This window comes from Leuresthes tenuis, unplaced genomic scaffold (genome assembly GCF_036924035.1).
Source record: "Leuresthes tenuis unplaced genomic scaffold, fLeuTen1.0.hap1 SCAF_89, whole genome shotgun sequence".
In the NCBI taxonomy this organism is placed as follows: Eukaryota; Metazoa; Chordata; class Actinopteri; order Atheriniformes; family Atherinopsidae; genus Leuresthes; species Leuresthes tenuis.
Window position 1 is genome coordinate 98,547 of NW_027325443.1, and position 72,089 is coordinate 170,635.

Consider the following 72,089-nt stretch of genomic DNA (forward strand, 5'->3'; position numbering starts at 1 on the left):
ATAACACACCTGATGATTATGCACACGCTTTGTGGTTTTGTGCGCCTGTCCAGAAGTTCTGGCTTGAAGTCTGTGCGGACCTATCAACATGACTAAAGTGTAGCATTCCTGCATGCCCCACACTGTGCATACTGGGTGACTTAGACAACATCAATGTGGAATTTAGCTTAGCACACATGATCCTCACAGTGTTATGTATAGCAAAGAAAACTATTCTCATGAACTGGAAAGCGAAGAACAATCTGTGTATTAACCAGTTTAGAAATTTTCTTTTAGATTATATTAGCATGGAAACAATGTCTGCTTCCTCAAAACATCAATTGGCTGAATTTAATTCTCTCTGGTCCCTTCTGATTAGCTTGATCACATAGTGGTGGTGGTGGGTTGCTGTCCCGTCGCTCTGGGCGGTTGGGTGTGTGCTGGGGGGGGCTGTGTGGCTTCGGGCGTCTGGTGGTCTCTCGGGTCGTGGGGAAATACAGCAGCCCTGTATTATTGCTTCCTGTGAAATCAAGATACAATGTGCACATGCTGGTTACAAATAAGAAAATACAAACAACAAACAGTTTCTTCCATGGTTCACAGCATGTGTATGATCATCTTCATCGCTGGTCTCAGTAAGGATGTTTCAATCTTCGGTGTCAGAGGTTACTAGCACTTAACACACCGGTGGAGTACAGCTTTTACTGCTGACTCTTATCTTTGTCCTTCCGGGCGTGTTGGTTAGGCTGATGTATGTCAGGGTGGAAGTCATCTACTGGTTCTGGTACCTTCTTACAGTGACTGGCATGAATCCAGGTTGCTCTCTCTGCAACTTTAACAGCTGTGTGAGTGACCAGTAGCACCTGGAACGGGCCTTGCCAACGTTTGGACTTCCAATGTTTCCTGCGAAGTTCCTTCACCACCTGTCATCTGGTTGGAGTGGTGTGTTTTCTGTGGCTGGAAGGGCTGCTTTTACTGCCTGTGAAACTTGAGATAGAACAGTGGAAAGGTTTCGACAGTAAGACAACATAGCATCATCACAAACAGTTGTGGAAGGGAGGGGTCTGGTTACAGGTCCCAATCCCAGGTTAGGAGGTCTGCCAAATAAAATTTCAAATGGGCTGAGATTCACTTGAGCTCTGATTCTCATTCTCATGTAGATAAGCACAATAGGTAATGCTTTTGTCCATGGCAGACCTGTTTCTTCACAACATTTGGCTAACTTGGACTTTAATGTACCATTTTCTCTTTCCACAGCACCTCCACTCTGTGGATGATAAGCACAATGTGTGCGCAAGCTTATTCCCAGGAATTTACCAACCTCAGTCAATGCAGTGTTTACAAAATGTGTGCCATTATCACTGCTGATCTTCTCTGGAATGCCCCATCTAGGAATGATTTCTGTTTAGCAGTGCTTTAGTCACTGCATTACTGTTTGCATGTTTTGCAGGGAAAACTTCAACCCATTTACTAAACACGTCCACTATTACTAGTGCATATTTCTTTCCTTCAGCTGGTGTGAGTTCAACAAAATCCATCATCAAATGTTCAAAAGGTTTCTCTGGTGGAGGGTGTGCAACTTGCGATGTGTGTAATGCCTTTCCTACATTATGTGTGGCACAAACCATACATGACTGACAGTATTTTTGCGCATATGAACTGAACCCTTTTGTGAACCACTGAGCAGTGAGTGCATTCAGCATCCCTCCTTTTGACACATGGTTCAACCCATGTGTCAATTTTGAAAAATGAGGAAAAAAATGTTTAGGTAGACAGGGTTTACCCTCAGGTCCCATCCAAACACCATCCGTATGAGTTGCACCCACAGAGGACCAAATGCGTCCAGAGGACCAAATTTCATCTGCAGAGGCAAAAGTTTGCAAAGCATGGAGATCTGTGAGGGAGTCTTCTGCCTGCAAAGAGAGGGAAGCAAAAACAGGAAAAAAATTAGCTGCTTGCTTAGCTGCAGCATCAGCTCTGGCATTACCACAAGCAACAGGATCGTTTGAGTTAGTGTGAGCCGCACACTTACAGACCGAGATTGCTGTAGGCAAAAGGATCGCATCAAGAAGATCAGAAACCTGCTTGGAGTTCAGAATAGTTTTACCATCTGATTTAAGGAAATGCCTGTGTTTCCACAGCGCACCAAAGTCATGAACAACACCAAAAGCATATCTGGAATCTGTGTAAATAGTGACAGACTTACCAGCTGCCAACTTACAAGCTTCAGTAAGTGCAATAAGTTCAGTAGTTTGAGCGGAGAAATGTTTAGGAAGAGAACCAGACAACAAAGTGTCATGTGAAGAACATACTCTAAACCAAACACAGTTAGTACCTGTGGCTGGATCACGCAAAGCTGATCCATCTACAAAAAGAATCATGTCAGAGTTTGGAAGAGGAGTCTCTAAAAGATCAGGTCGGGGTGTACAAACTTGTTCCAAAACAGCTTCACAGTCATGAGGCTCCCCATCCTCAGGAGTCGGAAGCAAAGTAGCAGGATTCAGAACAGTACAACGTTTAACAGTGACATTTGGCATATCACGGAGCACAGAGGTGTATCTGAGCCAACAAGCAGTTGAAAGATGTGAAGTTTTCTGCTCGAGAAGAATAATGGCAACAGTATGAGGAACCAAAACAGTCAAATTAGCGTAGCCCACAATATCTTGGGAGGCCAGGACAGCTTTCTCTGCAGCTGCAACAGCACGAAGACAACCAGGCAGGCCTGCAGCCACAGAGTCCAGTTTTGCTGAGAAATGAGCCACTGGCCTTTGCCTGCCCCATGTTCCTGCATAAGAACAGATGTCATACAACCATGCTTCTCATCAACTGCCTGTATGAAAGGTTTATGAGGATCTGGAATGCCAAGTGTTGGTGCTGTTTGAAGAGCCAGCTTAAGCTCACTAAAGGCTGATTCTGCCTCAGGAGTCCATGGAACACGATCAGCTGACTGGAGCTGCATGTCAGAACTGCAGCTGCCTTTACCATGGATAAGAGCACCTAAGAGAGCTTCGAGAAAAGAGTAGTTAGGAATAAAGTTCCTGCAGTAAGATGTTATACCTAAGAATGACATAAGCTGTTTTTTAGTAACCGGTTTAGGAATGATCTGAACTGCAGCAACACGTTTAGGAGAAAGTGAGCGCCCATCCTTAGAAATCACATGACCCAAAAAGGTGACTTCGTCCTGTACAAACTGTAATTTAGAAAGGCTGGCTTTATGGCCATAAGAAGGAAGATGTTTCAACAGATTCACTGTCTTTTTCACACTGTTGTTTAGATGGACCACATAAAAGGATGTCATCCACATACTGCAAAAGAGCAGAGCCTGTGGTTGATTGAAGTTAATCCAGACTAGCTTTGAGGGCAGCATTGTAAATAGTGGGACTTTCACAGTACCCCTGGCATAACCAGGTAAAAGTCCAAGATCTCCCTTCAAACTAAAAAGCAAACCAAAATGGGCTATCAGGGTGCACTGGCGACAAGTCAACCACTGAGAAAAACTGTGCATCTGATGTAATTTGAGACAAAATAGTGTGTGGGTTGGGCACAGTAGGAGCATGTGGCTGAACTGCAGCATTCACCGCTTGGAGGTCCTGTACAAAACGCCATTCATCTGGCTGGCCAGCATCTTTAATCTTTTTAACAGGAAACAATGGAGTAAGCACAGGTGAATTTTCAAAAGGAACAATAACGCCTGTTTTCTGAAAAGATTGAAAAACAGGTTTAATCCCTTTAATTGCTTCAGGCTTAAAAGGGTATTGTTTTTTACATGGACAAAAGTCTGATTTAGGGGTGACAATTACTGGTTCACAGCCTTTTATCAACCCCACATCATATTTGCTCTTAGCCCAAAGATCATTGGGCACTTCAGCCAACATGGGTATCGAAGACAAATCTGTTTCAGATAAAAAACATGCTTCAAAATGTGATTCTGTGGTAGGAATTAAGTCCACAGTTCTTTGACAATGCATTGTACTCAAAAATGTTTTTTTGTATGCTGACAATCGTTCAGAAAACATCAAATTTGGATCAGCAGGTGAAACAGTCCACTCCATTTATTTCTGACATGTAGCAACAAACTCTCCCACACCTTGTCACTGCCAGTGTGTACGTTTGGCCAAGGAAATGTGAGGGCGAGTACCACAAACATTAAAAAAATCGAAGTGCTCTGGAGTGAGCGACACAGCCAATAAAGTAGGCGCACATATTTTTTCACTTCTTCTCATAGTCATTGTCAGGCCCCAAAGAAATGTGTGATGTGCAGTGCAAATCAGTAGGTTGCATGAAATCAGAAAGGGGTGAAACTAACACTTTTGCTTCTTCCACTAGTTGTTGTGAAAAAGGAGAGCTGGGAAGTTTCCACTCATAAGCATATGTAAGTGCCGATGAATCAAACTGCACTGCTGTGAAAACTTTGTCAGGCTGTAACATAACGTTAACACCCTCTGGTGTAGAAGTTAAAATAATGCCTAATTTAAATATTCGGATCATAGCTCTGATCCCACACGTCCCCGTCTTCGACTTCGGCCTCGTCCTCTGTTTACACCAACTGCGTAATACATGGTCATGGCTGCCAAATGCAGCTCCTTTTCACACTTGTCCCTTTTGGTTGTCTTACGCGTCTCAACTTGGTTATGAGCATGGCGAGCATATCGGCGAACGTCAGCCAAACGAGGACCCTCACACCATCCCACGTAAATGTTCTTTACTTCAGTGGCGACATCTGGCATGAGGCCTTTAATTATTGCATTGCATGCAATACTCTCCCATGGTCCTGATTCATTACCCAAATCCCTTGGTCTCTGATGACCGCTGTGCTTGCTGACTTCCTCAAGGATGCGGTGTACAAAATCATCAGTCCCTTCACCAGGTTTCTGTTTGCAGGTGTAAATGTGGGACATATTGATTTTGGTTGGAAATTGAGTGGTGATGGCTTGACACAGTCTTTGGTTGGCTGCTTCATATTGAGCGTTATCATTATGTCCTCGTTCACTGTTGGTAGGTCGCAAATCCAGTTGTAGCATACTGGCCTCTATTTCGCAGAGGTCGGACGGTTTGAACTTTTTTGCCAATATGCGACGCAATTCAACCCCAGTCGGGCAGAATTGTGCGCAGAAATCTCGCAACTCGTCAGCAAAATGGGGTCCAGAAATCTCTGGATCTGGTAAGCATTGTTATGCTTCCATGATGTCAGTCTCAGTCCAGGGTCGATAAACCAGTAATGGTCCAGTGGGAACTGCAACTTTAACCATAGGCATGGTTTGAATCTGGTTTTGTTTTTTCTCACGTTTAGATCTCTGAAGTCCAGATTGTGGGTAAAGGATTTTTGTCACTTGCGTTAAAAGTTCTTGGGCAGGTACGCTGGAGAACCAAACGTCTTCCTTTTCCTCATCATCAGACCTATGTAGCTGATGTTGTGAGAATGATGGAATTTCTTCCCGAGGGAGGATGGAAGAAGTCCCTTCTTCCCGAGAGCCAGAGGCTTGTGGCAGGGCTGGCTGTTGTTGTTGCAGGCGTTGTGGAGGGCAGGAGTCCAGGTCTGGATCCGGCACAGCTAATACTAAATTATTATCATCATTCCGTCATGGCATTTGTTTAACATTTTCCTTTCTTTCTCTTAATACACTTTATTTTTTCCAAAATTCTATACCTTTCTTACTTCTTATTTAAACTTAATTTTCTTTTTTTTTGCTTCATCTCTTTCTCATATTTGCAAAACTTTTCTTCTAATTTTCTTATTTCTAACATACTAAAAGAACCTTCTGGTGGAAAACCTCTGGACCATATGTCTTTTTCATTTCATCATGCTTAGGTCCCCCGGTAGGGTCAAAAGTCTGAGACCTACTGTTTCCCATTGTCAGACTTGGAATGGGGAAATATATTCCTTCACTCAAAGGACGTCTCCAATGAGGACCTTAATCTGTACTCACACTTCTTCGGAGTACTTCACACTTCTTCGGACTGCTTCAAAAGTTTCACTTACCCATGAAATCTCTGTCTCACTAATGACACAACCGGGAAACCCTCTTTTATTCAAATAAAAACTAAAAAGCAGTCCTATCGTCTCAGACTATCATGTCTGTTTTATGAATTTAAGGGGCTAAAAAGTTTTGTTCTCGTTTTTCTATGATTAACCGAATGTATGTGAGAGTCCAAACAGACAGAAGGGTTACGGCCGAGCGCTGGACCTTCCTACCCGGCTGGGGTATATGTTCTTGTATGTTGTCTGACTGTTTGATTTGAATGTGTTGTGTAAGTGTCCTGTTGAATGTTACATGTTTGGGCTTTGACACGCTTCACTGTGGTTGTTAACTCTGTGGTGTGTCCTGAAATGTTATATGTTTGGGCTGTGTGACATGCTTAATGCTTTTCAGTAGCAACCCACTTATTCATATATAGCAACTGACAACATAAGAAGTCCGGACATACTTTGATAGTAGTTGTAGAAGTATCCTTATTGATAATAGATAAACTAATTCATAGTGATAGAACAGTAGATGAACAGGTGCCTGCACATGTCTCATGAAAATAAAATGGGTGTATGATTGCTGACGGCAGAGCAATACTGCCAAACTTATGAGTTCTTGTGGCAAACTTGATTCAGTGTCTTGACGTGTATACGCTGTTTCGCTGACTTGTCACAAGAAACAAAGTGTGTTTGATAAGATCCGACCATTTTATTACGGGAGGATCAGTATGTATGGATTCTGATGTGACTGATAAACCCATTCGTATCTTAAGCATAATCTAATACGTGAGACAACGCCCTGGCACACAATCAAAAAAAAAAAGAGAGAGAGCGGTTTTGTGTCCCCACAGTCCATAATGTAGAAAAGAGAGAAAAAAGCCTTTCTGATTTGGTGTGTGTGCTCACAGTGCAGAGTGTAGAGAAAAGAGAGAAAAGAAAGCCGTTTTGGTGTCACGGGTGTTGTGACTTACACACACATTTCTGAATTGAGAAAGGAAATTATTTTAGAGAAAGCACTAGAGTTTAGATCCCACATTTGTTGATAGGCATTCATTTAATTTTTCTTTTAATCAGTTTTAAAGTGAATACTAACTGAGAAATGAAAAAGGTGAAGAGTTTAGAAGCTTGGTTCAAGAGCAAAACTTGGTTTATGATCAGCTGAGTCTCTAAACAGAACAGAAAAGGGCTTCATCGAACATTTAAAAAAGATTCAGATTGTTAGAATATCCAGAATTTATAGGAATGGTGGTGATTACTCTTATTTTCTAGAATGGAAATAACTGCACCATGTCTGTTTAATGAATTTAAGGGGCTAAAAAGTTTTGTTCTCGTTTTTCTATGATTAACCGAATGTATGTGAGAGTCCAAACAGACAGAAGGGTTACGGCCGAGCGCTGGACCTTCCAAAAAAGATGAGACAGGCTGGACCTGTGCCATACTAGTTAAGACCTGCCTGTGGATAACAGGTTCTTTAAACTCTCACACACACAAACTCACACATGTTCGCACACATACACCCATACACACACACATTCTTGAACTTGCTGCAAGATTAAACATTTGCATTAACTGACTCCAGCAACTCTGAGTCTCATTGAGAGACTTTTCTCAACAATTGGGTCCTCAAACCAGATCTCAACGTTTTTTCCGCTTTCCAGGGTCGGAGCTGAAACCGTGCACGGGGGAGTCCAGTACTCCTAATGAAAGACCCCCTGCTGAATTGCGGTAATTAGGGGCCAGTGTCCACTGAAAGGGGGAAAAAGGGACGAGATCGTACTTTTGAATCAATGGCCAGAAGCCATTGGCAGTGCAGGCATCAACAATAATGGTGTTATTTCACCCATTAACACTTAAGGTACCTCATGCAGTGGCTGTGATATGGTTACTTAACAAAATATCTTTAGCAGACATCTCTCCTACATAACAGTTCTTCTTTCACAGCCACACCTTGTTGTCGAGAGATGTGCTACACTTAATCCATCCACACTGCTACCTACCCCACAGATGGAAAGCCTCATGATTGCATGTCAGAAATAACCATCAGTGTTTTACCCAGGCCAGACTTAACTGATATACGTTATGAAAATGCAGAAATAACTATATTTATTCAACAGGTCAAGCAAAAAACCCTGATGGCACAAATGCTACAGGATTTGCAGTAGTAACAGAAACTGAAGTTTTCTTAAAACAACCACTACCAAAAAATTACTCTGTTCAAGCAGTCGAATTGGTAGCTTTAACTGAAGCTTGTAAATTAAATAACAAAAAGGTTGTTAACGTTTACACTGACAGTCAGTATGCCTTCTCAACTGTACATGTGTTAACACAGCATTGGAAAAACAGGTATGTTGACATCCACAGCTAAATGTATAAACTACAAATATTTTAGCATTTTTAGATGTTATTCAATTGCCATCTACAATAGACTCGTATGAATGACCGGAAGGAAAACCATACTGCCAAAGAATTTGTTTAAATATGCTGCAGTATTGAGCCACGGACCATGTCATGTCTCAACAGGAGGGATAGAAGCAATAATGAACAAGGTTTTTACAGCATATGGTTTTACTAATTATTGAATTTTTTTTTTTAGAATAAATAAATGAATAAAGTTTTGTCTAGCAGGTCAAATATGTGCAAAATACATTCCACAGGGCAATCTAAGACCAAAACGAAGATAATTCCCTAAGCCAGTGTATCTTTTTCAACATATTTGTTTGTATTTCATTATTTCATTATTGTGTAGATTTCATTGAACTAAATTAATGTTAAGGGAAACGATTCTGCTCAGTGACAACAGAGGTTTTTACCAAATGGTCTGAAATATTTCCATGTGCACAAGCAGATGCACTCTCAGTAGCAAAATCACGCGTAAAATAACTCATTTCTAGATTTGAAATTCCTGAAAAGATCTTCAGTGATAATTTGACACACTTTGTAAACTATGTCATCTCACTGATGGCAAAGAACTTAAAATAGATCTTAGAAACCACTGTGATATAGAAGGTTTCGCTAACACATTGGAATTGTTTTACTATTTACATATGCATGTGCAGTGAAGAATTGCTTGCTGCTGATAAATGCAAAGAAGAACAGCTTACACATAGATGCTCACATATAGGCTGCTGAATGCAATGAAGACCTGCTTATCCAGTAAAGTTCAATGTCAATGTGTAATATTCAATTAGGATTTGCAAAACAGTGAAGTTAAACAATGAATGGGTCCATAGTCGGTATGAGAAGACTACAGGAATATTTACCTGGGTGTACGTTCAAACAGAGATGAGAAAATTGCGATAAATTATTGTTTGTTTGTTTGTTAGTATGTATATGAATGTTATGTGTATAAACTGTGTTGAGTTGTAGTTACTCAGTAGTGTCTCAGTGAAACAACCGACGGGGGAAGCCTTGCGGTGACAACAAAAGCAGTGTTTTACTGATCAGTCAAGTTGCTCCAGTGTACTCCATACAAACTGGTTGGCTACTGAAGGGATAGAAAATGGGGAATACTTGTTTTAAAGCAAACAAGGAATTAGATGGGAAAAATACATGTTTTAACGGGACCCAGACAATATTAAATACTCAGACAGATGGGAGAAGAAGTGTAGTTTTGTAGGAAATCACAAAATTATTACATAAAATTAGTGAAATCAATTGAAGAATGCCTTTCTGAAGAGCTGTTTACCACAGATGAGCAGCTTTGCGACCAAGCACATTGTAGATCGCTTTACTGCCAAAATGATCTAGTTTAATGGATTGGTTTAGACATGCATAACAGCATTTTAAGAACAAAGAGAGAAACAAAAAGGGACAACACTTCATGGTGGAAGGTGATGTATAAATAACTGTGTATATGATGAAGGAGAGACCATTTGAGCAGCACAGCCATTTCGCAGCACAGGGACAGCAGTCCAAGTTAAAGGATCTCCCACGTGGTATCACCTGTCACACTGTGTCAAGGCATCAAAAGAAGAAAAAATCACCAAACTCAAGGACAAAGAGACGAAGACTCCGGTGAACGAAGAGAGAGGACTTACAAACCAGAAATACAAAAGGATGCTCGATATCAAGATCCAGAAGAAGAGGCTAACAATGCCACGAACACTTACGATGCTGGGAATGATGCCAGCAATGAACAGAGAAGAAGATTCAGTGTCATCAATCTGCAACACGTGCCTCTAATGAGGGGGTGAATATAGAATCCTCAACGATTACAACGTCTCTGGGAACTGTGACAACAACAAGGTTTAAACCATTTTGATATATATTGTAACCTATTGGCTAAGGAATAGTGCTGAAAATTAGGTAAATCTAATCCACCACTGTCCTTGGTCTTCTGTAGGGTTTTTAAACTAATACGTGGTGGTTTGTTTTTCCACAGAAATTTGGAGATGCATGAATCTAGTGACTTAAACCAAGTAGCAAATGGTTTTATGGGGATCATTGAGAACAAATAGTTAACTTTTGGTAGTATCATCATTTTAATGGTTGTAACTCTCCCCATAAGTGATATAGGTAAGGACTTCCAACGAGAGAGATCGTCCTCTACTCTCTTTAATAATTGCACATAATTTAGCTTTGTTAGCTCTGAGAGCCTGGAGGAAATGTTTATGCCTAAATATCTAATATTTCCTGACTGTAAAGTGATCGCAGGTATATTCTGGACCCTACAGTTAATGGGCAGAACTGTGGTCTTAGACCAATTGATAGAGTAGTCAAAAAGTGCTGAGAATTTATTTATGAGTGTGATCGTGTGAGTGAGAGACGTCTGTGAGTTCTGAAGGAAAAGTAATACATCATCAGCATAAAGACTTATTTTATGCTCAATATTTTGGGGTTGGATGTCTTTAATATTTCTATCTTGTCTGATAGCAGCTGCTAAAGGTTTGATGAAAATAGCAAAAAGTGAGGGAGAAAGTGAGCAACCCTGTCTTGTACTTCTCTGCAGACTGAAGCTTGGAGAAGTTTGATCATTTGTCCTGACACTTGCATTTGGGGAGTCAGTTATTTTCTTGTGAGGAGATAAGAGGCTTTAATAATAATATCTTGCAAGAGAGAACAACACAGTACAGAATACAGAGTTGCTCTGACCACTGAAGCAAAAACACACAGTTATATTGCCCGCTCATCACGTCATCTGTTTTTGGGTATAATTGATTGTTCTTCTAACTTTCCTCCCCAACCATCAGTTGAGGTTACCCAGACACACTCGTAAATACCAGCCTAACCCTGTCCCCCCTAAAGTGCACCTATCTCATTATAACAAGCCCACCATTGTAAAGAGGAATTTAAGAAAACAGGGCAGGGTGGTACCTTGCAGCTCGGTCATTTGCAGGTTATACACAGTAACACTCAATACAATGCATATAAGAATTATTTTCCATTACATTCCTCCCTTTTGATTATAATAATACCATTATATTAATCAACCCAAAAGAAACAAGGAAAATAATAACTTTATCTGTAAAACATCAGCCTGCATTTGCACACAACGTGAGTTTAAAATGCAGGCATCATAGTAATAAAGGGTCCAATGATAAACAATCAAAACATGAACAATTAAACATGATTATCTTCATCCCTCTCTAAGTCAGCGTCACTAGAGGAAAAATTTTGAAAGCAAGAAAGTTATTTGAGTCATTTGGTCTTTTTCACACTGTTGTTTAGATGGACTACATAAAAGGATGTCATCCACATACTGCAAAAGAGCAGAGCCTGTGGTTGATTGAAGTTAATCCAGACTAGCTTTGAGGGCAGCATTGTAAATAGTGGGACTTTCACAGTACCCCTGGCATAACCGGGTAAAAGTCCAAGATCTCCCTTCAAACTAAAAAGCAAACCAAAATGGGCTATCAGGGTGCACTGGCGACAAGTCAACCACTGAGAAAAACTGTGCATCTGATGTAATTTGAGACAAAATAGTGTGTGGGTTGGGCACAGTAGGAGCATGTGGCTGAACTGCAGCATTCACCGCTTGGAGGTCCTGTACAAAACGCCATTCATCTGGCTGGCCAGCATCTTTAATCTTTTTAACAGGAAACAATGGAGTAAGCACAGGTGAATTTTCAAAAGGAACAATAACGCTTGTTTTCTGAAAAGATTGAAAAACAGGTTTAATCCCTTTAATTGCTTCAGGCTTAAAAGGGTATTGTTTTTTACATGGACAAAAGTCTGATTTAGGGGTGACAATTACTGGTTCACAGCCTTTTATCAACCCCACATCATATTTGCTCTTAGCCCAAAGATCATTGGGCACTTCAGCCAACATGGGTATCGAAGACAAATCTGTTTCAGATAAAAAACATGCTTCAAAATGTGATTCTGTGGTAGGAATTAAGTCCACAGTTCTTTGACAATGCATTGTACTCAAAAATATTTTTTTGTATGCTGACAATCGTTCAGAAAACATCAAATTTGGATCAGCAGGTGAAACAGTCCACTCCATTTCTTTCTGACATGTAGCAACAAACTCTCCCACACCTTGTCACTGCCAGTGTGTACGTTTGGCCAAGGAAATGTGAGGGCGAGTACCACAAACATTAAAAAAATCGAAGTGCTCTGGAGTGAGCGACACAGCCAATAAAGTAGGCGCACATATTTTTTCACTTCTTCTCATAGTCATTGTCAGGCCCCAAAGAAATGTGTGATGTGCAGTGCAAATCAGCAGGTTGCATGAAATCAGAAAGGGGTGAAACTAACGCTTTTGCTTCTTCCACTAGTTGTTGTGAAAAAGGAGAGCTGGGAAGTTTCCACTCATAAGCATATGTAAGTGCCGATGAATCAAACTGCACTGCTGTGAAAACTTTGTCAGGCTGTAACATAACCTTAACACCCTCTGGTGTAGAAGTTAAAATAATGCCTAATTTACACATGAGATCACAGCCCATCAGGTTAATGGGACACAACTCTGATAACAAAAATGAGTGTTTGAAGGAGAGCTCATCGGGAGTGACAACACGCAATGGGCATTGTCATTTTCTCCTTCACAACCTGGCCTGATGCAGACATACAGTAAACGTGGTTTCCACTTAATTTTGGAGGACAATCAAACTCCCCTGACGTCACTACTGATGAACATAAGTTCCTATATTCTGAGAGAAATATCTTTGCTCTAGGACGGAAATAGCATGCAAAACTTTACTACGTGAATCACAGTCGGCAAGCGTTGCTTCACTACACAGAGCAGGAAAAATGTGTGAGTGTGTTTGTGCTATCACCCATTAGTGGAGGCTGCGCTGCCGTGTGACGTCCAGAACCTGCCTCCCACCCTCAGTCAGCCTTTTGCCCAATTTCATCACTTTTTAGCTGTGGACAGTCCTTCTTCCAGTGTCCAGTCTGGCCACAGTAAAAACAAATATTCGGATCATAGCTCTGGCGTGGCCCATTTTGACCTCCTCTCCCACACGTCCACGTCTTCGACTTCGGCCTCGTCCTCTGTTTACACCAACTGCGTAATACATGGTCATGGTTGCCAAATGCAGCTCCTTTTCACACTTGTCCCTTTTGGTTGTCTTACGCGTCTCAACTTGGTTCTGAGCATGGCGAGCATATCGGCGAACGTCAGCCAAACGAGGACCCTCACACCATCCCACGTAAATGTTCTTTACTTCAGTGGCGACATCTATATAATATTGTCTGGGTCCCGTTAAAACATGTATTTTTCCCATCTAATTCCTTGTTTGCTTTAAAACAAGTATTCCCCATTTTCTATCCCTTCAGTAGCCAACCAGTTTGTATGGAGTACACTGGAGCAACTTGACTGATCAGTAAAACACTGCTTTTGTTGTCACCGCAAGGCTTCCCCCGTCGGTTGTTTCACTGAGACACTACTGAGTAACTATAACTCAACACAGTTTATACACATAACATTCATATACATACTAACAAACAAACAAACAATAATTTATCGCAATTTTCTCATCTCTGTTTGAACGTACACCCAGGTAAATATTCCTGTAGTCTTCTCATACCGACTATGGACCCATTCATTGTTTAACTTCACTGTTTTGCAAATCCTAATTGAATATTACACATTGACATTGAACTTTACTGGATAAGCAGGTCTTCATTGCATTCAGCAGCCTATATGTGAGCATCTATGTGTAAGCTGTTCTTCCTTGCATTTATCAGCAGCAAGCAATTCTTCACTGCACATGCATATGTAAATAGTAAAACAATTCCAATGTGTTAGCGAAACCTTCTATATCACAGTGGTTTCTAAGGTCTATTTTAAGTTCTTTGCCATCAGTGAGATGACATTGTTTACAAAGTGTGTCAAATTATCACTGAAGATCTTTTCAGGAATTTCAAATCTAGAAATGAGTTATTTTACGCGTGATTTTGCTACAGAGAGTGCATCTGCTTGTGCACATGGAAATATTTCAGACCATTTGGTAAAAACCTCTGTTGTCACTGAGCAGAATCGTTTCCCTTAACATTTATTTAGTTCAATGAAATCTACACAATAATGAAATAATGAAATCCAAACAAATATGTTGAAAAAGATACACTGGCTTAGGGAATTATCTTCGTTTTGGTCTTAGATTGCCCTGTGGAATGTATTTTGCACATATTTGACCTGCTAGACAAAACTTTATTCATTTATTTATTCTAAAAAAAAAAATTCAATAATTAGTAAAACCATATGCTGTAAAAACCTTGTTCATTATTGCTTCAATCCCTCCTGTTGAGACATGACATGGTCCGTGGCTCAATACTGCAGCATATTTAAACAAATTCTTTGGCAGTATGGTTTTCCTTCCGGTCATTCATACGAGTCTATTGTAGATGGCAATTGAATAACATCTAATAATGCTAAAATATTTGTAGTTTATACATTTAGCTGTGGATGTCTACATACCTGTTTTTCCAATGCTGTGTTAACACATGTACAGTTGAGAAGGCATACTGACTGTCAGTGTAAACGTTAACAACCTTTTTGTTATTTAATTTACAAGCTTCAGTTAAAGCTACCAATTCGAGTAATTTTTTGGTAGTGGTTGTTTTAAGAAAACTTCAGTTTCTGTTACTACTGCAAATCCTGTAGCATTTGTGCCATCAGGGTTTTTTACTTGACCTGTTGAATAAATATAGTTATTTCTGCATTTTCATAACGTATATCAGTTAAGTCTGGCCTGGGTAAAACACTGATGGTTATTTCTGACATGCAATCATGAGGCTTTCCATCTGTGGGGTAGGTAGCAGTGTGGATGGATTAAGTGTAGCACATCTCTCGACAACAAGGTGTGGCTGTGAAAGAAAAACTGTTATGTAGGAGAGATGTCTGGTAAAGATATTTTGTTAAGTAACCATATCACAGCCACTGCATGAGGTACCTTAAGTGTTAATGGGTGAAATAACACCATTATTGTTGATGCCTGCACTGCCAATGGCTTCTGGCCATTGATTCAAAAGTACGATCTCGTCCCTTTTTCCCCCTTTCAGTGGACACTGCCCCCTAATTACCGCAATTCAGCAGGGGGTCTTTCTTTAGGAGTACTGGACTCCCCCGTGCACGGTTTCAGCTCCGACCCTGGAAAGCGGAAAAAACGTTGAGATCTGGTTTGAGGACCCAATTGTTGAGAAAAGTCTCTCAATGAGACTCAGAGTTGCTGGAGTCAGTTAATGCAAATGTTTAATCTTGCAGCAAGTTCAAGAATGTGTGTGTGAATGGGTGTATGTGTGCGAACGTGTGTGAGTTTGTGTATGTGAGAGTTTAATGAACCTGTTATCCACAGGCAGGTCTTAACTAGTATGGCACAGGTCCAGCCTGTCTCATCTTTTTTGGAAGGTCCAGCGCTCGGCCGTAACCCTTCTGTCTGTTTGGACTCTCACATACATTCGGTTAATCATAGAAAAACGAGAACAAAACTTTTTAGCCCCTTAAATTCATAAAACAGACATGGTGCAGTTATTTCCATTCTAGAAAATAAGAGTAATCACCACCATTCCTATAAATTCTGGATATTCTAACAATCTGAATCTTTTTTAAATGTTCGATGAAGCCCTTTGCTGTTCTGTTTAGAGACTCAGCTGATCATAAACCAAGTTTTGCTCTTGAACCAAGCTTCTAAACTCTTCACCTTTTTCATTTCTCAGTTAGTATTCACTTTAAAACTGATTAAAAGAAAAATTAAATGAATGCCTATCAACAAATGTGGGATCTAAACTCTAGTGCTTTCTCTAAAATAATTTCCTTTCTCAATTCAGAAATGTGTGTGTGTAAGTCACAACACCCGTGACACCAAAACGGCTTTCTTTTCTCTCTTTTCTCTACACTCTGCACTGTGAGCACACACACCAAATCAGAAAGGCTTTTTTCTCTCTTTTCTACATTATGGACTGTGGGGACACAAAACCGCTCTCTCTCTTTTTTTTTTTGATTGTGTGCCAGGGCGTTGTCTCACGTATTAGATTATGCTTAAGATACGAATGGGTTTATCAGTCACATCAGAATCAATACATACTGATCCTCCCGTAATAAAATGGTCGGATCTTATCAAACACACTTTGTTTCTTGTGACAAGTCAGCGAAACAGCGTATACACGTCAAGACACTGAATCAAGTTTGCCACAAGAACTCATAAGTTTGGCAGTATTGCTCTGCCGTCAGCAATCATACACCCATTTTATTTTCATGAGACATGTGCAGGCACCTGTTCATCTACTGTTCTATCACTATGAATTAGTTTATCTATTATCAATAAGGATACTTCTATAACTACTATCAAAGTATGTCCGGACTTCTTATGTTGTCAGTTGCTATATATGAATAAGTGGGTTGCTACTGAAAAGCATTAAGCATGTCACACAGCCCAAACATATAACATTTCAGGACACACAACACAGTTAACAACCACAGTGAAGCATGTCAAAGCCCAAACATGTAACATTCAACAGGACACTTACACAACACATTCAAATCAAACAGTCAGACAACATACAAGAACATATACCCCAGCCGGCATTGCTCCCTGCCTATTTTCCTACAACTCACTATGTGTGCGCACACCTTTATTCACAAACTCTTCAACTTATACTCTTTTACCGAAGCTGCTACAGCTCGATTGGCCAAATACCCTTAGATCCTATTTCGGTGAATTTGACATCTGCCTTGTATGTAACAGATTAGCGGTTTAGCAGTTCTAATTTAGTTTGAGTGAAGGAAATCATTTTATAGCAAAATCCAAAATCGTGAAGAACTCATGAAAGTAAGCTTATTCTCGGATTCTTGAAACTTTAGATTTGCTCTTTCTTTTACTGCAAAGTACAACGTTGAGCAGCACTAATGAGTTGTTTCTATTTTTGGCAGGCTTTACCTTTGCGGGTGAAGCCCTTTCTGTCTGTGCAAAAGAAATCTTGTTACTGTGCAGAGTGACTTCTCTGAGTAGAGTCGCCTTACTTGTTGCGACTGTGCCGATGTTCGAAGCTGGAGTGCAAAGTTGTTGCTTGAATGGTGCTCGCTGGAGCGTGTGGTAGTGTAAAGTTATACCATTTAAAAGGGCTGAAGAGTGCTCAGTGCAGCGGGTGGGCGGAGGTGCAAAGTGACACTATGGCCATAAAAGAACACCGCTACAAGTGCGCATTGTGCCAGGAAGGGCCCTCGGACGTGAACCAGTGGACAGTTATCGCTTCTCGGCCTTTTGGCTAAGATCAAGTGTAGTATCTGTACTTATCAGTTTAATATGTGATATGTCTATGCAAGGACTACATATTAAATGGATTTTTATCAATAGGAGTTGAAAAAGGAGCTTGCTCCGTTCACTCCAAGCATCGACCCGGTACTGCAGTGCCGCTGGGAACGGTGCGCTCTCCTCTGCTCTTGTGAAAAAGCAAACAGCGGTGCAGGATGGAAGTTTCTTTAATCTGCTGAGAAAAGAGAGTGAATGCGAAGCAGACTTTAACACGGCTCTGGGAGCGAGCCGAGTGCGGGCTAACCAGGAGAATTGCTTGAAAGAAACGCGACACCGAATGAGCGGTCAGAACAAAGCCTCAATACGGTGTTCCTGTGGTGTTTTTATAAAATGCGGTGTAAAAAAAGGTGTGAATGCCCCATAGAAAACTAAAAGGTGGAGCGGAAGTGTTCGGCTGCAAGAAGGTGTGAATGTCCGACTATATTTGGTGAAAAGCAGGTGAAGCAAGGTCTGAATGCCCAACCTTACATCATCAAAAGCGAGATCAGAGGTTTTTGGCTGCAAGAAGGCCATAGTTTGCCAAAAGCGGGTAAGGTGCGAATGATCGGCTAAATATCAACAAAAGTGGGGGCGGAGGTCTTCGGATGCAAGTGGGTGTGAATATCCCACCATACAAGTATGGTGGAGAGGAAGCTGTGAATGGCCGACCATAGTTTGCAAAAAGCGGGTGAGAAAAGGTGCGAATGTCCAACCATACATGATCAAAACAGGGAGCGAATGGAAAGCTATAGGCCGATCACGTTGCTCTGTGTGGACTACAAAATTGTGGCTCGAGTCCTAGTTGGTCGTCTTCGGAAGGCTCTACCTCATGTAATCCATGAGGATCAGACGTGTGGGGTGGAGGGAAGGCTAATACAGTGGAATCTGGGATTGGTGAGGGACTGTATTCATTGGGTGGAGGAGCGGGGGATCAATATGAGTTTGGTGGGGTTAGATATGGAGAAAGCGTTTGACAGGGTGAACCACAGGTTTCTTTTTGCAGTTTTGGAGAGGATGGGATTTGGGCCCCGTTTTATAGAGTGGTTGGAGATCATGTACAAGGGGGTGGGGAGCAGAGTTATGGTGAACGGGCACTTGGGTACAGTGGTGGCACAGAGAACTGGGGTGAGGCAGGGATGCCCACTCTCCCCGCTGCTCTTTGTGGCTTACATGGAGCCGCTGGGTTCGGTGGTGCGGGGGGACCCGGGTGTGGTGGGTCTGCACCTTCCTGGAGCAGGTCCGGACAAGTTGACAGTGATGCAGTATGCGGATGACATGACCTTTTTTTTGACAACAGAGAGGTCGGTCACACGGCTGTTGAAAGTGGTGGAGAGTTTTTCAATAGTGTCGGGGGCCAAGGTGAACTTAGGGAAGTCCACCATTAAGTTTTTTGGACCATGGGCTGGTAGGGTGGGAGGCCTAGCTGGTCTGCCCCAGTGCCAGGGCCCAGTGAGAGTCCTGGGGGTAGAGTTTCAGGGAGAAGGGAGTGCAGCATTAAATTGGGGAAGGCGTCTGGCTGCAGCCCGTTCGCGGATGGGGCTGTGGAAATCCCGGCAACTTTCCTTAAGTGGTAGAGTGCTGGTTTTGAAGGCTGATATTTTGCCATTTTTGGTATACCTAGCGTATGTTTTTCCTTTACCTCCTCAATATAGGAGAAGTTTCATGAGAGATGTTTTTTCCTTTGTATGGGGGGGGTATGAATATGTGAGAAGGGAGTGGATGTACCAGGAAGTTCGGATGGGAGGGAGGGGTGTGCCGGACATCCCACTTAAGTTGGATGTGGTTTTCTTTTCCTTTTTGTGCAGGTCTGTGCAACAGACAAGTGGCCATCATTTTCAGGCACTTTTGCTGTTTTGGTTGTCATTCCCCTTCAGGAGATTGGTGTCCTGGGACAATAGAAGGCCAAAGGGGGATGTCTTACCCCCGTATTATAGGCAGGTGGTATGCTGGGGGAAAAAGCACCCAGAGTGTCAGGAGGGGGACCTGTGCTTCAGTCACCGGCGCCTGTACAGGGCTCTGGTGGAAAAAAGGGGGCTGGTGGGGGTGTATGGGGTGGGGCAACAAGGGTGGGTTTTCACACAGCAGAAAGGTCTCACAAACAGGGCGAGGGATATAAATTGGCTCGCCTTACACAGGAGGTTGCCAGTCAGGGAAGTTTTAAATAGACACGGGTTGACACGGGGGAGTTTGTGCCCAAGGGAGGGGTGTGGGGCTGATGAGACAATTGAGCATGTGTTTTGGGAATGTGGGTTTGCAACATAAGTGTGGGTTGAGTTGGTTCTTTTTTTTCCAAGATTGGGGTCTTTAAAGTATGACATGATAATGCTGGGCTTGGGTTTAAGGGGGAAAGGTAGGGAGGGTTTTCTGTTATGGTTGGTTCTGTCTATGGGAAAGGTGGCGCTGTGGGATGCAAGGACGGCGTTGATTAAAAACAATGTGGACTGGCAGGTGGGAAGGGTGGTGGCAAGGGTGAGGGCAGAGATTGGATGCATGAGAAGAATGGAGGAGGAAAAGTACGGGTATCACGCTGCAAGAGAGCGATGGAAGACTTTATTTTCATGAGCGGGTAGTGTTTCTTTGTGGTTGTTTCTTATGTTTGTATGGTTTTTGTGTCGGACATGTAAAGCATTACTTTGACTGTTTTGTCATGTTGTTCTAAATGTTTCTTGGAAGTTTTGTAATAAAAAAAAAAAAAAAAAAAAAAAAAAAAAATCTGTACTTATCAGTTTAATATGTGATATGTCTATGCAAGGACTACATATTAAATGGATTTTTATCAATAGGAGTTGAAAAAGGAGCTTGCTCCGTTCACTCCAAGCATCGACCCGGTACTGCAGTGCCGCTGGGAACGGTGCGCTCTCCTCTGCTCTTGTGAAAAAGCAAACAGCGGTGCAGGATGGAAGTTTCTTTAATCTGCTGAGAAAAGAGAGTGAATGCGAAGCAGACTTTAACACGGCTCTGGGAGCGAGCCGAGTGCGGGCTAACCAGGAGAATTGCTTGAAAGAAACGCGACACCGAATGAGCGGTCAGAACAAAGCCTCAATACGGTGTTCCTGTGGTGTTTTTATAAAATGCGGTGTAAAAAAAGGTGTGAATGCCCCATAGAAAACTAAAAGGTGGAGCGGAAGTGTTCGGCTGCAAGAAGGTGTGAATGTCCGACTATATTTGGTGAAAAGCAGGTGAAGCAAGGTCTGAATGCCCAACCTTACATCATCAAAAGCGAGATCAGAGGTTTTTGGCTGCAAGAAGGCCATAGTTTGCCAAAAGCGGGTAAGGTGCGAATGATCGGCTAAATATCAACAAAAGTGGGGGCGGAGGTCTTCGGATGCAAGTGGGTGTGAATATCCCACCATACAAGTATGGTGGAGAGGAAGCTGTGAATGGCCGACCATAGTTTGCAAAAAGCGGGTGAGAAAAGGTGCGAATGTCCAACCATACATGATCAAAACAGGGAGCGAATGGAAAGCTATAGGCCGATCACGTTGCTCTGTGTGGACTACAAAATTGTGGCTCGAGTCCTAGTTGGTCGTCTTCGGAAGGCTCTACCTCATGTAATCCATGAGGATCAGACGTGTGGGGTGGAGGGAAGGCTAATACAGTGGAATCTGGGATTGGTGAGGGACTGTATTCATTGGGTGGAGGAGCGGGGGATCAATATGAGTTTGGTGGGGTTAGATATGGAGAAAGCGTTTGACAGGGTGAACCACAGGTTTCTTTTTGCAGTTTTGGAGAGGATGGGATTTGGGCCCCGTTTTATAGAGTGGTTGGAGATCATGTACAAGGGGGTGGGGAGCAGAGTTATGGTGAACGGGCACTTGGGTACAGTGGTGGCACAGAGAACTGGGGTGAGGCAGGGATGCCCACTCTCCCCGCTGCTCTTTGTGGCTTACATGGAGCCGCTGGGTTCGGTGGTGCGGGGGGACCCGGGTGTGGTGGGTCTGCACCTTCCTGGAGCAGGTCCGGACAAGTTGACAGTGATGCAGTATGCGGATGACATGACCTTTTTTTTGACAACAGAGAGGTCGGTCACACGGCTGTTGAAAGTGGTGGAGAGTTTTTCAATAGTGTCGGGGGCCAAGGTGAACTTAGGGAAGTCCACCATTAAGTTTTTTGGACCATGGGCTGGTAGGGTGGGAGGCCTAGCTGGTCTGCCCCAGTGCCAGGGCCCAGTGAGAGTCCTGGGGGTAGAGTTTCAGGGAGAAGGGAGTGCAGCATTAAATTGGGGAAGGCGTCTGGCTGCAGCCCGTTCGCGGATGGGGCTGTGGAAATCCCGGCAACTTTCCTTAAGTGGTAGAGTGCTGGTTTTGAAGGCTGATATTTTGCCATTTTTGGTATACCTAGCGTATGTTTTTCCTTTACCTCCTCAATATAGGAGAAGTTTCATGAGAGATGTTTTTTCCTTTGTATGGGGGGGGTATGAATATGTGAGAAGGGAGTGGATGTACCAGGAAGTTCGGATGGGAGGGAGGGGTGTGCCGGACATCCCACTTAAGTTGGATGTGGTTTTCTTTTCCTTTTTGTGCAGGTCTGTGCAACAGACCAGTGGCCATCATTTTCAGGCACTTTTGCTGTTTTGGTTGTCATTCCCCTTCAGGAGATTGGTGTTATGGGACAATCGAAAGCCAAAGGGGGATGTCTTACCCCCGTATTATAGGCAGGTGGTATGCTGGGGGAAAAAGCACCCAGAGTGTCAGGAGGGGGACCTGTGCTTCAGTCACCGGCGCCTGTACAGGGCTCTGGTGGAAAAAAGGGGGCCGGTGGGGGTGTATGGGGTGGGGCAACAAGGGTGGGTTTTCACACAGCAGAAAGGTCTCACAAACAGGGCGAGGGATATAAATTGGCTCGCCTTACACAGGAGGTTGCCAGTCAGGGAAGTTTTAAATAGACACGGGTTGACACGGGGGAGTTTGTGCCCAAGGGAGGGGTGTGGGGCTGATGAGACAATTGAGCATGTGTTTTGGGAATGTGGGTTTGCAACAAAAGTGTGGGTTGAGTTGGTTCTTTTTTTTCCAAGATTGGGGTCTTTAAAGTATGACATGATAATGCTGGGCTTGGGTTTAAGGGGGAAAGGTAGGGAGGGTTTTCTGTTATGGTTGGTTCTGTCTATGGGAAAGGTGGCGCTGTGGGATGCAAGGACGGCGTTGATTAAAAACAATGTGGACTGGCAGGTGGGAAGGGTGGTGGCAAGGGTGAGGGCAGAGATTGGACGCATGAGAAGAATGGAGGAGGAAAAGTACGGGTATCACGCTGCAAGAGAGCGATGGAAGACTTTATTTTCATGAGCGGGTAGTGTTTCTTTGTGGTTGTTTCTTATGTTTGTATGGTTTTTGTGTCGGACATGTAAAGCATTGCTTTGATTGGTTTGTCATGTTGTTCTAAATGTTTCTTGGAAGTTTTGTAATAAAAAATAAAAAAAAAAAAAATCTGTTCTTATCAGTTTAATGTCTGATATGTCCTCTATGCGAGGACTACATATTAAATGGATTTTTATCAATAGGAGTTGAAAAAGGAGCTTGCTCCATTCACTCCAAGCATCGACCCGGTACTGCAGTGCCGCTGGGAACGGTGCGCTCTCCTCTGCTCTTGTGAAAAAGCAAACAGCGGTGCAGGATGGAAGTTTCTTTTAATCTGCTGAGAAAAGAGAGTGAATGCAAAGCAGACTTTAACACGGCTCTGGGAGCGAGCCGAGTGCGGGCTAACCAGGAGAATTGCTTGAAAGAAACGCGACACCGAATGAGCGGTCAGAACAAAGCCTCAATACGGTGTTCCTGTGGTGTTTTTATAAAATGCGGTGTAAAAAAAGGTGTGAATGCCCCATAGAAAACTAAAAGGTGGAGCGGAAGTGTTCGGCTGCAAGAAGGTGTGAATGTCCGACTATATTTGGTGAAAAGCAGGTGAAGCAAGGTCTGAATGCCCAACCTTACATCATCAAAAGCGAGATCAGAGGTTTTTGGCTGCAAGAAGGCCATAGTTTGCCAAAAGCGGGTAAGGTGCGAATGATCGGCTAAATATCAACAAAAGTGGGGGCGGAGGTCTTCAGATGCAAGTGGGTGTGAATATCCCACCATACAAGTATGGTGGAGAGGAAGCTGTGAATGGCCGACCATAGTTTGCAAAAAGCGGGTGAGAAAAGGTGCGAATGTCCAACCATACATGATCAAAACAGGGAGCGGAGGTGTTTGGCTGCGACAAGGTGTGAATGTCCACCCATAATTAATGAAAAGCGGGCAACAAGTAGGTTCGAATGCCCAACCATACATCATCAAAAGCAGGAGTGGATGTGTTCGGCTACAAGAAGGTTTGAATGTCCGAGCATAGTTTGTAAAAAGCGGGTAAGAAAAGGTTCGAATGCCCGAACATACACCATCAAAAGAGGGAGCGGAGGTGTTCCGCTGTAAGACGGTGTGAATGTCCGACCATAGTTGGTAAAAAGTGGGTATGAAAAGGTTCGAATGCCCAAATTCGGCTGCAAAAAACTGTGTTCGACTGCAAAAAGGTGTGAATGTTCGACTAAATTTTGTAAAAAGCGGGTAAGACAAGGTGCGAATGCCTGACAATGTATGATCAAAAGCGGGAGCGGAGGTGTTCAGCTGCAAGAAGGTCTAAATGTCCATTTTTAATTAATAGAAAACATGAAAGAAAATTTTCGAAAATCAATTCGCACATGATCATAAGTGGGAGAGGAGGTGTTCAGCTGCAAGAAGGTGTGAATGTCCTACCATAATTGCTGAAAAATGTGTTAGAAACGGTAAGAATGCCGGACCATACATCATCAAAAGAGGGAGCGGAGGTGTTCCGCTGTAAGACGGTGTGAATGTCCGACCATAATTGGTAAAAAGCGGGTAAGAAAAGGTTAAAATACCCGACTGTACACAATCAATAGCGGGAGCGGAGTTGTTCAGCTACAAGAAGGTGTGAAAGTCCGACCATGGTTTGTAAAACGCGGGTAAGACAAGGTGCGAATGCCCGACAATGTATGATCAAAAGAGGGAGCGTAGGTGTTCGGCTGCAAGGTCTGAATTTCCAACCATAATTTGTAAACACCGTTGAAGAAAAGCCTCGAAAGCCCGACTATACACCATCAAAAGCGGGAGCAGAGGTGTTCAGCTGCACACAATCAGGTTTTTGCAAATTATGATCTGACATTCACACATGCTTTTGATGATGTATGGTTGGGCATTCGCACCTTTTTTTACCCATTTTTCAGGAATTATGGGTGGACATTCACACCTTCTTGCAGCTGAACACCTCCTCTCCCACTTATGATCATGTGCGGTTGGATATTCGAAAATTTTCTTTCATGTTTTCTAGCAATTATTGATGGAAATTCAGACCTTCTTGCAGCTGAACCCCTCTGCTCCCGCTTTTGATGGTGTATAGTCGGGCTTTCGAGCCTTTTCTTCCCCGGTTTTTACAAATTATGGTTGGAAATTCAGACCTTCTTGCAGCTGAACCCCTCTGCTCCCGCTTTTGATGGTGTATTGTCGGGCATTCGCACCTTTTCTTACCCGCTATTTACAAAAAATGGTCGGCCATTCACACCTTCTTGTAGATGCTTGGAGTGAACGGAGCAAGCTCCTTTTTCAACTCCTATTGATAAAAATCCATTTAATATGTAGTCCTTGCATAGACATATCACATATTAAACTGATAAGTACAGATACTACACTTGATCTTAGCCAAAAGGCCGAGAAGCGATAACTGTCCACTGGTTCACGTCCGAGGGCCCTTCCTGGCACAATGCGCACTTGTAGCGGTGTTCTTTTTATGGCCATAGTGTCACTTTGCACCTCCACCCACCCGCTGCACTGAGCACTCTTCAACCCTTTTAAATGGTATAACTTTACACTACCGCACGCTCCAGCGAGCACCATTCAAGCAACATCGGCACAGTCGCAACAAGTAAGGTGACTCTACTCAGAGAAGTCACTCTGCACAGTAACAAGATTTCTTTTGCACAGACAGAAAGGGCTTCACCCGCAAAGGTAAAGCCTGCCAAAAATAGAAACAATTCATTAGTGCTGCTCTCCACGGAAGTCTTTAGTAAAAGGCGAAAGACTTGTACATTATGAAGAGAAACCAGTGTACTGCGGGGCAGGGCATCAGGCTAGTTGGCATAGCCACCTTCCCCATGGTGAGCTTTGCTTGGTTGAGACGCTTGCTCCCCCCCCTTGCTCCTCGGCTGACCAAGTAGGAACAATCGGGCCCTATTCGATGGCTGCCTTGTCTTTTACTCTGTGCAAAAGACAAGGCAGCCACAAACAACACGGGAACACCGTATTGAGGCTTTGATCTGACTGCTCATTCGGTGTCGCGTTTCTTTCAAGCAATTCTCCCGGTTAGCCCGCACTCGGCTCGCTCCCAGAGCCGCGTTAAAGTCTGCTTCGCATTCACTCTCTTTTATCAGCAGATTAAAAGAAAGTTTCATCTTAGGCTCCCTGAAACTTCCATCCTGCACCGCTGTTTGCTTTTTCACAAGAGCAGCGGAGAGCGCACCGTTCCCAGCGGCACTGCAGTACCGGGTCGATGCTTGGAGTGAACGGAGCAAGCTCCTTTTTCAACTCCTATTGATACAAATCCATTTAATATGTAGTCTCGCATAGAGGACATATCAGACATTAAACTGATAAGAACAGATACTACACTTGATCTTAGCCAAAAGGCCGAGAAGCGATAACTGTCCACTGGTTCACGTCCGAGGGCCCTTCCTGGCACAATGCGCATTTGTAGCGGTGTTCTTTTTATGGCCATAGTGTCACTTTGCACCTCCGCCCACCCGCTGCACTGAGCACTCTTCAGCCCTTTTAAATGGTATAACTTTACACTACCACACGCTCCAGCGAGCACCATTCAAGCAACAACTTTGCACTCCAGCTTCGAACGTCGGCACAGTCGCAACAAGTAAGGCGACTCTACTCAGAGAAGTCACTCTGCACAGTAACAAGATTTCTTTTGCACAGACAGAAAGGGCTTCATTCGCAAAGGTAAAGCCTGCCAAAAATAGAAACAACTCATTAGTGCTGCTCAACGTTGTACTTTGCAGTAAAAGAAAGAACAAATCTAAAGTTTCAGGAATCCGAGAATAAGCTTACTTTCATGAGTTCTTCACGATTTCGGATTTTGCTATAAAATGAATTCCTTCACTCAAACTAAATTAAAACTGCTAAACCGCTAATCTGTTACATACAAGGCAGATGTCAAATTCACCGAAATAGGATCTAAGGGTATTTGGCCAATCGAGCTGTAGCAGCTTCGGTAAAAGAGTATAAGTTGAAGAGTTTGTGAATAAAGGTGTGCGCACACATAGTGAGTTGTAGGAAAATAGGCAGGGAGCAATGCCGGCTGGGGTATAGGTTCTTGTATGTTGTCTGACTGTTTGATTTGAATGTGTTGTGTAAGTGTCCTGTTGAATGTTACATGTTTGGGCTTTGACATGCTTCACTGTGGTTGTTAACTGTGTGGTGTGTCCTGAAATGTTATATGTTTGGGCTGTGTGACATGCTTAATGCTTTTCAGTAGCAACCCACTTATTCATATATAGCAACTGACAACATAAGAAGTCCGGACATACTTTGATAGTAGTTGTAGAAGTATCCTTATTGATAATAGATAAACTAATTCATAGTGATAGAACAGTAGATGAACAGGTGCCTGCACATGTCTCATGAAAATAAAATGGGTGTATGATTGCTGACGGCAGAGCAATACTGCCAAACTTATGAGTTCTTGTGGCAAACTTGATTCAGTGTCTTGACGTGTATACGCTGTTTGGCTGACTTTTCACAAGAAACAAAGTGTGTTTGATAAGATCCGACCATTTTATTACGGTAGGATCAGTATGTATGGATTCTGATGTGACTGATAAACCCATTCGTATCTTAAGCATAATCTAATACGTGAGACAACGCCCTGGCACACAATCAAAAAAAAAAAAGAGAGAGCGGTTTTGTGTCCCCACAGTCCATAATGTAGAAAAGAGAGAAAAAAGCCTTTCTGATTTGTTGTGTGTGCTCACAGTGCAGAGTGTAGAGAAAAGAGAGAAAAGAAAGCCGTTTTGGTGTCACGGGTGTTGTGACTTACACACACACATTTCTGAATTGAGAAAGGAAATTATTTTAGAGGAAGCACTAGAGTTTAGATCCCACATTTGTTGATAGGCATTCATTTAATTTTTCTTTTAATCAGTTTTAAAGTGAATACTAACTGAGAAATGAAAAAGGTGAAGAGTTTAGAAGCTTGGTTCAAGAGCAAAACTTGGTTTATGATCAGCTGAGTCTCTAAACAGAACAGCAAAGGGCTTCATCGAACATTTAAAAAAGATTCAGATTGTTAGAATATCCAGAATTTATAGGAATGGTGGTGATTACTCTTATTTTCTAGAATGGAAATAACTGCACCATATCTGTTTTATGAATTTAAGGGGCTAAAAAGTTTTGTTCTCGTTTTTTCTATGATTAACCGAATGTATGTGAGAGTCCAAACAGACAGAAGGGTTACGGCCGAGCGCTGAACCTTCCAAAAAAGATGAGACAGGCTGGACCCGTGCCATACTAGTTAAGACCTGCCTGTGGATAACAGGTTCTTTAAACTCTCACACACACAAACTCACACACGTTCGCACACATACACCCATACACACACACATTCTTGAACTTGCTGCACTAGAATTGTAGTCTGAATACCTTTATGCCAAACAGATTTGCTTTGCCAAGGGAAGTTTTATAAATGTTTATTGTTTATGTTTACAATATATAAACTAGCAGAATAATTAATTCATCCTCCTTGTCCCTCCCACCCCAGAGAGGGCAGCCAGAGACTGGCTGCAATAGGCATCCCCGCTACCTGGGACCCAACACAGGGCAGGAGGGCCTGATGTCCACCAGGCTCGGGGCCTGCAGTCACCATATTCCGGGAGCTACTGTACCCCCAGAAGGAACCCATCCCGCCCCACCCCACTCAACCCAACCCCATTCCGGAGGACCTCTACAAAAACAAACAAACAACAACAAAAATCAAACAAACAAACAAACAAATCACCCGGTTACACCAGTCGCAGCAGCCCGGGCCTGAGACCCACCATCACCCAGAACCCCCCAGGCCCCCCCCAACTGGGGAAAAGCACACCCCCATACAGACCCCCTCCTCCTCACCGCACGCCCCAACACCCTAAAAAAAACAACCACCTGCGGACACCTTGGAGTTCCCAGAGCAACAAGGCCGGCACCAGGACCTGCACCAACCCACGCATACTGTGGCATGTCCAGGGCAACCCAGACCCCCCAGGCACAGGCAGGGCCCCGCCCCGGGCGCAAGGCAGCGGCAAGCCACCAGGTCCAGGCCCAGCTCCACCACCCACGCCAGAGCGGCCCGGTCACCCGGTACAGAGCCAGCAGCCACCACCCCAAGGCCCCTAAGGGACCCCGCCCCACACCGCAAGACAGCCCCACCCGCAAGCCCCCAAAACTGCCCTCCAAGCCCGACACACAGTCCCCCCCAACAATGACCAACCCGGTCCCCACGACCCGAGAGACCACCAGACGCCCGAAGCCACACAGCCCCCCCCAGCACACACCCAACCGCCCAGAGCGATTTCTAAACTGGTTAATACACAGATTGTTCTTCGCTTTCCAGTTCATGAGAATAGTTTTCTTTGCTATACATAACACTGTGAGGATCATGTGTGCTAAGCTAAATTCCACGTTGATGTTGTCTAAGTCACCCAGTATGCACAGTGTGGGGCATGCAGGAATGCTACACTTTAGCCATGTTGACAGGTCCGCACAGACTTCAAGCCAGAACTTCTGGACAGGCGCACAAAACCACAAAGCGTGTGCATAATCATCAGGTGTGTTATCTGTGCAATGTGAGCAGATGTTTGAGTGTGTTAGACCCATCCTGAACATCCTTTGTCCTGTATAGTGTGTTCTATGAAGAATTTTGTATTGTATGAGCTGTAAATTAGGATTTTGAGTCATTCTGAAGGTGTTCAAACATATTTGTGGCCAGAAGCTATGACTAGAACTGATGGATAAATCTGCCTCCCATTTTGAGGACGGTAGAGACATTGTGTCATCTATCTTAGACAATAATTTATATATTTTTGATAGTAGTTTTGGGGTGCAGATGCTTAGAAATTCTGCTACCCTAATTGGGAGTTGTAAGTCTGGTTGGTGGAGGATATATTTCTTTGTTATTATAGACTTAAGTTGTTGATATTCTAGGAATTTATTGCTGCCTATCTCATGTTGTGATATGAGCTCATCAAATGAAATAAAATGTCCATTTTGGATTATATGTTCCAGATGTTTGATTCCTTTGATCTTCCATAGAGTAAAGTTTAGCATTTTTTTGTTTTGCAGGATGTCAGGATTGTTCCAGATGGGTGTAAGCTTACACGGGACAAGTGAAGACTTTGTTATTTTAAGAAATTCCCACCAGGCTGTCAGAGAGGTGCTGATGTTAATGCTTTTGAAACATTTGTGATTTTTTACGTTTTGACTAATAAGTGGCAGGTCAGAGATTTACAGATTATCACACAATGCTTGTTCTATATTTATCCATGTTCATCTATTGGGCTAGGTTTAAACCATTTTGATATATACCGTAACCTATTGGCTAAGGAATAGTGCTGAAAATTAGGTAAATCTAATCCACCACTGTCCTTGGTCTTCTGTAGGGTTTTTAAACTAATACGCGGTGGTTTGTTTTTCCACAGAAATTTGGAGATGCATGAATCTAGTGACTTAAACCAAGTAGCAGGTTGGTTTTATGGGGATCATTGAGAACAAATAGTTAACTTTTGGTAGTATCATCATTTTAATGGTTGTAACTCTCCCCATAAGTGATATAGGTAAGGACTTCCAACGAGAGAGATTGTCCTCTACTGTCTTTAATAATTGCACATAAATTAGCTTTGTTAGCTCTGAGAGCCTGGAGGAAATGTTTATGCCTAAATATCTAATATTTCCTGACTGTAAAGTGATCGCAGGTATATTCTGGACCCTACAGTTAATGGGCAGAACTGTGGTCTTAGACCAATTGATAGAGTAGTCAGAAAGTGCTGAGAATTTATTTATGAGTGTGATCGTGTGAGTGAGAGACGTCTGTGAGTTCTGAAGGAAAAGTAATACATCATCAGCATAAAGACTTATTTTATGCTCAATATTTTGGGGTTGGATGTCTTTAATATTTCTATCTTGTCTGATAGCAGCTGCTAAAGGTTTGATGAAAATAGCAAAAAGTGAGGGAGAAAGTGAGCAACCCTGTCTTGTACTTCTCTGCAGACTGAAGCTTGGAGAAGTTTGATCATTTGTCCTGACACTTGCATTTGGGGAGTCAGTTATTTTCTTGTGAGGAGATAAGAGGCTTTAATAATAATATCTTGCAAGAGAGAACAACACAGTACAGAATACAGAGTTGCTCTGACCACTGAAGCAAAAACACACAGTTATATTGCCCGCTCATCACGTCATCTGTTTTTGGGTATAATTGATTGTTCTTCTAACTTTCCTCCCCAACCATCAGTTGAGGTTACCCAGACACACTCGTAAATACCAGCCTAACCCTGTCCCCCCTAAAGTGCACCTATCTCATTATAACAAGCCCACCATTGTAAAGAGGAATTTAAGAAAACAGGGCAGGGTGGTACCTTGCAGCTCGGTCATTTGCAGGTTATACACAGTAACACTCAATACAATGCATATAAGAATTATTTTCCATTACATTCCTCCCTTTTGATTATAATAATACCATTATATTAATCAACCCAAAAGAAACAAGGAAAATAATAACTTTATCTGTAAAACATCAGCCTGCATTTGCACACAACGTGAGTTTAAAATGCAGGCATCATAGTAATAAAGGGTCCAATGATAAACAATCAAAACATGAACAATTAAACATGATTATCTTCATCCCTCTCTAAGTCAGCGTCACTAGAGGAAAAATTTTGAAAGCAAGAAAGTTATTTGAGTCATTTGGTCTTTTTCACACTGTTGTTTAGATGGACTACATAAAAGGATGTCATCCACATACTGCAAAAGAGCAGAGCCTGTGGTTGATTGAAGTTAATCCAGACTAGCTTTGAGGGCAGCATTGTAAATAGTGGGACTTTCACAGTACCCCTGGCATAACCGGGTAAAAGTCCAAGATCTCCCTTCAAACTAAAAAGCAAACCAAAATGGGCTATCAGGGTGCACTGGCGACAAGTCAACCACTGAGAAAAACTGTGCATCTGATGTAATTTGAGACAAAATAGTGTGTGGGTTGGGCACAGTAGGAGCATGTGGCTGAACTGCAGCATTCACCGCTTGGAGGTCCTGTACAAAACGCCATTCATCTGGCTGGCCAGCATCTTTAATCTTTTTAACAGGAAACAATGGAGTAAGCACAGGTGAATTTTCAAAAGGAACAATAACGCCTGTTTTCTGAAAAGATTGAAAAACAGGTTTAATCCCTTTAATTGCTTCAGGCTTAAAAGGGTATTGTTTTTTACATGGACAAAAGTCTGATTTAGGGGTGACAATTACTGGTTCACAGCCTTTTATCAACCCCACATCATATTTGCTCTTAGCCCAAAGATCATTGGGCACTTCAGCCAACATGGGTATCGAAGACAAATCTGTTTCAGATAAAAAACATGCTTCAAAATGTGATTCTGTGGTAGGAATTAAGTCCACAGTTCTTTGACAATGCATTGTACTCAAAAATATTTTTTTGTATGCTGACAATCGTTCAGAAAACATCAAATTTGGATCAGCAGGTGAAACAGTCCACTCCATTTCTTTCTGACATGTAGCAACAAACTCTCCCACACCTTGTCACTGCCAGTGTGTACGTTTGGCCAAGGAAATGTGAGGGCGAGTACCACAAACATTAAAAAAATCGAAGTGCTCTGGAGTGAGCGACACAGCCAATAAAGTAGGCGCACATATTTTTTCACTTCTTCTCATTCTTCTTCATTGTCAGGCCCCAAAGAAATGTGTGATGTGCAGTGCAAATCAGTAGGTTGCATGAAATCAGAAAGGGGTGAAACTAACGCTTTTGCTTCTTCCACTAGTTGTTGTGAAAAAGGAGAGCTGGGAAGTTTCCACTCATAAGCATATGTAAGTGCCGATGAATCAAACTGCACTGCTGTGAAAACTTTGTCAGGCTGTAACATAACCTTAACACCCTCTGGTGTAGAAGTTAAAATAATGCCTAATTTACACATGAGATCACAGCCCATCAGGTTAATGGGACACAACTCTGATAACAAAAATGAGTGTTTGAAGGAGAGCTCATCGGGAGTGACAACACGCAATGGGCATTGTCATTTTCTCCTTCACAACCTGGCCTGATGCAGACATACAGTAAACGTGGTTTCCACTTAACTTTGGAGGACAATCAAACTCCCCTGACGTCACTACTGATGAACATAAGTTCCTATATTCTGAGAGAAATATCTTTGCTCTAGGACGGAAATAGCATGCAAAACTTTACTACGTGAATCACAGTCGGCAAGCGTTGCTTCACTACACAGAGCAGGAAAAATGTGTGAGTGTGTTTGTGCTATCACCCATTAGTGGAAGCTCCGCTGCCGTGTGACGTCCAGAACCTGCCTCCCACCCTCAGTCAGCCTTTTGCCCAATTTCATCACTTTTTAGCTGTGGACAGTCCTTCTTCCAGTGTCCAGTCTGGCCACAGTAAAAACAAATATTCGGATCATAGCTCTGGCGTGGCCCATTTTGACCTCCTCTCCCACACGTCCACGTCTTCGACTTCGGCCTCGTCCTCTGTTTACACCAACTGCGTAATACATGGTCATGGTTGCCAAATGCAGCTCCTTTTCACACTTGTCCCTTTTGGTTGTCTTACGCGTCTCAACTTGGTTCTGAGCATGGCGAGCATATCGGCGAACGTCAGCCAAACGAGGACCCTCACACCATCCCACGTAAATGTTCTTTACTTCAGTGGCGACATCTATATAATATTGTCTGGGTCCCGTTAAAACATGTATTTTTCCCATCTAATTCCTTGTTTGCTTTAAAACAAGTATTCCCCATTTTCTATCCCTTCAGTAGCCAACCAGTTTGTATGGAGTACACTGGAGCAACTTGACTGATCAGTAAAACACTGCTTTTGTTGTCACCGCAAGGCTTCCCCCGTCGGTTGTTTCACTGAGACACTACTGAGTAACTATAACTCAACACAGTTTATACACATAACATTCATATACATACTAACAAACAAACAAACAATAATTTATCGCAATTTTCTCATCTCTGTTTGAACGTACACCCAGGTAAATATTCCTGTAGTCTTCTCATACCGACTATGGACCCATTCATTGTTTAACTTCACTGTTTTGCAAATCCTAATTGAATATTACACATTGACATTGAACTTTACTGGATAAGCAGGTCTTCATTGCATTCAGCAGCCTATATGTGAGCATCTATGTGTAAGCTGTTCTTCTTTGCATTTATCAGCAGCAAGCAATTCTTCACTGCACATGCATATGTAAATAGTAAAACATTTCCAATGTGTTAGCGAAACCTTCTATATCACAGTGGTTTCTAAGGTCTATTTTAAGTTCTTTGCCATCAGTGAGATGACATTGTTTACAAAGTGTGTCAAATTATCACTGAAGATCTTTTCAGGAATTTCAAATCTAGAAATGAGTTATTTTACGCGTGATTTTGCTACTGAGAGTGCATCTGCTTGTGCACATGGAAATATTTCAGACCATTTGGTAAAAACCTCTGTTGTCACTGAGCAGAATCGTTTCCCTTAACATTTATTTAGTTCAATGAAATCTACACAATAATGAAATAATGAAATCCAAACAAATATGTTGAAAAAGATACACTGGCTTAGGGAATTATCTTCGTTTTGGTCTTAGATTGCCCTGTGGAATGTATTTTGCACATATTTGACCTGCTAGACAAAACTTTATTAATTTATTTATTCTAAAAAAAAAAATCAATAATTAGTAAAACCATATGCTGTAAAAACCTGGTTCATTATTGCTTCCATCCCTCCTGTTGAGACATGACATGGTCCGTGGCTCAATACTGCAGCATATTTAAACAAATTCTTTGGCAGTATGGTTTTCCTTCCGGTCATTCATACGAGTCTATTGTAGATGGCAATTGAATAACATCTAATAATGCTAAAATATTTGTAGTTTATACATTTAGCTGTGGATGTCTACATACCTGTTTTTCCAATGCTGTGTTAACACATGTACAGTTGAGAAGGCATACTGACTGTCAGTGTAAAGGTTAACAACCTTTTTGTTATTTAATTTACAAGCTTCAGTTAAAGCTACCAATTCGAGTAATTTTTTGGTAGTGGTTGTTTTAAGAAAACTTCAGTTTCTGTTACTACTGCAAATCCTGTAGCATTTGTGCCATCAGGGTTTTTTGCTTGACCTGTTGAATAAATATAGTTATTTCTGCATTTTCATAACGTATATCAGTTAAGTCTGGCCTGGGTAAAACACTGATGGTTATTTCTGACATGCAATCATGAGGCTTTCCATCTGTGGGGTAGGTAGCAGTGTGGATGGATTAAGTGTAGCACATCTCTCGACAACAAGGTGTGGCTGTGAAAGAAGAACTGTTATGTAGGAGAGATGTCTGGTAAAGATATTTTGTTAAGTAACCATATCACAGCCACTGCATGAGGTACCTTAAGTGTTAATGGGTGAAATAACACCATTATTGTTGATGCCTGCACTGCCAATGGCTTCTGGCCATTGATTCAAAAGTACGATCTCGTCCCTTTTTCCCCCTTTCAGTGGACACTGGCCCCTAATTACCGCAATTCAGCAGGGGGTCTTTCATTAGGAGTACTGGACTCCCCCGTGCACGGTTTCAGCTCCGACCCTGGAAAGCGGAAAAAACGTTGAGATCTGGTTTGAGAACCCAATTGTTGAGAAAAGTCTCTCAATGAGACTCAGAGTTGCTGGAGTCAGTTAATGCAAATGTTTAATCTTGCAGCAAGTTCAAGAATGTGTGTGTGAATGGGTGTATGTGTGCGAACGTGTGTGAGTTTGTGTATGTGAGAGTTTAATGAACCTGTTATCCACAGGCAGGTCTTAACTAGTATGGCACAGGTCCAGCCTGTCTCATCTTTTTTGGAAGGTCCAGCGCTCGGCCGTAACCCTTCTGTCTGTTTGGACTCTCACATACATTCGGTTAATCATAGAAAAACGAGAACAAAACTTTTTAGCCCCTTAAATTCATAAAACAGACATGGTGCAGTTATTTCCATTCTAGAAAATAAGAGTAATCACCACCATTCCTATAAATTCTGGATATTCTAACAATCTGAATCTTTTTTAAATGTTCGATGAAGCCCTTTGCTGTTCTGTTTAGAGACTCAGCTGATCATAAACCAAGTTTTGCTCTTGAACCAAGCTTCTAAACTCTTCACCTTTTTCATTTCTCAGTTAGTATTCACTTTAAAACTGATTAAAAGATAAATTAAATGAATGCCTATCAACAAATGTGGGATCTAAACTCTAGTGCTTTCTCTAAAATAATTTCCTTTCTCAATTCAGAAATGTGTGTGTGTAAGTCACAACATCCGTGACACCAAAACGGCTTTCTTTTCTCTCTTTTCTCTACACTCTGCACTGTGAGCACACACACCAAATCAGAAAGGCTTTTTTCTCTCTTTTCTACATTATGGACTGTGGGGACACAAAACCGCTCTCTCTCTTTTTTTTTTTGATTGTGTGCCAGGGCGTTGTCTCACGTATTAGATTATGCTTAAGATACGAATGAGCAGTCAGAACAAAGCCTCAATACGGTGTTCCCGTGTTGTTTGTGGCTGCCTTGTCTTTTGCACAGATTAAAAGACAAGGCAGCCATCGAATAGGGCCTGATTGTTCCTACTTGGTCAGCCGAGGAGCAAGGGGGGGGGGCAAGCGTCTCAACCAAGCAAAGCTCACCATGGGGAAGGTGGCTATGCCAACTAGGCTGATGCCCTGCTCCTGCAGTGATGGATAATCATACACTGGTTTCTCTTCATAATGTACAAGTCTTTCGCCTTTTGCTAAAGACTTCCGTGGAGAGCAGCACTAATGAGTTGTTTCTATTTTTGGCAGGCTTTAACTTTGCGGGTGAAGCCCTTTCTGTCTGTGCAAAAGAAATCTTGTTACTGTGCAGAGTGACTTCTCTGAGTAGAGTCGCCTTACTTGTTGCGACTGTGCCGATGTTTGAAGCTGGAGTGCAAAGTTGTTGCTTGAATGGTGCTCGCTGGAGCGTGTGGTAGTGTAAAGTTATACCATTTAAAAGGGCTGAAGAGTGCTCAGTGCAGCGGGTGGGCGGAGGTGCAAAGTGACACTATGGCCATAAAAAGAACACCGCTACAAGTGCGCATTGTGCCAGGAAGGGCCCTCGGACGTGAACCAGTGGACAGATATCGCTTCTCGGCCTTTTGGCTAAGATCAAGTGTAGTATCTGTTCTTATCAGTTTAATATGTGATATGTCTATGCAAGGACTACATATTAAATGGATTTTTATCAATAGGAGTTGAAAAAGGAGCTTGCTCCGTTCACTCCAAGCATCGACCCGGTACTGCAGTGCCGCTGGGAACGGTGCGCTCTCCTCTGCTCTTGTGAAAAAGCAAACAGCGGTGCAGGATGGAAGTTTCTTTTAATCTGCTGAGAAAAGAGAGTGAATGCAAAGCAGACTTTAACACGGCTCTGGGAGCGAGCCGAGTGCGGGCTAACCAGGAGAATTGCTTGAAAGAAACGCGACACCGAATGAGCGGTCAGAACAAAGCCTCAATACGGTGTTCCTGTGGTGTTTTTATAAAATGCGGTGTAAAAAAAGGTGTGAATGCCCCATAGAAAACTAAAAGGTGGAGCGGAAGTGTTCGGCTGCAAGAAGGTGTGAATGTCCGACTATATTTGGTGAAAAGCAGGTGAAGCAAGGTCTGAATGCCCAACCTTACATCATCAAAAGCGAGATCAGAGGTTTTTGGCTGCAAGAAGGCCATAGTTTGCCAAAAGGGGGCGGAGGTCTTCGGATGCAAGTGGGTGTGAATATCCCACCATACAAGTATGGTGGAGAGGAAGCTGTGAATGGCCGACCATAGTTTGCAAAAAGCGGGTGAGAAAAGGTGCGAATGTCCAACCATACATGATCAAAACAGGGAGCGGAGGTGTTTGGCTGCGACAAGGTGTGAATGTCCACCCATAATTAATGAAAAGCGGGCAACAAGTAGGTTCGAATGCCCAACCATACATCATCAAAAGCAGGAGTGGATGTGTTCGGCTACAAGAAGGTTTGTATGTCCGAGCATAGTTTGTAAAAAGCGGGTAAGAAAAGGTTCGAATGGCCGAACATACACCATCAAAAGAGGGAGCGGAGGTGTTCCGCTGTAAGACGGTGTGAATGTCCGACCATAGTTGGTAAAAAGTGGGTATGAAAAGGTTCGAATGCCCAAATTCGGCTGCAAAAAACTGTGTTCGGCTGCAAAAAGGTGTGAATGTTCGACTAAATTTTGTAAAAAGCGGGTAAGACAAGGTGCGAATGCCTGACAATGTATGATCAAAAGCGGGAGCGGAGGTGTTCAGCTGCAAGAAGGTCTAAATGTCCATTTTTAATTAATAGAAAACATGAAAGAAAATTTTCGAAAATCAATCCGCACATGATCATAAGTGGGAGAGGAGGTGTTCAGCTGCAAGAAGGTGTGAATGTCCTACCATAATTGCTGAAAAATGTGTTAGAAACGGTAAGAATGCCGGACCATACATCATCAAAAGCTAAAGAGGTGGTGTTCGGCTGCAAGTAGGTGTGAATGTCTGACTAAAGTTCAAATATATTAACAAAAGCGGGAGGAGAGGTCTTCGGATGAGTGGTCGAGAATTTCCAACCATAATCTATAAAATGCGGTGAAAAAAAAAGGTGTGATAGATACCTAAAAGGTGGAGCGGAAGTGTTCGGCTGCAAGAAGGTGTGAATGTTATATATATAGTTGGTGAAAAGCAGGAAAAGCAAGGTCTGAATGCCCAATCTTACATAATCAAAAGCGAGATCAGAGGTGTTTGGCGGCAAGAAAACGGGTAAGGTGTGAATGACCGACTAAATATCAACAAAAGTGGGGGCGGAGGTCTTCGGATGCAAGTGGGTGTGAATATCCCACCATACAAGTATGGTGGAGAGGAAGCTGTGAATGGCCGACCATAGTTTGCAAAAAGCGGGTGAGAAAAGGTGCGAATGTCCAACCATACATGATCAAAACAGGGAGCGGAGGTGTTTGGCTGCGACAAGGTGTGAATATCCACCCATAATTAATGAAAAGCGGGCAACAAGTAGGTTCGAATGCCCAACCATACATCAACAAAAGCAGGAGTGGATGTGTTTGGCTACAAGAAGGTTTGAATGTCCGAGCATAGTTTGTAAAAAGCGGGTAAGAAAAGGTGCGAATGCCTGAACATACACCATCAAAAGAGGGAGCGGAGGTGTTCCGCTGAAAGACGGTGTGAATGTCCGAACATAGTTGGTAAAAAGCGGGTAAGAAAAGGTTCGAATGCCCGAATATATACCATCAAAAGCGGAAGCGGAGGTGTTCGGCTGTAAGAAGTTGTGAACGTCCGACCAAAGTTTGTAAAAAGCAGTTAAGAAAAGGTTCGAATATCCAACCAAACATAATCAAAAGTGGGAGCAGAGCTGTTCGACTGCAAGTAGGTGTGAATGTCCACCCATAATTCCTGAAAAATGGGTAAGAAAAGGTGCGAATGCCCAACCATACATCATCAAAAGAAGAAGTGGATGTGTTCTGCTACAAGAAGGTTTGAATGTCCGACCATAGTTTGTAAAAAGTTGGTAAGAAAAAGTTCGAATGCCCGAACATACACCATCAAAAGAGGGAGCGGAGGTGTTCCGCTGTAAGATGCTGCGAATGTCCGACCATAGTTGGTAAAAAGCGGGTAAGAAAAGGTTAAAAAACCCGACTGTACACAATCAATAGCGGAAGCGGAGTTGTTCGGCTACAAGAAGGTGTGAAAGTCCACCAATAATTACTGAAAAATGGGTAAGAAAAGGTGTGAATGCCCAACTATACATCATCAAAAGCAGAAGTGGATGTGTTCGGCCACAAGAACGTTTGAATGTCCGAGCATAGTTTGTAAAAGGCAGGTAAGAAAAGGTTCGAATGCCTGTACATACACAATCAAAAGAGGGAGCGGAGGTGTTTCGCTGCAAGAAGGTGTGAATGTCCACCCATAATTAATGAAAAGCGGGCAACAAGTAGGTTCGAATGCCCAACCATACATCATCAAAAGTAGGAGTGGATGTGTTCGGCTACAAGAAGGTTTGTATGTCCGAGCATAGTTTGTAAAAAGCGGGTAAGAAAAGGTTCGAATGCCCGAACATACACCATCAAAAGAGGGAGCGGAGGTGTTCCGCTGTAAGACGGTGTGAATGTCCGACCATAGTTGGTAAAAAGTGGGTATGAAAAGGTTCGAATGCCCAAATTCGGCTGCAAAAAACTGTGTTCGGCTGCAAAAAGGTGTGAATGTTCGACTAAATTTTGTAAAAAGCGGGTAAGACAAGGTGCGAATGCCTGACAATGTATGATCAAAAGCGGGAGCGGAGGTGTTCAGCTGCAAGAAGGTCTAAATGTCCATTTTTAATTAATAGAAAACATGAAAGAAAATTTTCGAAAATCAATCCGCACATGATCATAAGTGGGAGAGGAGGTGTTCAGCTGCAAGAAGGTGTGAATGTCCTACCATAATTGCTGAAAAATGTGTTAGAAACGGTAAGAATGCCGGACCATACATCATCAAAAGCTAAAGAGGTGGTGTTCGGCTGCAAGTAGGTGTGAATGTCTGACTAAAGTTCAAATATATTAACAAAAGCGGGAGGAGAGGTCTTCGGATGAGTGGTCGAGAATTTCCAACCATAATCTATAAAATGCGGTGAAAAAAAAAGGTGTGATAGATACCTAAAAGGTGGAGCGGAAGTGTTCGGCTGCAAGAAGGTGTGAATGTTATATATATAGTTGGTGAAAAGCAGGAAAAGCAAGGTCTGAATGCCCAATCTTACATAATCAAAAGCGAGATCAGAGGTGTTTGGCGGCAAGAAAACGGGTAAGGTGTGAATGACCGACTAAATATCAACAAAAGTGGGGGCGGAGGTCTTCGGATGCAAGTGGGTGTGAATATCCCACCATACAAGTATGGTGGAGAGGAAGCTGTGAATGGCCGACCATAGTAAAAGGCGGGTGAGAGAAGGTGCGAATGTCAAACCATACATAATCAAAACAGGGAGCGGAGGTGTTCTGCTGTAAGAAGGTGTGAATGTCCAACCATAGTTGGTAAAAAGCGGGTAAGAAAAGGTTAAAATACCCGACTGTACACAATCAATAGCGGGAGCGGAGTTGTTTGGCTACTAAAAGGTGTTAAAGTCCGACCATGGTTTGTAAAAAGCGGGTAAGAAAAGGTGCGAATGTCCGACAATGTATGATCAAAAGAGGGAGTGGAAGTTTTCGGCTGCAAGAAGGTCTGAATGTCCAACCATAATTTGTAAAAACCGGGGAAGAAAAGGCTCGAAAGCCCGACTATACACCATCAAAAGTGGGAGCGGAGGTGTTCAGCTGCAAGACGGTCTGAATGTCCATCAATAATTGCTAGAAAACATGAAAGAAAATTTTCGAATATCAAACTGCACATGATCATAAGCGGGAGAGGAGGTGTTCAGCTGCAAGAAGGTGTGAATGTCTACCCATAATTACTGAAAAAAGGGTAAGAAAAGGTGCGAATGCCTAACCATACATCATCAAAAGAGGGAGCGGAGGTGTTCCGCTGTAAGACGGTGTGAATGTCCGACCATAGATGGTAAAAAGCGGGTAAGAAAAGGTTAAATTACCCGACTGTACACAATCAAAAGAGGGAGCGGAGTTGTTCAGCTAAGAGAAGGTGTGAAAGTCCAACCTTGGTTTGTAAAAAGCGGGTAAGAAAAAGTTCGTATGCCCGAATATACACCATCAAAAGCGGAAGCGGAGGTGTTCGGCTGCAAGATATTGTGAACGTCCGATCAAAGTTTGTAAAAAGCAGTTAAGAAAAGGTTCGAATATCTAACCAAACATAATCAAAAGCGGGAGCAGAGCTGTTCGACTGGAAGTAGGTGTGAATGTCAGATCATAATTTGCAAAAAGCTGATGAGAAAGGGTGAGAATGCCCGACTATACACCATCAAATGCGGTAGCGGAGTTGTTCGGCTGCAAGTAGGTGTGAATCTCCAACCATAATTGCTGAAAAATGTGTTAGAAAAGGTAAAAATGCCGGTCCATACATCATCAAAATCGGGAGAGGTGGTGTTCAGCTGCAAGAAGGTCTAAATGTCCATCAATAATTGCTAGAAAACATGAAAGAAAATTTTCGAAAATCAAACCACACATGATCATAAGTGGGAGAGGAGGTGTTCAGCTGCAAGAAGGTGTGAATGTCCACCCATAATACCTGAAAAATGGGTAAAAAAAAGGTGCGAATGCCCAACCATACATCATCAAAAGCAGGAGTGCATGTGTTCGGCTACAAGAAGGTGTGAACGTCCAACCAAAGTTTGTAAAAAGCAGTTAAGAAAAGGTTCGAATATCCAACCATACATAATCAAAAGCGGGAGCAGAGCTGTTCGACTGCAAGTAGGTGTGAATGTCAGATCATAATTTGCAAAAAGCTGATGAGAAAGGGTGAGAATGCCCGACTATACACCATCAAATGCGGGAGCGGAGTTGTTCGGCTGTGAGTAGGTGTGAATCTCCGACCATAATTGCTGAAAAATGTGTTAGAAAAGGTAAGAATGCCGGTCCATACATCATCAAAAGCGAGAGAGGTTGTGTTCGGCTGCAAGTAGGTGTGAATGTCCAGCCATAATTACTCACAAACGGGTAAGAAAAGGTAGTATTGCCAGACCATATATGATCAAAACAGGGAGCGGAGGTGGTTCAGCTGCAAGAAGGTTTGAATGTCCGACTAAAGTTCAAATATATTAACAAAAGCGGGAGGAGAGGTCTTCGGATGAGAGTGGTTGAAAATTTCCAACCATAATGTATAAAATGCGGTGAAAAAAAGGTGTGATAGAACACTAAAAGGTGGAGCGGAAGTGTTCGGCTGCAAGAAGGTGTGAATGTCCGACTATATTTGGTGAAAAGCAGGTGAAGCAAGGTCTGAATGCCCAACCTTACATCATCAAAAGCGAGATCAGAGGTGTTTGGCTGCAAGAAGGCCATAGTTTGCCAAAAGCGGGTAAGGTGCGAATGTCCGACTAAATATCAACAAAATTTGGGGCGGAGGTCTTCGGATGCAAGTGGGTGTGAATATCCCACCATACAAGTATGGTGGAGAGGAAGCTGTGAATAGCCGACCATAGTTTGGAAAAAGCGGGTAAGAAAAGGTTTGAATGCCCGAACATACACCATCAAAAGAGGGAGCGGAGGTGTTCCGCTGTACGAAGGTGTGAATGTCCGACCATAGTTGGTAAAAAGCGGGTAAGAAAAGGTTAAAATACCCAACTGTACACAATCAATAGCGGGAGCGGATGTGTTCGGCTACAAGAAGGTGTGAAAGTCCGACCATGGTTTGTAAAAAGCGGGTAAGAAAAGGTGCGAATGTCCGACAATGTATGATCAAAAGAGAGAGCGGAGGTTTTCGGATACAAGAAGGTTTGAATGTCCGACCATAGTTTGTAAAAAGCGGGTAAGAAAAGCTTCGAATGCCCGACTATACACCATCAAAAGCTGGAGCAGAGGTGTTCCGCTGTAAGACGTGTGAATGTCCGACCATAGTTGGTAAAAAGCGGGTAAGAAAAGGTTAAAATACCCGACTGTACACAATCAATAGCGGGAGCGGAGTTGTTCGGCTACAAGAAGGTGTGAAAGTCCGACCATGGTTTGTAAAAAGCAGTTAAGAAAAGGTTCGAATATCCAACCAAACATAATCAAAAGCGGGAGCAGAGCTGTTCGACTGCAAGTAGGTGTGAATGTCCAGCCATAATTACTCACAAACGGGGGAAGAAAAGGTAGTATTGCCAGACCATAGATGATCAAAACAGGGAGCGGAGGTTCAGCTGCAAGGTGTGAATGTCTGACTATAGTTTGTAAAAAGCGGGTAAGACAAGGTGCGAATGCCCAACAATGTATGATCAAAAGAGAGAGCGGAGGTGTTCGGCTGCAAGGTCTGAATGTCCAACCATAATTTGTAAAAACCGGGTAAGAAAAGGCTCGAAAGCCCGACTATACATCATCAAAAGCGGGAGCGGAGGTGTTCAGCTGCAAGAAGGTGTGAATGTTCGACTAAAGTTTGTAAAAAGCTGGTAAGACAAGGAGCGATGTCCCGACATTGTATGATCAAAAGCGGGAGCGGAGGTGTCCAGCTGTGAGTAGGTGTGAATGTCCGACCATAATTGCTGAAAAATGTGTTAGAAAAGGTAAGAATACTGGACCATACATCATCAAAAGCGGGAGAGGTGGTGTTCGGCTGCAAGAAGGTGTGAAAGTCCGACAATGGTTTGTAAAAAGCGGGTAAAAAAAGGTTCGAATGCCCGAATATACATCATCAAAAGCGGAAGTGGAGGTGTTCGGATGCAAGAAGGTGTGAACGTCCGACCAAAGTTTGTAAAAAGCAGTGAAAAGCGAGAAAAAGCATTTCGTGAGTTCTGCATGATTTGGGATTTTGCTTATAAAATGCATTACTTCACTCAAACTATGTTAAAACTGCTTTGTCCTTCCATATTCATCAATGTCTAGATCGACTTCAACAAAGAAAAACATTGGACTTTGCAGTAGAAGAAGTTGAAATCCATCTACACATTGATAAATATGAAGGACAAAGCAGTTCCCACTTGCCCATAAGAAAATAAGCTTATTCTCGGATTCCTGATCCTTCAGTGTTGCTCTTTCTTCTACTGCAAAATACAATGTTGTTCTTTGTTGAAGTCGATCTAGACATTGATAAATATGAAGGAAAAAGCAGTTTTAACTTGGTTTAAGTGAATGAATTCATTTTATACATAAAATCCGAAATCGTGCAGAACTCATGAAAATAAGCTTATTCTCGGATTCCTAAAACTTTTGATTGGCTCTTTCTTTTATTGCAAAGTACAACGTGTTTTTTTTGTTTAAATCTATCGAGACATTGATAAATATGAAGGTAAAAGCCGTTTTAACATAGTTTGAGTGAAGGAATTAATTTTATAGATAAAATCCCAAATCATGCAGAACTCCTCAAAAGGGAGGTATGGCTTAATCACAAGTGTGGCTCTTTCTCATTCAGGGTAATATGAGGAAGTTTATGCTTGAAATATATGTAGAAATGGGTACATATGAAGGACAAAGCAGTGTTAACTTAGTTTGCGTGAAGAAATTCATTTTATACATAAAATCCGAAATCGTGCAGAACTCATGAAAATAAGCTTATTCTCGGATTCCTAAAACTTTTGATTTGCACTTTCTTTTACTGCAAAGTACAACGATGTTTTTTGTTGAAATCTATCTAGACATTGATAAACACCAGCCGAAACTCTGCTGCCGCTTTTGATAATTTATGGTTGGGCATTCTTACCTTTTCTTACCCGCTTTTTACAAATTATGATCTTACATTCACACCTACTTGCAGTCGAACAACTTCTCATCCACTTATGATCATGTGCGGTTGGGCTTTCGCACCTTTTCTTACCCATTTTTCAGTAATTATGGGTGGACATTCAGACCTTCTTGCAGCCGAAAACCTCCGCTCCTCTTTTGATCATACATTGTCGGAAATTGACACCTTGTCTTACCCGCTTTTTACAAACTTTAGTCGGACATTCAAACCTTCTTGCAGCTGAACCGCCTCCGCTCCCTGTTTTGATCATATATGATCTGGTAATAGTACCTTTTCTTACCCGTTTGTGAGTAATTATGGCTGGACATTCACACCTTCTTGCAGCCGAACACAACCTCTCCCGCTTTTGATGATATATGGTCCGGCATTCTAGTCTTTTCTATCACATTTTTCAGCAATTATGATCTGATATTCACACCTACTTGCAGTCGAACAGCTCTGCTCCCGGTTTTGATTATGTTCGGTTGGATATTAAAACCTTTTCTTAACTGCTTTTTACAAACTTTGGTCGGACGTTCACACCTTCTTGCAGCCGAACACCCCCGCTTCCGCTTTTGATGGTATATATTCGGGTATTCGAACCTTCTCTTACCCGCTTTTTACAAACCATGGTTGGACTTTCATACCTTCTTGTAGCTGAACAACTCCACTCCTAATTTTGATGATTTATAGTTGGACATTCGCATCTTTTCCTATCCATTTTTCAGTAATTATGGGTGGATATTCACATCTTCTTGCAGCTGAACACCTCCTCTCCCGCTAATGATCATGTAAGGTTTGATATTCGAAAATTTTCTTTCATGTTTTAAAGCAATTATTAATGGACATTCAAACCTACTTGCAGCCGAACACCACCTCTCCCGCTTTTGATGATGTATGGACCGGCATTCTTACCTTTTCTAACACATTTTTCAGCAATTATGGTTGGAGAATCACACTTACTCACAGCCGAACAACTCCGCTACGGCATTTGATGGTGTATAGTCGGGCATTCTCACCCTTTCTCATCAGCTTTTTGCAAATTATGATCTGACATTCACACCTACTTGCAGTCGAACAGCTCTGCTCCCGCTTTTGATTATGTATGGTTGGATATTCGAACCTTTTCTTAACTGCTTTTTACAAACTTTGGTTGTACGTTCACACCTTCTTGTAGCTGAACACATGCACTCCTGCTTTTGATGATGTATGGTTGGGCATTCGCACCTTTTTTTTACCCATTTTTCAGGTATTATGGGTGGACATTCACACCTTCTTGCAGCTGAACACCTCCTCTCCCACTTATGATCATGTGTGGTTTGATTTTCGAAAATTTTCTTTCATGTTTTCTAGCAATTATTGATGGACATTTAGACCTTCTTTCAGCTGAACACCACCTCTCCCGATTTTGATTATGTATGGACCGGCATTTTTACCTTTTCTAACACATTTTTCAGCAATTATGGTTGGAGATTCACACCTACTCACAGCCGAACAACTCCGCTACCGCATTTGATGGTGTATAGTCGGGCATTCTCACCCTTTCTCATCAGCTTTTTGCTAATTATGATCTGACATTCACACCTACTTTCAGTCGAACAGCTCTGCTCCCGCTTTTGATTATGTTTGGTTAGATATTCGAACCTTTTCTTAACTGCTTTTTACAAACTTTGGTTGGACGTTCACAATATCTTGCAGCCGAACACCTCCGCTTCCGCTTTTGATGGTGTATATTCGGGCATACGAACCTTTTCTTACCCGCTTTTTACAAACCAAGGTCGGACTTTCACACCTTCTCTTAGCTGAACAACTCCGCTCCCTCTTTTGATTGTGTACAGTCGGGTAATTTAACCTTTTCTTACCCGCTTTTTACCATCTATGGTCGGACATTCACACCGTCTTACAGCGGAACACCTCCGCTCCCTCTTTTGATGATGTATGGTTAGGCATTCGCACCTTTTCTTATCCATTTTTCAGTAATTATGGGTAGACATTCACACCTTCTTGCAGCTGAACACCTCCTCTCCCGCTTATGATCATGTGCAGTTTGATATTTGAAAATTTTCTTTCATGTTTTCTAGCAATTATTGATGGACATTCAGACCGTCTTGCAGCTGAACACCTCCGCTTCCACTTTTGATGGTGTATAGTCGGGCTTTCGAGCCTTTTCTTCCCCGGTTTTTACAAATTATGGTTGGACATTCAGACCTTCTTACAGCCGAAAACTTCCACTCCCTCTTTTGATCATACATTGTCGGGCATTCGCACCTTTTCTTACCCGGTTTTTACAAACCATGGTCGGACTTTCACACCTTTTAGTAGCCGAACAACTCCGCTCCCGCTATTGATTGTGTACAGTCGGGTATTTTAACCTTTTCTTACCCGCTTTTTACCAACTATGGTTGGACATTCACACCTTCTTACAGCAGAACACCTCCGCTCCCTGTTTTGATTATGTATGGTTTGACATTCGCACCTTCTCTCACCCGCCTTTTACTATGGTCGGCCATTCACAGCTTCCTCTCCACCATACTTGTATGGTGGGATATTCACACCCACTTGCATCCGAAGACCTCCGCCCCCACTTTTGTTGATATTTAGTCGGTCATTCGCACCTTACCCGCTTTTGGCAAACTATGGCCTTCTTGCAGCCAAACACCTCTGATCTCGCTTTTGATGATGTAAGGTTGGGCATTCAGACCTTGCTTCACCTGCTTTTCACCAAATATAGTCGGACATTCACACCCACTTGCATCCGAAGACCTCCGCCCCAAATTTTGTTGATATTTAGTCGGACATTCGCACCTTACCCGCTTTTGGCAAACTATGGCCTTCTTGCAGCCAAACACCTCTGATCTCGCTTTTGATGATGTAAGGTTGGGCATTCAGACCTTGCTTCACCTGCTTTTCACCAAATATAGTCGGACATTCACACCTTCTTGCAGCCGAACACTTCCGCTCCACCTTTTAGTGTTCTATCACACCTTTTTTTCACCGCATTTTATACATTATGGTTGGAAATTTTCAACCACTCTCATCCGAAGACCTCTCCTCCCGCTTTTGTTAATATATTTGAACTTTAGTCGGACATTCAAACCTTCTTGCAGCTGAACCACCTCCGCTCCCTGTTTTGATCATATATGGTCTGGCAATACTACCTTTTCTTACCCGTTTGTGAGTAATTATGGCTGGACATTCACACCTACTTGCAGCCGAACACAACCTCTCTCGCTTTTGATGATGTATGGACCGGCATTCTTACCTTTTCTAACACATTTTTCAGCAATTATGGTCGGAGATTCACACCTACTCACAGCCGAACAACTCCGCTCCCGCATTTGATGGTGTATAGTCGGGCATTCTCACCCTTTCTCATCAGCTTTTTGCAAATTATGATCTGACATTCACACCTACTTGCAGTCGAACAGCTCTGCTCCCGCTTTTGATTATGTATGGTTGGATATTTGAACCTTTTCTTAACTGCTTTTTACAAACTTTGGTTGGACGTTCACACCTTCTTGTAGCCGAACACATGCACTCCTGCTTTTGATGATGTATGGTTGGGCATTCGCACCTTTTTTTTACCCATTTTTCAGGTATTATGGGTGGACATTCACACCTTCTTGCAGCTGAACACCTCCTCTCCCACTTATGATCATGTGTGGTTTGATTTTCGAAAATTTTCTTTCATGTTTTCTAGCAATTATTGATGGACATTTAGACCTTCTTGCAGCTGAACACCACCTCTCCCGATTTTGATGATGTATGGACCGGCATTTTTACCTTTTCTAACACATTTTTCAGCAATTATGGTTGGAGATTCACACCTACTCACAGCCGAACAACTCCGCTCCCGCATTTGATGATGTAAAGTCGGGCATTCTCACCCTTTCTCATCAGCTTTTTGCAAATTATGATCTGACATTCACACCTACTTGCAGTCGAAAAGCTCTGCTCCCACTTTTGATTATGTTTGGTTGGATATTCGAACCTTTTCTTAACTGCTTTTTACATATTTTGGTTGGACGTTCACACCTTTTTGTAGCCGAACACTTCCACTCCTGCTTTTGATGATGTATGGTTGGGCATTCACACCTTTTTTTTGCCCATTTTTCAGGAATTATTGGTGGACATTCACACCTTGCAGCTGAACACCTCCTATCCCACTTATGATCATGTGTGGTTTGATTTTCGAAAAGTTTCTTTCATGTTTTCTAGCAATTATTGATGGACATGTAGACCTTCTTGCAGCTGAACACCTCCGCTCCCGCTTTTGATCATACATTGTCAGGCATTCGCACCTTGTCTTACCCACTTTTTACAAACTTTAGTCGAACAGTCACACCTACTTGCAGCCGAACACAACCTCTCTCGCTTTTGATGATGTATGGACCGGCATTCTTACCTTTTCTAACACATTTTTCAGCAATTATGGTCGGAGATTCACACCTACTCACAGCCGAACAACTCCGCTCCCGCATTTGATGGTGTATAGTCGGGCATTTTCACCCTTTCTCATCAGCTTTTTGCAAATTATGATCTGACATTCACACCTACTTGCAGTCGAACAGCTCTGCTCCCGCTTTTGATTATGTTTGGTTGGATATTCGAACCTTTTCTTAACTGCTTTTTACAAACTTTGGTTGGACGTTCACACCTTCTTGTAGCCGAACACATGCACTCCTGCTTTTGATGATGTATGGTTGGGCATTCGCACCTTTTTTTTACCCATTTTTCAGGTATTATGGGTGGACATTCACACCTTCTTGCAGCTGAACACCTCCCCTCCCACTTATGATCATGTGTGGTTTGATTTTCGAAAATTTTCTTTCGTGTTTTCTAGCAATTATTGATGGACATTTAGACCTTCTTGCAGCTGAACACCACCTCTCCCAATTTTGATGATGTATGGACCGGCATTTTTACCTTTTCTAACACATTTTTCAGCAATTATGGTTGGAGATTCACACCTACTCACAGCCGAACAACTCCGCTACCGCATTTGATGGTGTATAGTCGGGCATTCTCACCCTTTCTCATCAGCTTTTTGCAAATTATGATCTGACATTCACACCTACTTCCAGTCGAACAGCTCTGCTCCCGCTTTTGATTATGTTTGGTTAGATATTCGAACCTTTTCTTAACTGCTTTTTACAAACTTTGGTCGGACGTTCACAATATCTTGCAGCCGAACACCTCCGCTCCCGCTTTTGATGGTGTATATTCGGGCATACGAACCTTTTCTTACCCGCTTTTTTACAAACCAAGGTCGGACTTTCACACCTTCTCTTAGCTGAACAACTCCGCTCCCTCTTTTGATTGTGTACAGTCGGGTAATTTAACCTTTTCTTACCCGCTTTTTCACCATCTATGGTCGGACATTCACACCGTCTTACAGCGGAACACCTCCGCTCCCTCTTTTGATGATGTATGGTTAGGCATTCGCACCTTTTCTTACCCATTTTTCAGTAATTATGGGTAGACATTCACACCTTCTTGCAGCTGAACACCTCCTCTCCCGCTTATGATCATGTGCAGTTTGATATTCGAAAATTTTCTTTCATGTTTTCTAGCAATTATTGATGGACATTCAGACCGTCTTGCAGCTGAACACCTCCGCTCCCACTTTTGATGGTGTATAGTCGGGCTTTCGAGCCTTTTCTTCCCCGGTTTTTACAAATTATGGTTGGACATTCAGACCTTCTTGCAGCCGAAAACCTCCACTCCCTCTTTTGATCATACATTGTCGGGCATTCGCACCTTTTCTTACCCGCTTTTTACAAACCATGGTCGGACTTTCACACCTTTTAGTAGCCGAACAACTCCACTCCCGCTATTGATTGTGTACAGTCGGGTATTTTAACCTTTTCTTACCCGCTTTTTACCAACTATGGTTGGACATTCACACCTTCTTACAGCAGAACACCTCCGCTCCCTGTTTTGATTATGTATGGTTTGACATTCGCACCTTCTCTCACCCGCCTTTTACTATGGTCGGCCATTCACAGCTTCCTCTCCACCATACTTGTATGGTGGGATATTCACACCCACCTGCATCCGAAGACCTCCGCCCCCACTTTTGTTGATATTTAGTAGGTCATTCGCACCTTACCCGCTTTTGGCAAACTATGGCCTTCTTGCAGCCAAACACCTCTGATCTCGCTTTTGATGATGTAAGGTTGGGCATTCAGACCTTGCTTCACCTGCTTTTCACCAAATATAGTCGGACAGTCACACCTTCTTGCAGCCGAACACTTCCGCTCCACCTTTTAGTGTTCTATCACACCTTTTTTTCACCGCATTTTATACATTATGGTTGGAAATTTTCAACCACTCTCATCCGAAGACCTCTCCTCCCGCTTTTGTTAATATATTTGAACTTTAGTCGGACATTCAAACCTTCTTGCAGCTGAACCACCTCCGCTCCCTGTTTTGATCATATATGGTCTGGCAATACTACCTTTTCTTACCCGTTTGTGAGTAATTATGGCTGCACATTCACACCTACTTGCAGCCGAACACAACCTCTCTCGCTTTTGATGATGTATGGACCGGCATTCTTACCTTTTCTAACACATTTTCCAGCAATTATGGTCGGAGATTCACACCTACTCACAGCCGAACAACTCCGCTCCCGCATTTGATGGTGTATAGTCGGGCATTCTCACCCTTTCTCATAAGCTTTTGGAAAATTATGATCTGACATTCACACCTACTTGCAGTCGAACAGCTCTGCTCCCGCTTTTGATTATGTATGGTTGGATATTCGAACCTTTTCTTAACTGCTTTTTACAAACTTTGGTTGGACGTTCACACCTTCTTGTAGCCGAACACATGCACTCCTGCTTTTGATGATGTATGGTTGGGCATTCGCACCTTTTTTTTTACCCATTTTTCAGGTATTATGGGTGGACATTCACACCTTCTTGCAGCTGAACACCTCCTCTCCCACTTATGATCATGTGTGGTTTGATTTTCGAAAATTTTCTTTCATGTTTTCTAGCAATTATTGATGGACATTTAGACCTTCTTGCAGCTGAACACCACCTCTCCCGATTTTGATTATGTATGGACCGGCATTTTTACCTTTTCTAACACATTTTTCAGCAATTATGGTCGGAGATTCACACCTACTCACAGCCGAACAACTCCGCTACCGCATTTGATGGTGTATAGTCGGGCATTCTCACCCTTTCTCATCAGCTTTTTGCAAATTATGATCAGACATTCACACCTACTTGCAGTCGAACAGCTCTGCTCCCGCTTTTGATTATGTATGGTTGGATATTCGAACCTTTTCTTAACTGCTTTTTACAAACTTTGGTTGGACGTTCACACCTTCTTCTAGCCGAACACATGCACTCCTGCTTTTGATGATGTATGGTTGGGCATTCGCACCTTTTTTTTACCCATTTTTCAGGTATTATGGGTGGACATTCACACCTTCTTGCAGCTGAACACCTCCCCTCCCACTTATGATCATGTGTGGTTTGATTTTCGAAAATTTTCTTTCATGTTTTCTAGCAATTATTGATGGACATTTAGACCTTCTTGCAGCTGAACACCACCTCTCCCGATTTTGATGATGTATGGACCGGCATTTTTACCTTTTCTAACACATTTTTCAGCAATTATGGTTGGAGATTCACACCTAGTCACAGCCGAACAACTCCGCTACCGCATTTGATAGTATATAGTCGGGCATTCTCACCCTTTCTCATCAGCTTTTTGCAAATTATGATCTGACATTCACACCTACTTCCAGTCGAACAGCTCTGCTCCCGCTTTTGATTATGTTTGGTTAGATATTCGAACCTTTTCTTAACTGCTTTTTACAAACTTTGGTCGGACGTTCACAATATCTTGCAGCCGAACACCTCCGCTTCCGCTTTTGATGGTGTATATTCGGGCATACGAACCTTTTCTTACCCGCTTTTTACAAACCAAGGTCGGACTTTCACACCTTCTCTTAGCTGAACAACTCCGCTCCCTCTTTTGATTGTGTACAGTCGGGTAATTTAACCTTTTCTTACCCGCTTTTTACCAACTATGGTTGGACATTCACACCTTCTTACAGCATAACACCTCTGCTCCCTTTTTTGATTATGTATGGTTTGACATTCGCACCTTCTCTCACCCGCCTTTTACTATGGTCGGCCATTCACAGCTTTCTCTCCACCATACTTGTATGGTGGGATATTCACACCCACTTGCATCCGAAGACCTCCGCCCCCACTTTTGTTGATATTTAGTCGGTCATTCGCACCTTACCCGCTTTTGGCAAACTATGGCCTTCTTGCAGCCAAACACCTCTGATCTCGCTTTTGATGATGTAAGGTTGGGCATTCAGACCTTGCTTCACCTGCTTTTCACCAAATATAGTCGGACATTCACACCCACTTGCATCCGAAGACCTCCGCCCCAAATTTTGTTGATATTTAGTCGGACATTCGCACCTTACCCGCTTTTGGCAAACTATGGCCTTCTTGCAGCCAAACACCTCTGATCTCGCTTTTGATGATGTAAGGTTGGGCATTCAGACCTTGCTTCACCTGCTTTTCACCAAATATAGTCGGACATTCACACCTTCTTGCAGCCGAACACTTCCGCTTTTAGTGTTCTATGAGGCATTCACATATTTTCTTTCACCGTATTTTATAGATTATGGTTGGAAATTCTCACCCACTCTCATCCGAAGACCTCTCCTCCCGCTTTTGTTAATATATAGTCGGGCATTCGAACCTTTTCTTACCCGCTTTTTACAAATTATGGTCAAACATTCACACCTACTTGCAGCTGAATACTTCCGCTCCACCTTTTAGGTATGTATGGTTGGCATTTGCACTTCTTTTTATACTGATTGCTGAAGATTAAGTTGTTCTTTCTCAAACTACAATTTTTTTTTAATTGTTGAAACTTGATTTGAAGTGGATAGATAAGGAGGACAAACAGTTTTAAGTCAGGCTGATAGAAGGAATTAATTTTATAGCAAAATCTGTATTTCGTCATATGTCGAGAGATGCTTATTGCTGAAGAAGTTCTTTCTCATTCTACAAAGTACAACGTTGTTTATCGTTGAAACTTGATTAGACATGAATAAATATGAAGGACAAAGCAGTCTTAACTTGGTTTGAGTTAATGAATTCGTTTTATAGGAGAATCCGAATTCGTGCATAACTCATAAAATAGAGCTTATTTTCGGATTCCTGAAGAATGAGTCTGGTTCTTTCTCATAATACAAAGTTTGTTGTTTATTGTTGAAACTTCATCAGAAGTGAAGAAATAAATGAATGCCTATCAACAAATGTGGGATCTAAACTCTACTGCTTCCTCTAAAATAATTTCCTTTCTCAATTTAGAAATGTGTGTGTGTAAGTCACAACACCCGTGACACCAAAACGGCTTTCTTTTCTCTACACTCTGCACTATGAGCACACACACCAAATCAGAAAGGCTTTTTTCTCTCTTTTCTACATTATGGACTGTGGGGACACAAAACCGCTCTCTCTCTTTTTTTTTTTTTATCGTGTGCCAGGGCGTTGTCTCACGTATTAGATTATGCTTAAGATACGAATGGGTTTATCAGTCACATCAGAATCCATACATACTGATCCTCCCGTAATAAAATGGTCGGATCTTATCAAACACACTTTGTTTCTTGTGACAATCAAGTCAGCGAAACAGCGTATACACGTCAAGACACTGAATCAAGTTTGCCACAAGAACTCATAAGTTTGGCAGTATTGCTCTGCCGTCAGCAATCATACACCCATTTTATTTTCGTGAGACATGTGCAAGCACCTGTTCATCTACTGTTCTATCACTATGAATTAGTGATCTATTATCAATAAGGATACTTCTACAACTACTATCAAAGTATGTCCGGACTTCTTATGTTGTCAGTTGCTATATATGAATAAGTGGGTAGCTACTGACAAGCATTAAGCATGTCACACAGCCCAAACATATAACATTTCAGGACACACCACACAGTTAACAACCACAGTGAAGCGTGTCAAAGCCCAAACATGTAACATTCAACAGGACACTTACACAACACATTCAAATCAAACAGTCAGACAACATACAAGAACATATACCCCAGCCGGCATTGCTCCCTGCCTATTTTCGTACAGCACACTATGTGTGCGCACACCTTTATTCACAAACTCTTCAACTTATACTCTTTTACCGAAGCTGCTACAGCTCGATTGGCCGAATACCCTTTGATCCTATTTCGGTGAATTTGACATCTGCCTTACATATAACAGATTAGCGGTTTAGCAGTTTTAATTTAGTTTGAGTGAAGGAATTCATTTTATAGCAAAATCCGAAATCGTGAAGAACTCATGAAAGTAAGCTTATTCTCGGATTCCTGAAACTTTAGATTTGCTCTTTCTTTTACTGCAAAGTACAACGTTGTTTTTTTTGTTTAAATCTTTCTAGACATGGTAAATATTAAGGACAAAGCAGTTTTCACATAGTTTGAGTGAAGGAATTAATTTTATAGATAAAATCCCAAGAGTCTGCTGAGAAAAGAGAGTGAATGCGAAGTAGACTTTAACACGGCTATGGGAGCGAGCCGAGTGTGGGCTAACCGGGAGAATTGCTTGAAAGAAACGCGACACCGAATGAGCGATCAGAGCAAAGCCTCAATACGGGATTCTCGTGGTGTTTTTGTTGCTGCCTTGTCTTTTGCACAGAGTAAAAGACAAGGCAGCCATCGAATAGGGCCCGATTGTTCCTACTTGGTCAGCCGAGGAGCAAGGGGGGGGGGCAAGCGTCTCAACCAAGCAAAGCTCACCATGGGGAAGGTGGCTATGCCAACTAGCCTGATGCCCTGCTCCCGCAGTGACGGATAATCGTACTCTGGTTTCTCTTCATAACTCTTTCTCATAAGTCTTTCGCCTTTTACTAAAGATTTCTGTGGAGAGCAGCACTAATGAGTTGTTTCTATTTTTGGCAGGCTTTACCTTTGCGGGTGAAGCCCTTTCTGTCTGTGCAAAAGAAATCTTCTTACTGTGCAGAGTGACTTCTCTGAGTAGAGTCGCCTTACTTGTTGCGACTGTGCCGATGTTCGAAGCTGGAGTGCAAAGTTGTTGCTTGAATGGTGCTTGCTGGAGCGTGCGGGAGTGCAAAGTTATACCATTTAAAAGGGCTGAAGAGTGCTCAGTGCAGCGGGTGGGCGACACTTTGGCCACCTTGAAAACCGAGGTTACATCCACTACCAGGGGCAGCCCAAGTTCTGCCGCAAGTGTGGTGAGCATGGACACCTGGTTGAGGCTTGTACCAAGGTGTTATGTGGGAAGAGAAGAGAAATTGGGCAAACTTTTGGAGAGTGTCCAAATGGCAGGAAATGTAATCTCTGTGGAGAATTAAATCACCTCTTCAGAGATTGCCCTAAATCTTTTGCCAACAAATTAAAGACGGTAAAGCCACAGTCAAGCCAACAAAGAGAAGGACCAAAGGTGGCAGTTGGTGAACAAAGTGAAGAGGTTGACCCAATAAATTCAAACTTCCCGCCAAAAGCTTGGATTGGAAGTGAGGAGCAAAAAGGGGAGGGGCCTGTAGAGGCCTCACCACTCAGTGTTGAAGTCTGTGAGAATTCACAGGCAGAGGGTGGAGCTACGCTAAATGAGGAGGAAGAGCAGACAGGTGAGTCTAGTGAAGATACTCACCTCCCCGAAGGTCAACAGCCGAAGAGGACGGCATCTGAGCCTCTGATTCCCCAGTGGTATCAGAGAAGAGGGGAAGGGTTAGGTCCCTTTCAGACAGTTCTTCAGTGGAAGAACCTAGAGTCTTCCCCTCCGACTCACCAAATGAGGTCTCCTTTTTAACTTCAGCTCTGCAATCAACCCCCAGGGACTCAAAGTTAAATGCAACATTGCGTCAGAGGCCAACACCGAGAGTCCGAAAAGGAAATATAGATCACCCTACTCACTTTTCACCTAAAGAAATGAAGGAAGAGCTAGTTTCCCAAGAAATAACCTGTGTGTAATTTGTTTTGATAACTTAGAAAAACGAAAATGACATACCTACTTTCCTTTATGCTTTTAATGGTTCTCACCTTCTCAACACTAAATGTGAGAAGTGTGAAATCAAAGACAAGAGCCCAGAGTATTTTATCCTTCTTAGACTCCATAAAATCAGATGTGTTTTTAATACAAGAATGTGGACTACCTTTTTTAAAAAACCATAGACAATGGGAGGAAATGTGGCCCCATTTATCGATATGGAGTGGCTCAAATCAAAATAAAAATGATGGTGTGGCCATTCTAATTAAAAATCCGCATGTTCTGGTGAAAGGTAGCACAGTGGTGAGAGACGGACGGGCACTTTTAGCACACTTGAATTTTATGGGGCAAGACTTTAACCTCTTAAATATTTATGGTTTCAATGGAAAAAATGAAAGGTATGACCTTTTAGAAGATATACAGCTTTACATGCTAGGGCAAGTACCTTTAGTTGTAGGAGGGGATTTTAACTGTATCTTGAGCAGGAAAGATAGAAAAAGAGCAGGGGTAGATTTTAAAGTGGATAAGACTTCGATTTTATTTCAGGGCATATGCAGGGATTTTAAGCTTACTGACTGTTTTAAAACCATGCATCCCAGAGAGGAGGGCTTCACCTGGTTTAGTCATGATGGCACCAGAGCCTCTCGCATTTATTATTTCTTTACTAGAGATTGCCCACCCACTGATGTTAGATTAACCCCTGTTTTCTTTTCAGACCACCTTATGCTCTCCTGCACCCTTTCACCCCCTTCTGGTGTGACGGTAGGAAGTGGTCTGTGGAAACTCAACTGTTCCCTGTTGGAGGATGAAATCATAGTCAGTCAGTACAGGGAATGTTATAAAGAGTGGCAGACCCTTCAAGACCTCTACGAAACACATGCACAATGGTGGGAAATGGTGAAGGAAACGACCCAGACTTTTTTTAAACAGCAAGGTAAACGTAAAAAAAGGAAAGAGAATAGATGTATGATGGGACTACATAAACGCTTACAGCGCTACTTTAAACTAAATCAGTGTGGCATAGACTTTAAAGAAGAAATCAAAGATGTCAAAAAGGAAATGTCAGTTTTAGCAGAAATAAAGAGTAAAGGAATTTTTGTAAGAAGCAGGGAGCAGGAAATTGAGGAAGGTGAAAAAGAAAGAAAGTTATAAATAAAAAGGAGTGTATTCAAAATCTAAAAAGAGAAGATGGGTTTTTAACAAAATCCACACAAGAGATGATTGAAACTGTACATACCTTTTATAGTAACATGTACAAAGAGAAACCAGTGCACTTGGAAACATCGGCAGAAATCTTAAAATTCGTTGACAAAACCGTAAAAGAGAATGCACACTTGAAACAGAATTTTACTGCTTTAGAGTAAAAAAAATGCCTAACAGGTTTTAAGAGAAGTCGAGCTCCGGGTTTAGACGGGCTTCCTGCAGAATTCTATCTGACCTATTGGGACCTTTTATCATCAGACATTTTAGATGTTTTTAAAGATTTTGAAAAACTCGACCGACTGCCTGATAGTTTTAGAGTGGGACACAAAACCGCTCTCTCTCTTTTTTTTTTTTATCGTGTGCCAGGGCGTTGTCTCACGTATTAGATTATGCTTAAGATACGAATGGGTTTATCAGTCACATCAGAATCCATACATACTGATCCTCCCGTAATAAAATGGTCGGATCTTATCAAACACACTTTGTTTCTTGTGACAATCAAGTCAGCGAAACAGCGTATACACGTCAAGACACTGAATCAAGTTTGCCACAAGAACTCATAAGTTTGGCAGTATTGCTCTGCCGTCAGCAATCATACACCCATTTTATTTTCGTGAGACATGTGCAAGCACCTGTTCATCTACTGTTCTATCACTATGAATTAGTGATCTATTATCAATAAGGATACTTCTACAACTACTATCAAAGTATGTCCGGACTTCTTATGTTGTCAGTTGCTATATATGAATAAGTGGGTAGCTACTGACAAGCATTAAGCATGTCACACAGCCCAAACATATAACATTTCAGGACACACCACACAGTTAACAACCACAGTGAAGCGTGTCAAAGCCCAAACATGTAACATTCAACAGGACACTTACACAACACATTCAAATCAAACAGTCAGACAACATACAAGAACATATACCCCAGCCGGCATTGCTCCCTGCCTATTTTCGTACAGCACACTATGTGTGCGCACACCTTTATTCACAAACTCTTCAACTTATACTCTTTTACCGAAGCTGCTACAGCTCGATTGGCCGAATACCCTTTGATCCTATTTCGGTGAATTTGACATCTGCCTTACATATAACAGATTAGCGGTTTAGCAGTTTTAATTTAGTTTGAGTGAAGGAATTCATTTTATAGCAAAATCCGAAATCGTGAAGAACTCATGAAAGTAAGCTTATTCTCGGATTCCTGAAACTTTAGATTTGCTCTTTCTTTTACTGCAAAGTACAACGTTGTTTTTTTTGTTTAAATCTTTCTAGACATGGTAAATATTAAGGACAAAGCAGTTTTCACATAGTTTGAGTGAAGGAATTAATTTTATAGATAAAATCCCAAGAGTCTGCTGAGAAAAGAGAGTGAATGCGAAGTAGACTTTAACACGGCTATGGGAGCGAGCCGAGTGTGGGCTAACCGGGAGAATTGCTTGAAAGAAACGCGACACCGAATGAGCGATCAGAACAAAGCCTCAATACGGGATTCTCGTGGTGTTTTTGTTGCTGCCTTGTCTTTTGCACAGAGTAAAAGACAAGGCAGCCATCGAATAGGGCCCGATTGTTCCTACTTGGTCAGCCGAGGAGCAAGGGGGGGGGGGGGGGGGCAAGCGTCTCAACCAAGCAAAGCTCACCATGGGGAAGGTGGCTATGCCAACTAGCCTGATGCCCTGCTCCCGCAGTGACGGATAATCGTACTCTGGTTTCTCTTCATAACTCTTTCTCATAAGTCTTTCGCCTTTTACTAAAGATTTCTGTGGAGAGCAGCACTAATGAGTTGTTTCTATTTTTGGCAGGCTTTACCTTTGCGGGTGAAGCCCTTTCTGTCTGTGCAAAAGAAATCTTCTTACTGTGCAGAGTGACTTCTCTGAGTAGAGTCGCCTTACTTGTTGCGACTGTGCCGATGTTCGAAGCTGGAGTGCAAAGTTGTTGCTTGAATGGTGCTTGCTGGAGCGTGCGGGAGTGCAAAGTTATACCATTTAAAAGGGCTGAAGAGTGCTCAGTGCAGCGGGTGGGCGACACTTTGGCCACCTTGAAAACCGAGGTTACATCCACTACCAGGGTCAGCCCAAGTTCTGCCGCAAGTGTGGTGAGCATGGACACCTGGTTGAGGCTTGTACCAAGGTGTTATGTGGGAAGAGCAGAGAAATTGGGCAAACTTTTGGAGAGTGTCCAAATGGCAGGAAATGTAATCTCTGTGGAGAATTAAATCACCTCTTCAGAGATTGCCCTAAATCTTTTGCCAACAAATTAAAGACGGTAAAGCCACAGTCAAGCCAACAAAGAGAAGGACCAAAGGTGGCAGTTGGTGAACAAAGTGAAGAGGTTGACCCAATAAATTCAAACTTCCCGCCAAAAGCTTGGATTGGAAGTGAGGAGCAAAAAGGGGAGGGGCCTGTAGAGGCCTCACCACTCAGTGTTGAAGTCTGTGAGAATTCAAAGGCAGAGGGTGGAGCTACGCTAAATGAGGAGGAAGAGCAGACAGGTGAGTCTAGTGAAGATACTCACCTCCCCGAAGGTCAACAGAAGGTCAATTTGTTGATAGGCATTCATTTATTTCTTCACTTCTGATGAAGTTTCAACAATAAACAACAAACTTTGTATTATGAGAAAGAACCAGAATCATTCTACAGGAATCCGAAAATAAGCTCTATTTTATGAGTTATGCACGAATTCGGATTCTCCTATAAAACGAATTCCTTAACTCAAACCAAGTTAAGACTGCTTTGTCCTTCATATTTATTCATGTCTAATCAAGTTTCAACGATAAACAACGTTGTACTTTGTAGAATGAGAAAGAACTTCTTCAGCAATAAGCATCTCTCGACATATGACGAAGTACAGATTTTGCTATAAAATTAATTCCTTCTATCAGCCTGACTTAAAACTGTTTGTCCTCCTTATTTATCCACTTCAAATCAAGTTTCAACAATTAAAAAAAATTTGTAGTTTGAGAAAGAACAACTTAATCTTCAGCAATCAGTATAAAAAGAGGTGCAAATGCCAACCATACATACCTAAAAGGTGGAGCGGAAGTATTCAGCTGCAAGTAGGTGTGAATGTTCGACCATAATTTGTAAAAAGCGGGTAAGAAAAGGTTCGAATGCCCGACTATATATTAACAAAAGCGGGAGGAGAGGTCTTCGGATGAGAGTGGGTGAGAATTTCCAACCATAATCTATAAAATACGGTGAAAGAAAATATGTGAATGCCTCATAGAACACTAAAGTTCTAACACTAAAGTGTTCGGCTGCAAGAAGGTGTGAATGTCCGACTATATTTGGTGAAAAGCAGGTGAAGCAAGGTCTGAATGCCCAACCTTACATCATCAAAAGCGAGATCAGAGGTGTTTGGCTGCAAGAAGGCCATAGTTTGCCAAAAGCGGGTAAGGTGCGAATGTCCGACTAAATATCAACAAAATTTGGGGCGGAGGTCTTCGGATGCAAGTGGGTGTGAATGTCCGACTATATTTGGTGAAAAGCAGGTGAAGCAAGGTCTGAATTCCCAACCTTACATCATCAAAAGTGAGATCAGAGGTGTTGGGCTGCAAGAAGGCCATAGTTTGGAAAAAGCGGGTAAGAAAAGGTTCGAATGCCCGACTATACACCATAAAAAGCGGGAGCGGAGGTGTTCCGCTGTAAGACGGTGTGAATGTCCGACCATAGTTGGTAAAAAGCGGGTAAGAAAAGGTTAAAATACCCGACTGTACACAATCAATAGCGGGAGCGGAGTTGTTCGGCTACAAGAAGGTGTGAAAGTCCGACCATGGTTTGTAAAAAGCAGTTAAGAAAAGGTTCGAATATCCAACCAAACATAATCAAAAGCGGGAGCAGAGCTGTTCGACTGCAAGTAGATGTGAATGTCCAGCCATAATTACTCACAAACGGGGGAAGAAAAGGTAGTATTACCAGACCATACATGATCAAAACAGGGAGCGGAGGTTCAGCTGCAAGGTGTGAATGTCTGACTATAGTTTGTAAAAAGCGGGTAAGACAAGGTGCGAATGCCCAACAATGTATGATCAAAAGAGAGAGCGGAGGTGTTCGGCTGCAAGGTCTGAATGTCCAACCATAATTTGTAAAAACCGGGTAAGAAAAGGCTCGAAAGCCCGACTATACATCATCAAAAGCGGGAGCGGAGGTGTTCAGCTGCAAGAAGGTGTGAATGTTCGACTAAAGTTTGTAAAAAGCTGGTAAGACAAGGAGCGATGTCCCTTCATTGTATAATCAAAAGCGAGAGCGGAGGTGTCCAGCTGTGAGTAGGTGTGAATGTCCGACCATAATTGCTGAAAAATGTGTTAGAAAAGGTAAGAATACTGGACCATACATCATTAAAAGCGGGAGAGGTGGTGTTCGGCTGCAAGAAGGTGTGAAAGTCCGACAATGGTTTGTAAAAAGCGGGTAAAAAAAGGTTCGAATGCCCGAATATACATCATCAAAAGCGGAAGCGGAGGTGTTCGGATGCAAGAAGGTGTGAACGTCCGACCAAAGTTTGTAAAAAGCAGTGAAAAGTGAGAAAAAGCATTTCGTGAGTTCTGCATGATTTGGGATTTTGCTTATAAAATGCATTACTTCACTCAAACTATGTTAAAACTGATTTGTCCTTCATATTTACCATGTCTAGAAATATTTAAACAACGTTGTTTTTTTGTTTAAATCTATCGAGACATTGATAAATATGAAGGTAAAAGCCGTTTTAACATAGTTTGAGTGAAGGAATTGATTTTATAGATAAAATCCCAAATCATGCAGAACTCCTCAAAAGGGGCGTATGGCTTAATCACAAGTGTGGTTCTTTCTCATTCAGGGTAGTATGAGGAAGTTTATGCTTGAAATATATGTAGAAATGGGTACATATGAAGGACAAAGCAGTGTTAACTTAGTTTGAGTGAAGGAATTCATTTTATACATAAAATCCCAAATCATGCAGAACGTATGAAAAGAAGGTTATTCTCGGATTCCTGATCCTTCAGTTTTGCTCTTTCTTCTACTGCAAAATACAATGTTGTTCTTTGTTGAAGTCAATCTAGACATTGATAAATATGAAGGAAAAAGCAGTTTTAACTTGGTTTGAGTGAATGAATTCATTTTATACATAAAATCCGAAATCGTGCAGAACTCATGAAAATAAGCTTATTCTCGGATTCCTAAAACTTTTGATTGGCTCTTTCTTTTATTGAAAAGTACAACGTGGTTTTTTTGTTTAAATCTATCGAGACATTGATAAATATGAAGGTAAAAGCCGTTTTAACATAGTTTGAGTGAAGGAATTAATTTTATAGATAAAATCCCAAATCATGCAGAACTCCTCAAAAGGGAGGTATGGCTTAATCACAAGTGTGGCTCTTTCTCATTCAGGGTAATATGAGGAAGTTTATGCTTGAAATATATGTAGAAATGGGTACATATGAAGGACAAAGCAGTGTTAACTTAGTTTGCGTGAAGAAATTCATTTTATACATAAAATCCGAAATCGTGCAGAACTCATGAAAATAAGCTTATTCTCGGATTCCTAAAACTTTTGATTTGCACTTTCTTTTACTGCAAAGTACAACGTTGTTTTTTGTTGAAATCTATCTAGACATTGATAAATACCAGCCGAAACTCTGCTGCCACTTTTGATAATTTATGGTTGGGCATTCTTACCTTTTCTTACCCGCTTTTTACAAATTATGATCTTACATTCACACCTACTTGCAGTCGAACACCTTCTCATCCACTTATGATCATGTGCGGTTGGGCTTTCGCACCTTTTCTTACCCATTTTTCAGTAATTATGGGTGGATATTCAGACCTTCTTGCAGCTGTAAACCTCCGCACCTCTTTTGATCATACATTGTCGGGCATTCACACCTTGTCTTACCCGCTTTTTACAAACTTTAGTCGGACATTCAAACCTTCTTGCAGCTGAACCACCTCCGCTCCCTGTTTTGATCATATATGGTCTGGCAATAGTACCTTTTCTTACCCGTTTGTGAGTAATTATGGCTGGACATTCACACCTTCTTGCAGCCGAACACAACCTCTCCCGCTTTTGATGATATATGGTCCGGCATTCTTACCTTTTCTAACACATTTTTCAGTATTCGAACCTTCTCTTACCCGCTTTTTACAAACCATGGTTGGACTTTCATACCTTCTTGTAGCTGAACAACTCCACTCCTGCTTTTGATGATTTATGGTTGGACATTCGCATCTTTTCCTACCCATTTTTCAGTAATTATGGGTGGATATTCACATCTTCTTGCAGCTGAACACCTCCTCTCCCGCTAATGATCATGTAAGGTTTGATATTCGAAAATTTTCTTTCATGTTTTAAAGCAATTATTAATGGACATTCACACCTACTTGCAGCCGAACACCACCTCTCCCGCTTTTGATGATGTATGGACCGGCATTCTTACCTTTTCTAACACATTTTTCAGCAATTATGGTTGGAGAATCACACCTACTCACAGTCGAACAACTCCGCTACCGCATTTGATGGTGTATAGTCGGGATTTCTCACCCTTTCTCATCAGCTTTTTGCAAATTATTCTCTGACAGTCACACCTACTTGCAGTCAAACAGCTCTGCTCCCGCTTTTGATTATGTTTGGTTAGATATTCGAACCTTTTCTTAACTGCTTTTTTACAAACTTTGGTCGGACGTTCACACCTTCTTGCAGCCGAACACCTACGCTTCCGGTTTTGATAGTGTATATTCGGGCATACGAACCTTTTCTTACCCGCTTTTTACAAACCATGGTCGGACTTTCACACCTTCTCTTAGCTGAACAACTCCGCTCCCTCTTTTGATTGTGTACAGTCGGGTATTTTAACCTTTTCTTACCCGCTTTTTACCAACTATGATCGGACATTCACACCGTCTTACAGCGGAACACCTCCGCTCCCTCTTTTGATGGTGTATGTTCGGGCATTCGAACCTTTTCTTACCCGCTTTTACAAACCAGGGTCGGACTTTCACACCTTTTAGTAGCCGAACAACTCCGCTCCCGCTATTGATTGTGTACAGTCGGGTATTTTAACCTTTTCTTACCCGCTTTTTACCAACTATGGTCGGACATTCAGACCGTCTTACAGCGGAACACCTCCTCTCCCGCTTATGATCATGTACGGTTTGATATTCGAAAATTTACTTTCTTGTTTTAAAGCAATTATTGATGGACATTCAAACCTTCTTTTTGATTGTGTATAGTCGGGCTTTCGAGCCTTTTCTTCCCGGTTTTTACAAACCATGGTGTGACTTTCACACCTTCTTGTAGCCAAACAACTCCGCTCCCGCTATTGATTTTGTACAGTCGGGTATTTTAACCTTTTCTTACCCGCTTTTTACCAACTATGGTCGGACATTCACAACGTCTTACAGCGGAACACCTCTGCTCCCGCTTTTGATGGTGTATAGTCGGGCTTTCGAACCTTTTCTTACCCGCTTTTTACAAACTATGGTGGGACATTCAAACCTTCTTGTATCCGAAAACCTCCGCTCTCTCTTTTGATCATATATTGTCGGACATTCGCACCTTTTCGTACCCGCTTTTTACAAACCATGGTCGGACTTTCACACCTTTTAGTAGCCAAACAACTCCGCTCCCGCTATTGATTGTGTACAGTCGGGTATTTTAACCTTTTCTTACCCGCTTTTTACCAATTATGGTCGGACATTCACACCTTCTTTCGGCGGAACACCTCCGCTCCCTGTTTTGATCATTTATGGTCTGGCAATACTACCTTTTCTTACCCGTTTTTAGGTAATTATGGCTGGACATTCACAGCTTCTTGCAGCCGAACACCTCTTCTCCCGCTTTTGATGATGAATTGTCCGGCATTCTTACCTTTTCTAACACATTTTTCAGCAATTATTGTCGGTCATTCACACCTTTCTCATCAGCTTTTTGCAAATTATGATCTGACATTCACACCTACTTGCAGCCGAACACCTCGGCTTCCGCTTTTGATGGTGTATATTTTGGCATTCGAACCTTTTCTTACCCGCTTTTTACAAACCATGGTCGGACTTTCACACCTTCTTTTAGCCGAACAACTCAGCTCCTGCTATTGATTGTGTAGAGTCGGGTAATTTAACCTTTTCTTACCCGCTTTTTACCAACTATGGTCGGACATTCACACCTTCTTACAGCGAAACACCTCCGCTCCCTCTTTTGATTGTGTATGTTCGGGCATTCGAACCTTTTCTTACCCGCCTTTTACAAACTATGGTCGGACATTCAAACCTTCTTGTGGCCGAACACATCCACTTCTGCTTTTGATGATGTATAGTTGGGCATTCATACCTTTTCTTACCCATTTTTCAGTAATTATTGGTGGACATTCAGACCTTCTTGCAGCTGAATACCTCCGCTCTCGCTTTTGATGGTGTATAGTCGGGCTTTGGAGGCTTTTCTTCAACGGTGTTTACAAATTATGGTTGGAAATTCAGACCTTGCAGCCTAAAATCTCCGCTCCCTCTTTTGATCATACATTGTGGGGCATTCGCACCTTGTCTTACCCGCGTTTTACAAACCATGGTCGGACTTTCACACCTTCTTGTAGCCGAACAACTCCGCTCCCGCTATTGATTGTGTACAGTCGGGTTTTTTAACCTTTTCTTACCCACTTTTTACCAACTACGGTCGGACATTCACACCTTCTTATGGCGGAACACCTCCGCTGCCTCTTTTGATGGTGTATGTTCGGGCATTTCAACCTTTTCTTACCCGCTTTTTACAAACTATGGTCGGACATTCACACCTACTTGCAGCCGAACACCTCGGCTTCCGCTTTTGATGGTGTATATTTTGGCAATCAAACCTTTTCTTACCCGCTTTTTACAAACCATGGTCGGACTTTCACACCTTCTTTTAGCCGAATAACTCCGCTCCCGCTATTGATTGTGTAGAGTCGGGTATTTTAACCTTTTCTTACCCGCTTTTTACCAACTATGGTCGGACATTCACACCTTCTTACAGCGGAACACCTCCGCTCCCTCTTTTGATGGTGTATGTTCTGGCATTCGAACCTTTTCTTACCGACTTTTTACAAACTATGCTCGGACATTCACACCTTCTTGCAGCGAAACACCTCCGCTCCCTCTTTTGATTGTGTATGTTCGGGCATTCAAACCTTTTCTTACCCGCCTTTTACAAACTATGGTCGGACATTCAAACCTTCTTGTGGCCGAACACATCCACTTCTGCTTTTTATGATGTATAGTTGGGCATTCACACCTTTTCTTACCCATTTTTCAGTAATTATTGGTGGACATTCAGACCTTCTTGCAGCTGAACACCTCTGCTCCCGCTTTTGATGGTGTATAGTCGGGCTTTCGAGGCTTTTCTTCAACGGTGTTTACAAATTATTGTTGGAAATTCAGACCTTGCAGCCGAACACCTCCGCTCCCTCTTTTGATCATACATTGTCGGGCATTCGCACCTTGTCTTACCCGCGTTTTACAAACCATGGTCGGACTTTCACACCTTCTTGTAGCCGAACAACTCCGCTCCCGCTATTGATTGTGTACAGTCGGGTATTTTAACCTTTTCTTACCCGCTTTTTACCAATTATGGTCGGACATTCACACCGTCTTACAGCGGAACACCTCCGCTCCCTCTTTTGATGGTGTATGTTCGGGCATTCGAACTTTTTCTTACCCACTTTTTACAAACTATGGTCGGACATTCAAACCTTCTTGTAGCAGAACACATCCACTTCTTCTTTTGATGATGTATGGTTGGGCATTCGCACCTTTTCTTACCCATTTTTCAGGAATTATGGGTGGACATTCACACCTACTTGCAGTCGAACAGCTCTGCTCCCACTTTTGATTGTTTGGTTGGATATTCGAACCTTTTCTTAACTGCTTTTTACAAACTTTGGTCGGACATTCACACCTTCTTGCAGCCGAACACCTCCGCTTCCGCTTTTGATGGTATATATTCGGGCATTCGAACCTTTTCTTACCCGCTTTTTACCAACTATGGTCGGACATTCGCACCATCTTACAGCGGAACACCTCCGCTCCCTCTTTTGATGGTGTATGTTCGGGCATTCGCACCTTTTCTTACCTGCTTTTTACAAACTTTGGTCGGACGTTCACACCTTCTTGCAGCCGAACACCTCCGCTTCCGCTTTTGATGGTATATATTCGGGCATTCGAACCTTTTTTTACCCGCTTTTTACCAACTATGGTCGGACATTCGCACCATCTTACAGCGGAACACCTCTACTCCCGCTTTTGATGATGAATGGTCTGGCATTCTTACCTTTTCTAACACATTTTCCAGCAATTATTGTCGGTCATTCACACCGTCATTGGAGACGTCCTTTGAGTGAAGGAATATATTTCCCCATTCCAAGTCTGAGAATGGGAAACAGTAGTGAAAAAATATGTGCGCCTACTTTATTGGCTGTGTCGCTCACTCCAGAGCAATTCGATTTTTTTAATGTTTGTGGTGCTCGCCCTCACATTTCCTTGGCCAAACCTACACACTGGCATTGACAAGGTGTGGGAGAGTTTGTTGCTACATGTCAGAAAGAAACAGATTGGACCGTTTCACCTGCTGATCCAAATTTGATGTTTTCTGAACGATTGTCAGCATACAAAAAAACATTTTTGAGTACAATGCATTGTCAAAGAACTGTGGAATTAATTCCTACCACAGAATCACATTTTTCAGCAACTTTTGTTGGTCATTCACACCTTTCTCATCAGCTTTTTGCAAATTATGATCTGACATTCACACCTACTTGCAGCCGAACACCTCGGCTTCCGCTTTTGATGGTGTATATTTTGGCATTCGAACCTTTTCTTACCCGCTTTTTACAAACCATGGTCGGACTTTCACACCTTCTTTTAGCCGAACAACTCCGCTCCCGCTATTGATTGTGTAGAGTCGGGTATTTTAACCTTTTCTTACCCGCTTTTTACCAACTATGGTCGGACATTCACACCTTCAACATGCCCTTCAATGTCCACAATTTTGGCGTCACGAACAGGATCCCTCGACTGGTGTCTCTGGACCGGACCGCAGTGCATGGCCAGCCTGGACTGAAGTAGCTGTTCCAGCCTCATACCTCCAAGGCCTTTTCTGAGAGAGAGGACTGGCAGGTCCTTTTCCTGAATACCAGCGCTGGGATCATTTTTTAAATATGATAGTCTGAGACGATAGGACTGCTTTTTAGTTTTTATTTGAATAAAAGAGGGTTTCCCGGTTGTGTCATTAGTGAGACAGAGATTTCATGGGTAAGTGAAACTTTTGAAGCAGTCCGAAGAAGTGTGAAGTACTCCGAAGAAGTGTGAGTACAGATTAAAGGTCCTCATTGGAGACGTCCTTTGAGTGAAGGAATATATTTCCCCATTCCAAGTCTGAGAATGGGAAACAGTAGGTCTCAGACTTTTGACCCTACCGGGGGACCTAAGCATGTTGAAATGAAAAAGAAATATGGTCCAGAGGTTTTCCACCTGAAGGTTCTTTTAGTATGTTAGAAATAAGAAAATTAGAAGAAAAGTTTTGCAAATATGAGAAAGAGATGAAGCAAAAAAAAGAAAATTAAGTTTAAATAAGAAGTAAGAAAGGTATAGAATGTTGGAAAAAATAAAGTGTATTAAGAGAAAGAAAGGAAAATGTTAAACAAATGCCATGACGGAATGATGATAATAATTTAGTATGTGGACGAAAACATAATTCAGCTCTGATTAAGACTGAATCTTCTTTTAAACCACCACCATATTCCACTGATAACACTTTTTCTCCTTCTGCACCTCTTTACCCCACCCTGAGCGCTCTCGCTGTGCCGGATCCAGACCTGGACTCCTGCCCTCCACGACGCCTGCAACAACAACAGCCAGCCCTGCCACAAGCCTCTGGCTCTCGGGAAGAAGGGACTTCTTCCATCCTCCCTCGGGAAGAAATTCCATCATTCTCACAACATCAGTTACATAGGTCTGATGATGAGGAAAAGGAAGACGTTTGGTTCTCCAGCGTACCTGCCCAAGAACTTTTAACGCAAGTGACAAAAATCCTTTACCCACAATCTGGACTTCAGAGATCTAAACGTGAGAAAAAACAAAACCAGATTCAAACCATGCCTATGGTTAAAGTTGCAGTTCCCACTGGACCATTACTGGTTTATCGACCCTGGACTGAGACTGACATCATGGAAGCATAACAATGCTTACCAGATCCAGAGATTTCTGGACCCCATTTTGCTGCGAGATTTCTGCGCACAATTCTGCCCGACCGGGGTTGAATTGCGTCGCATATTGGCAAAAAAGTTCAAACTGACCGACCTCTGCAAAATAGAGGCCAGTATGCTACAACTGGATTTGCGACCTACCAACAGTGAACGAGGACATAATGATAACGCTCAATATGAAGCAGCCATCCAAAGACTGTGTCAAGCCATCACCACTCAATTTCCAACCAAAATCAATATGTCCCACATTTACACCTGCAAACAGAAACCCGGTGAAGGGACTGATGATTTTGTACACCGCATCCTTGAGGAAGTCAGCAAGCACAGCGGTCATCAGAGACCAAGGGATTTGGGTAATGAATCAGGGCCATGGGAGAGTATTGCATGCAATGCAATAATTAAAGGCCTCATGCCAGATGTCGCCACTGAAGTAAAGAACATTTACGTGGGATGGTGTGAGGGTCCTCGTTTGGCTGAGGTTCGCCGATATGCTCGCCATGCTCATAACCAAGTTGAGACGCGTAAGACAACCAAAAGGGACAAGTGTGAAAAGGAGCTGCATTTGGCAGCCATGACCATGTATTACGCAGTTGGTGTAAACAGAGGACGAGGCCGAAGTTGAAGACGTGGACGTGTGGGAGAGGAGGTCGAAATGGGCCACGCCAGAGCTATGATCCGAATATTTGTTTTTACTGTGGCTGTGTCCACAGCTGAAAAGTGATGAAATTGGGCAAAAGGCTGACTGAGGGTGGGAGGCAGGTTCTGGACGTCACGCGGCAGCGGAGCCTCCACTAATGGGTGATAGCACAAACACACTCACACATTTTTCCTGCTCTGTGTAGTGAAGAAACGCTTGCCGACTGTGATTCACGTAGTAAAGTTTTGCATGCTAGTTCCGTCCTAGAGCAAAGATATTTCTCTCAGAATATAGGAACTTATGTTCATCAGTAGTGACGTCAGGGGAGGTTGATTGTCCTCCAAAGTTAAGTGGAAACCACGTTTACTCTATGTCTGCATCAGGCCAGGTTGTGAAGGAGAAAATGACATCGCCCATTGCGTGTGTCACTCCCGATGGGCTCTCCTTCAAACACTCATTTTTGTTATCAGAGTTGTGTCCCATTAACCTGATGGGCTGTGATCTCATGTGTAAATTAGGCATTATTTTAACTTCTACACCAGAGGGTGTTAACGTTATGTTACAGCCTGACAAAGTTTTTACAGCAGTGCAGTTTGATTCATCTGCACTTACATATGCTTATGAGTGGAAACTTCCCAGCTCTCCTTTTTCACAACAACTAGTGGAAGAAGCAAAAGCGTTAGTTTCACCCCTTTCTGATTTCATGCAACCTGCTGATTTGCACTGAACATCACACATTTCTTTGGGGCCTGACAATGACTATGAGAAGAAGTGAAAAAATATGTGCGCCTACTTTATTGGCTGTGTCGCTCACTCCAGAGCAATTCGATTTTT

The 72,089-nt window shown here is 42.5% G+C and overlaps 7 non-coding genes and 3 pseudogenes across 7 annotated transcripts; 7 read left to right on the top strand and 3 right to left on the bottom strand.

Moving 5' to 3' along the window:
* The first annotated feature begins 17,570 nt into the window (after positions 1–17,570).
* Positions 17,571–17,758, top strand: LOC140286401 (U2 spliceosomal RNA). Its single transcript, XR_011911219.1, has one exon. It is a non-coding gene; the product is annotated as a U2 spliceosomal RNA (small nuclear RNA).
* Positions 17,759–20,271: 2,513 nt separating this feature from the next.
* Positions 20,272–20,478, top strand: LOC140286386 (U2 spliceosomal RNA; annotated as a pseudogene).
* Positions 20,479–22,991: 2,513 nt separating this feature from the next.
* Positions 22,992–23,192, top strand: LOC140286383 (U2 spliceosomal RNA; annotated as a pseudogene).
* Positions 23,193–25,147: 1,955 nt separating this feature from the next.
* Positions 25,148–25,315, bottom strand: LOC140286382 (U2 spliceosomal RNA; annotated as a pseudogene).
* A 275-nt stretch (positions 25,316–25,590) lies between these two features.
* Positions 25,591–25,704, bottom strand: LOC140286395 (U5 spliceosomal RNA). The gene has a single exon (XR_011911214.1). It is a non-coding gene; the product is annotated as a U5 spliceosomal RNA (small nuclear RNA).
* A 397-nt stretch (positions 25,705–26,101) lies between these two features.
* Positions 26,102–26,291, bottom strand: LOC140286399 (U2 spliceosomal RNA). Its single transcript, XR_011911217.1, has one exon. It is a non-coding gene; the product is annotated as a U2 spliceosomal RNA (small nuclear RNA).
* A 10,325-nt stretch (positions 26,292–36,616) lies between these two features.
* LOC140286394 (U5 spliceosomal RNA) lies at positions 36,617–36,730 on the top strand. Its single transcript, XR_011911213.1, has one exon. It is a non-coding gene; the product is annotated as a U5 spliceosomal RNA (small nuclear RNA).
* A 298-nt stretch (positions 36,731–37,028) lies between these two features.
* Positions 37,029–37,216, top strand: LOC140286400 (U2 spliceosomal RNA). Its single transcript, XR_011911218.1, has one exon. It is a non-coding gene; the product is annotated as a U2 spliceosomal RNA (small nuclear RNA).
* Positions 37,217–56,064: 18,848 nt separating this feature from the next.
* On the top strand, positions 56,065–56,184 carry LOC140286396 (U5 spliceosomal RNA). Its single transcript, XR_011911215.1, has one exon. It is a non-coding gene; the product is annotated as a U5 spliceosomal RNA (small nuclear RNA).
* Positions 56,185–60,119: 3,935 nt separating this feature from the next.
* LOC140286397 (U5 spliceosomal RNA) lies at positions 60,120–60,239 on the top strand. Its single transcript, XR_011911216.1, has one exon. It is a non-coding gene; the product is annotated as a U5 spliceosomal RNA (small nuclear RNA).
* Positions 60,240–72,089: the final 11,850 nt, after the last annotated feature.